The 71,085-nt window shown below is 44.2% G+C and overlaps 1 protein-coding gene across 1 annotated transcript; it reads left to right on the forward strand.

Annotated features, from left to right (window-relative positions):
* Positions 1–5,113: 5,113 nt before the first annotated feature.
* Positions 5,114–59,826, forward strand: LOC132836835 (cytoplasmic polyadenylation element-binding protein 2-like). The gene is made up of 9 exons (XM_060856357.1): positions 5,114–5,250; positions 5,542–6,494; positions 23,199–23,289; positions 27,151–27,318; positions 34,510–34,599; positions 39,934–40,052; positions 43,442–43,556; positions 47,419–47,600; positions 55,157–59,826. Exons 2-9 carry the CDS (start codon positions 5,763–5,765, stop codon positions 55,382–55,384), a joined length of 1,725 nt encoding a protein of 574 aa, XP_060712340.1. The 5' UTR covers positions 5,114–5,250; positions 5,542–5,762; the 3' UTR covers positions 55,385–59,826.
* The last annotated feature ends 11,259 nt before the right edge of the window (positions 59,827–71,085 follow it).

A 71,085-nucleotide genomic window follows, 5' to 3' on the forward strand; every position in this document is an offset into this window, starting at 1 on the left:
GGATTTTTTTTTTGCTATTTATCATAAACTATTAAAAGTCTGCCGACATTCGTCAACCATCTTCGCAGCTAAACTCCTGCCTCAATCTACTCCAGCCAGCCCTGCCCTCATTCTGCTCTGGGAATGACCCTTATTTAAGGTTAGCACTGTTGTGTCCAATCCTAATTCCTTCCTCCAGGCTATGGCCAGTCTTTTCTAGAAGATCTTCGGATCCAAGATCATCTCTTGCGATTGACCTTATTCCATTTCATACTCACAGAACTACCTCAGCACTGTTCATTTCTTGCCTCTTCTTTCAAAATGTTCCATACACTTAATTAGATTTACTAGCGTGTTGCTGGGTATAGAAGGTTTGAGTTAAAAAGAAAGACTGGATCAGCTGGGATTTGTCTCATTGGAGCATAAGGTTGAGAGATCACCTCATTGAAGTTTATAAAATCATAAGGAGTATAGATAGGATTAATGGTAGTTGTCTTTTCCCTGGGAGGGGGATTTCAAGACTCGGTGGGGCTCATTTTTAGGTGAAAGGAGAGAGATTTAAAAAGACATGAGAAGCAATATTTTTACACAGAGGGTGGTTCATGTGTGTAATGAACTTACTGAGAAAGTGATGGATATTGGTATAATTACAACATTTTAAAGATTATTGGATAATTACATGAATGAGATGGTTTGAAGGGATGTGGGCCAAGAGCAGGCAGGTGGGACTAGTTTAGTTTCAGATTATGTTTGGCATGGACTGGTTGGACCAAAGAGTCTGTTTCTGTGCTGCATGACTCTGACTCTGCGACTCCATGTTGACCTTGGAACCATGTCATCATCGTCCTATACGGTCATTTCATAATCCCATAAATTCATACCCAAGAGGGAACAGTATCTATCCCCCTAATTACACTGTCCCTCTATTATTTCCTTCCCCCCCCCCGCCCCCTGCTCAAATACCTCCCTGTATCATGATGCTCTGGTAAGTTTATCCATATTCCCTGTAGTCCTCTTGCTTGTTCACACAGCATGCAGGAAAATTATAACTGTTGTGGCACGGTCAGGGCAAGTCGCCTCAAATGATCCCTGGAGGCCCTATGCCAACCTCACCCGCAGTCACACCCTCCAGTCATTGATCAGACTCGAAATTTAATTTTGAATTACTAAGTCTGAACGGTGTGACTGGCTCCTGTTGCAAATGTTCCAGATAGCCTTCCTCCTCTCTAATATCGGTTGGTATGTCCAACTCACACTCTGGCTCCTCAACTTAGATTTGAAATTGCTCGAGCTGCAAATACTTCCTAAAGATGCATTCGCTTCATGTTCAGTAACACAACATCTGTACATATTAGCATTATCATATTTTTTTCAATTAATTATGCTATACTCCCTGTACTTTAGAGTTTATGATAACTACTTAAAAACTGTATCAACCTGACATTTGACAAGGCTTTCAAGAAAAAATGAGAGCTAGACACAAACTGAGTTACTTGATTTAAGGACAACAAATATTCACCATTCTGATTCATGAACTGTTCCTTTCCTGGCATGTATCCCATTATAGTTCATGCTTTCTCTCTGCTGCTGGTCTCAGTGCAGGTCAGCCTCTTAATCTGCTCCTTTTATACTGTAAACATTACTTCATGCAGCAAACATCACTGAGAGTCAAAGAGATATACAGCACAGAAACAGACCCTTCGGTCCAACTCGACCAGATATCCTAATCTCGTCCAATATTTGATCCCTCTAAACTCTTCCTCTTCATGTGCCCATCCATATACCTTTTAAATGTTGTAATTGTATCAAGCTCTACCACCTCCTCTGGCAGCTCATTCCATACACTTATAAAAATCACATATCAGTTTGCAGTACAACAGGTTTATTTGAAAGTACAAGCTTTTGGAGCACTGCTCCTTCAGCAGGTAGCTAATGAGGCAGGATCATAGGACATAGAATTTATCATTTAAAATCCAAGTGTCATTCAACTGATGTAATGCATTGAATAAATCTAGATTGCTGTTAAGTATTTAATCACTTAGAATGGGTTTGTAGGTTCCAAATGATTAATATGTAAGTCCCAGAATGTCTTTCAAGTCACATTCCTGAGACAACTTAAGGTTTTATCATTATTTAAAAAAGTGACATCTCAACTCAGACAATGTGTTAAAGGTGTGAGGTTAGAGTCTGTCTGTCTCTAACTTGAGTCAAACTGGTTCTATTTCCAAAGTAGTAATTTATAAAATGTCACATGGACTGACTGCAAACAGATCGTGTGCTTTTTGAACAAAATAGAATGTATCTGCAAATACAAATCTGCAAACACTAGCCTCAGCACAAAAATGTTTTCCCTGAGGTCTCTTTTAAATCTTTCCCATCTCACCTATACCCTCCAGTTTTGGACACCCTAGCCTGGGAAAAAAGACCTTGGCTATTCACCTTATCCATGTCCCTCATGATTTTATAAATCAATAGAAAGTCATCCCTTGGCCTCCAACGCTCCAGGGAACAGTACCCCAGCCTATTCAGGCTCTCTCTATACCTCAAACCCTCCAACCCCTGCAACATTTTACTAAATATTTTCTGAATCCTTTCAAGTTTCATAACATCCTTCTCATAGCAGGGTGACCAGAATTGAACGCAGTATTCCAAATGGAGTCTAACCAATGTCCTGTACAGTCGCAATATGACCCTCAAACTGCTACACTCAATGCTCTGACCAATAAAGTCAATGGGACTTTGTCAGAGTTAGCCGACAGAAACTTAGATGGCAACAAGGTTTTATGTGTACAATACAGCAGCACGGCCAGGAATACATTGGAATGACCAAGTCTTGGAGGAGCGAGGGCAAAGATGATGGTTTCAGCAGCTACAAAACAGTTAAGGCAGAGCCACAGATAGGGCTTTTGCAAAGATGGTCACAGCCAGACTTCTTGTTGACGTGGAAATAGCTTCCAAAACGCACTGATATGAATCTTTGGGGGATTGTAAGACATCTTGCCCTTGATAGCATAGTGTCAACATTTGTCATTGATGAAATAGTTGAATTTTGTCTTGCAATTTTTCTACAATATTTCACATTGATTACCAACCCTAGATATGCAGGGATATGTCTTTAAGAAGAGATACAGCTGATGGTAAGAAAAGGAACTAAGCAACTAGAAATGAGCAAGTGTCAGTCCCTTCAAGAGAGACATCCGATCAATGAACAATGGCCAATGTGGGATGAAAAAATTCCAAATATATTGCAAATATTGGCGGTCTCACTCTGTGCAGACTGTCTTTGCTGTCATTTTCAACTTTGTATTTCACATTGAACAGCAGGCACGAAACACAATGGTCCTTCAGAAGGCAGAGGTCCTTCAGAAGGCAGAATGCCAAATAAGGCGTGGGGCTGGAAATGATTACGTACACTAATTTCGGGAACTGCATGGTAACCCTGGTATTGGAGAGCTGGATTCTGGGAGCGGTAGTTTGCAAAATGCTTCTGTCACTTCCCTTATGTCAGCACACAAAACACTACAACTCCCAGAAGCTGTTGTAGGAGTGAGGAGTTCTCGTTCCAGAGAATCTGCAGGACAACCACTTCTCAAAATTCAGCAGCTCACCTTCATTTGTGGGTATTTTTTTGTAAAAATAATGTGACCAAGCGCGAAGGAAGAATTGGAGTTCATGGATAGTTTCAGAGGAGGAGGTGGAATAGTGGGAGGAGATCAAAATCGAGGCCAGGAGCATTACGATTCAACCATTATCTTGCACTGGTGCAGTAGAGGGACAATGTTTAAGTGTGACAGGAAACTGCTGGCACTGGTCAGTGCCCACTGCCACGCAAATTAATTGATGACAACTTGTTGGACCTTGGACAGCACGTCATCGACCTGCCTTAAGCACATTATCTCCCTGGCATCTTCTCCCCAACCCCAACAAGTAACCACTCCTTGAGTGAATGCCATTAAAAAAATTTATCGAGGAACTTGGGTTTCTTCCCTTCTCTGGTTTGCTTTCCTCCCCACCCCCCCCCCCACCCCCACAAACACACGCATTGTTTGCAACTCCATATCACACCTCGATTGTAATCTAACCACAACTGCCACCTGCAAACTACAAGTTTCCAAATTCATCCATCTCAAGAAAATAATGAGGGCCATGACAGCACTATTCCGCACATTTTCCTCCAAACCTGCATTGTACTCTGCTTGAGAATGTGCATGGGTGTTCGGGGGTGTGTGTGTGTGTGTGGTGAGGGTCCGTTTCACCAGCACCTTATGTTGCTATTTGTGTCAAAGAGCAAAACTGCAACTTTGTGCATTTTCCAGAGATGAATGCATGACTGCAACAAATGATAGTACGTAGCCTTGTGTCACACAGTGGGTCGGGGGGAACAAAAAAATACACAGATTATTCGTTTTTTTGCAAAAAGAAGATAAACTGCTCTGAGAATGCGGAACAGGGAGTGGTTAAGGTGAATGAATGACGCATTTGAGGGAGAAAGTTTTGCAAAGAGGCGAGGCAAGAGTGGGGGGCGGGTGGTGGAGAGAACAAAAACAACACATCGACTGAAGGTCACGTTGAAAGGGAATAAGCCAGAAAACACTTGAAATGCTCAGCCGGTCAGGCTGCACCGCAGAGGGTGGTGGGGGGCTGAGTATTTCCAGCATCCTCTGCTTACACTTGACGTGAGCAACACCGGCCAAAAAAAAAGTTGCACTTTTGCTGAGCAAATGGGAGCAACGCCAGCGAGTGGAGGAAGGCGGCGTCAAGCAGACGCGGCAGCATCGATGCGGTGGGCCGAATGGCCCTGCGCTGCACGCCAGGAAGACGAGATGTTTCAGATTCCACGCGTCCTTGCAATAAAAGACCTCCCCCGACACACAATAATGACAGCTAGCCAGCCCATGAGAGACGGTGGGATTTGGACAGGGGAACAAAACCACCCCCCAAAAATTAATCCGCATTTATGCTTCGTAAAACATTCGGTTCAAAGCACCAATCGGGAAAGCATTGAGGAAAGGAGGGGGTGAGGGGTGCAGGAGAAATTGCAATGAAATTATAAAGGGGAGGGAGAAAGGCTGGGCTGGGAGGTGGGGTCAGAAACAACACGGAATTGGATTTCTCTTATTGCCGCAAAGTGGAAACTGGGGCCAAAATTGCCCTGCGCAGGTCAGGTGCAGGACTGGAAAAACACACACACAGGGACAGAAAAAATCCAGATCAACCAGAATGCTTCAGAGTGTCAGAGCTTCAGTTCCGGAGTAAAGAGGCGATGAGCAGGTCATTAAACATCATCTTGTGATCTTGCTTATTCCATTTTGACGCGATCGATTGAGGATCTGAGGAGGAGGCAGTGGGTAGGGAGGAGGAGGGTGGGGGGCTAAAAAGCACACACGTAACACACACAAAAACAAAACTGGTGGTGATCGCCTTTCTGTCGCGGTGTGTCTGTGCTTTCGTTTTCGTTGCATTGGCTGGTGCGGACGCGTTCGATTTATTTATTTTATTTATTTCTCTATCTGTCTGTCATCCCTTTTCCACCCCCTTCTCTCTTTGCTGTGCATTTTCTAGTTGGGAGACTGGGGCGACTCAGCTGTTACAACATCGCCGCGCTGGGCAGGGCAAAGCTGAGATCGACGTCCCACGCCACGAACTGCACTGACTTTCTGCCAACTGTTATCTCCTCTGCAACCCCCTCCTGAAGCGAGAGAGAGAGAGACACAGAGAGGGGGGGTTGAGAGAAAGGCAAAAAAAAACCCTCCCCCCCCCCCCCCCCCTTTGCCAATCCAGACATGCTCCAGAATGACACTAAAAGGCAACCAGTTTGCTGCCCCTATCTGGAGCAAAACCTGGAGTCCTTGAAAAGTCCTGAGGTCAACAGCGGCGATGGGTCCACCTCCTCCTCCTCCTCCTCCCAGCTCGACTGCCCGCCTGCCCCGGCCAGCTTGGTTCTGCAAGAGCAAGGAGGCAGCACTTCGACACTTAACGCTCTGGGATGGTCCACTAGCCAGTCCGGTGAGGAAAGCCTTCTCCAGCAAGGAGTCCTGCCGACTGCCATGTTGCTACCCAAAATGGTGCACCTGGGGCCCCTCTTTGGAGGGACTTTCCCCTCGGTGCAGCAGATGGGGCTGGCGCAGCAGCACAGGAGATCGCCTCTAGGGCACCACCCTCACCAAGGCACCAACACCACCACCTCCGCCTCCCAAAGGAATAGCTACAGCCTGCAGCAGCAGCAGCAGACCTTCAGGGCTCTGAACTGGGGCAGCCATCAACAGCAGACCGGAGGAGGGAGTGGCGGCTGGGGCAGTGTCAGCAATAACTGCGGGAGGGGACTGAGAAGGTCAGCCGGAGTAATGGGCATCTCGAACTCCATTCCTTCCTGCTCCTCCAAGAGGTCCTATTCCAGTCACATGATGGTGCCTCCAAAACTGAACAGGGGCCGCCCGGCATTCGCTTCGAAACCGTGGATGGAAGAGAACCCGTTGAGGACAGATGGCAACAGCAACTGGCTGCCTCACCATCAGGTAAGCCATGATTTACAGTTTGTAAATTTAACAGTATGGTGCAAGTATCTGTGATTTGTTTTCAACATAACAAGAAAGAGGGGCAACAGGGGGTCATATGGTCCTTTGAACCTGTTCCTCCACCTGTCTCATTTGGATGACTGAAATATTTTCGTGTTCACATCCGTAACCTTATGGAATGTCGGGCTAGTTTTGCTTATCTTCTTTGGGAGGACAAAGCATCACCCTAGCAATAGTCCAGTGAGCTATGATTGATTTGGGGAGGTGATGGCACAGTGGTATGGATGGACTGTTAATCCACAGAGCCAGATCATGTTTGGGGAGCCCCGGTTTGAATCCCACCACAGCAGAGGGAGGATTCTGAATTTGAAGAAAGTAATCTGGATTTAAGAGTCTCGTGATGACCAGAGTCCATTGTCAATTGTCGGAAAAACCCATCTGGTTTACTAGTGTTCTTTTGGGAAGAAAACTGCCATCCACACTGACAGGCCTGACCAACAGGTGACTCGAGACCCACAGCCTTTTTGGCAATTAGGGATGGACAATAAACGTTGCTTAGCCAGTGGCACCCTCACACTCAGTGAATGAATAAAGAAAAAAAATTCTCTCCAAGGTCTGCACATCTTTACTTAAGGCCTCATGAGAAATGATCATCTCCAGTCACCTGAAGTAGATGAGTGAGTTAATGCAGTGCTTGGTGTGGGATGCGCAGATGTGGGGTTTCAACTTGATCTCTCGTGTGCAGCATAGCTGGGGCACAGAAAATAAGAGCAGGGGGTCACATGAGTTCCATGTTCAACATGAAAAGGCAACAACGTGACTGTCGCATGGACTGCAGTAAACATTCAACCAATCTTCCTTCAGTTATACACACACACATTTTGTTCTATTGCTTCTCCTGAATTTAATATGCTATTGCTTCACCACCTTCCATAATATCCTCCACCCATCCAATTCTGGGTTCTCTGGCCTCCCTGATTTTCATTAGTGGCGTGTTTCCATCATCCAAGGCCTTCATCTCTGGAAATACCTCTCTTATCTGCTCTCTCTTTATCTCTCTCTTTCTTCACCTTCACGACATTGCTTAAAATCCACCTCGTTGACCTAACTTTTAGTCCGATATCTCCATTTCTGACTCTGCCCTCACAATTCTATAACGTTGGGTTCCTGCAAAGACAGATCCGAATGTTTTCCTATTTGAAAACTGCCACATAGATGTACAGCATGGAAATGGACCCTTCGATCCAACTTGTCCATGCCGACCAGATATGCCAACCCAATCTAGTCCCACGTGCTAGCATGGTGGCTCAGTGGTCAGCACTGCTGCCTCACAGCGCCAGGAACCCGGATTCAGTTCCTGCCTCAGATAACTGTCTGTGTAGAGTTTGCACATTCTCCCTGTGTGGGTTTCTTCCGGGTGCTCCGATTTCCTCCCACAGTCCGAAGGTGTGTAAGTTAGGTGACTTGGCCATGCTAGATTGCCCATTGTGTTAGGTGCATTTGTCAGGGGTAAATGTAGAGGAATGGGTCGGTGTGGACTTGTTGGGCCGAAGCGCCTGTTTCCACATTGTAGGGAATGTAATCTAATCATATCCCTCCAAATCCTTCCTATTCACATACCCATCCAGATGCCTTTTAAATATTGCAACTGTACCAGTCTCCACCACTTCCTCTGGCAGCTCATTCCTACAAGTACCACTCTTTGTGTGAAAAAGTTGCCCCTTTGGTATCTTTTATATCGTTCCCCTCTCACCCTAAACCTATGATCTCCAGTTCTGAACTACCCGACCCCAGAGAAAACACTTTGTCTGTTTACCCTATCCATGGCCCCTCATGATTTTATAAACCTCCATAAGGTCACCCCTCAGCCTCCAATGCTCCAAGGAAAACAGCCCCAGCCCATTCAGCCTCTCCCTATAGCTCAAATCATCCAACCCTGGCAACATCTTATAATCTTTTCTGAACCCTTTCACGTTTCACAACATCCTTCACTATCCTATCTATCTGTGACTCTATTTTCAAGGAGCAATGAACCTGCACTCCAAGGTCCCTTTGTTGAGCAACACTCCCTAGGACCTGACCATTAAGTGTATAAGTCCTGTTAAGATTTGCTTTCCCAAAATGCATCACCTCGCATTTATCTAAATTAAACTCCATCTGCCACCACTCAGCCCATTGGCCCATCTGATCAAGACACCGTTGTAATCTGAGGTAAGCTTCTTCACTGTCCAAAATACCTCCAATTTGGTGTCATCTGCAAACTTACTAACTGTACCTCTAATGCTCACATCCAAATCATTTACATAAACGACGAAAAGTAGTGGACTCAGCACCGATCCTTGTGGCACTCCATTGGCCACAGGCCTCCAGTCTGAAAAACAACCCCCCACCATCACCCTCTGTCTTTTACCTTTTGAGCCAGTTCTGTATCCAAATGGCTAGTTCTCCATGAGATCTAACCTTGCTAACCAGACTCCCATGGGGAACTTTGTCGAACGCCTCACTGAAGTCCACACAGATCATGTCTACTGCTCTGCCCTCATCAATCCTCTTTGCTACTTCTTTAAAAAAATCAAATTTGTGAGACATCATTTCCCACGCACAAAACCATGTCGACTATCCCTTATCAGTCCTCATCTTTCCAAAAACATCCTGTCCCTCAGGATTGCCTCCAACAACTTGCCCACCACCAACATCAGGCTTACCTGTCCACAATTCCCTGGCTTGTCCTTAGCATATTTCTTAAATAGTGGCACCATGTTCGCCAATCTCCAGTCTTCTGACACCTCACCTGTGACTATTGATGATACAAATATCTCAGCGGGGGCCCAGCAATGATTTCCCTATCTTCCCACAGAGTTCGAGGGTACACCTGATCAGGTCCTGGGGATTTTGCTATTTGTATGCATTTCAAGACATTCAACACTTCCTCCTCTATAATATGGAAAACTTTCAAGATGGCACCATCTATTTCCCTACATTCTATATCTTCCATACGAATGCAGATTGTTGCTTTTATGGTTTCCAAAAATAAAACCCAAGGCCACATCAATCAACACAATTGACTAGGTGTTTACAATAGTCAGTAGCAGAGGGTAGCTATGTTTATCCTTCAGATTTAGCCCAATTTCTTTCCAAAACACATACCTGTATCATTTTTGTTCTGCAAGGCATGTAAGGCTTGACAAGTATCTTTGGGTGTCCTTCAGATTTGCATCTTTGCATTTTCCTGTCTGCAGGAGAGGGTTGCAGGATTTCATTTGGCATATTTCTGAATCCAGGGCATTGATTTATCTGGTGTTTTGAAGGCCTGAAGCCGTGACATTAAACTGCAGTGAGATATCAATCTGTCAAATTGAGGTGGCGGGAAACCAATCAAGGGTGACACAGTTTCTCGATTGTAGGTCACGCTCAACTTGTGGAAGAGTAGCCTGAATTAGCAAAAGAACTGGCACAACTGCAGTTCATTTGCAGAAGCAGTGGAGTTGTGGTCCTTTTTCAGTTCGAATGCCATTGATGATGTAATGAAATTGAGGATGTGGTGATTGATGATTAACAAAAGAGATTGTACCCCATCAAGATAGAACCCTTTCATTAAGAGGGAAAATAAGGCAGAAAGGAGGATAATGGCGAACACTCAACATTGCCAAATTTAAGTTAGGTAGCTGAGAAAAGCCTAAGTTCCTACAGTGATAAAACTGCTCATTGCACTTTACTTGAAAGTCCTTGCAAGTCTTTTGAAAAGGAGAGCTTCAATTGTAACTTGTGGATTTCGCGGGCAGCGTCATTTTCAGTTTGAATTTGAGTCTTGAAATAGGAATGCCTTTTTTCATCTCTGCATAGATGCTGCCTGACCTGTTGGGTATCTCCAATGTTTATTTTTAGTTTAGATTTCCAGCATCTGCTGGAAATAAAATAGTGACATTTTGGCAATGTGTTTCATAATGGGACAGGAGGTGTGTGACTCGTACCTGCCAGTGCTCCTAATTTGACTTGCAGCCTTTGTTATCTTTTCCTCCTATCTATTGTGTGATATATGGAGGCAGACAGCTAAACAGCCAGTGCATTGACCAAAGATCCCTCGCTTCATGCTAGATGGCAAATTTGCTGAGTGTTGGTTCAAGGCACTGAACCCAATTCTTGGCATGGTGGAGATCACTGGTTAAGAATTTTGAACAGGAGTCTTGTCATTCCCCACTCTGCCACTTGCTTCCAGTATGTGGACACTGAGATTGTTTGTCAACTGAACTTCAGTGACCACTCATCCTTTGTAAGAGGAGGCAAGACTGAACCTATGACCTACTGCACTGTACAATGCATTTGATGAAACAACTCCCACAGTTTGAAGGCAGATTTTTTTCATGTGTCTTGGAACAGAGTTTTCCAGACAGTGAGTTTACGTCAGTGATTCTCTGTGACGATGCCTTCAGCTTTAGAATTCCCTCTCTCAACCCTTTATCCTCCCTTTGTCTCTCCTTCTTTAAGACTTGCTTAACATTTACAAAGTTGGCCATGCTTTTGGTCAGCTGTCCTCGTATATCTCCTTAAGTGTGTTACTGTCAGATTCCGCTCCTTTGAAGCATCCAGAGATATTTTACTGTCTTAAATGAAGTACATAAATACAAGATGTTGTTGCTCTTTGAAGTCATTGTATTTTTTTTCATTACACATTATCTTGTGTGATGTGTGGGTTGCTAACTCTGGATTTCTGGTGACTCTGCACTTGGAGTGGGATGACTGATAATCGGGGTGGAAGGACCTTGTTTGAACCTGGTCCTTTTGGGAAAAAAAAGGTTGCATTTTAATTGCATTATTTTTCCCCTGACCTTTGAGTGTCCAGTACTGCCTTACAGCCAATTGAATATCTTGGTTTTGAGACCATCTTGTGTGAAGCGATGTGTTCTCAGCCAGTTTCCATGAACAGGACTGTAACCGTGACGGGATAGTCGGTTTCGAGAATGCAAATTGAGAGATAAATATTGAGGGCTTATCTGTGGAACAGGACGCAAGTTCTTTGGTGTTCACTTGAGAGGACAGACTGGCGCCTCGGATATTATCTGACCAGAAAGACAGCACCTAAGACACTAGTTGCATTGTGGCAGGGGGAGGAGAAATAACGAGTCCTGAACACACGGATTGCATTTGGGCAGTCTGTAACAAATGGCAGATTACATGAATAAAGTACAGCCCCCCCCCCCCCCCATTCCACGATTATGTTCATTGCACACCGTGTCCGTCTATGCTCTTATTGCCTTTGGAGCGCGGTGTACACGATAGGGGGTACTGTGCTTTATTTCCCCATCCAACTCCATGTTGATTCAATCCCTTTTTGCTCTTCCTATTCTCCCCCCGCTGCTTCAACTTTGATGGCTTGCATTGCTTGTAAATAGGAGAAGGTGAGGACTGCAGATGTTGGAGATCAGAGCTGAAAAATGTGTTGTTGGAAAAGCGCAGCAGGTCAGGCAGCAACCAAGGAGCAGGAAAATCGACGTTTCGGGTCTAAGCCCTTCAGGAATGAGGAAGATGTGCCAAGCAGGCTAAGATAAAAGGTAGGAAGGAGGGACTTGGGGGTGGGGCGTTGGGAATGTGATAGGTGGAAAGAGGTTAAGGTGAGGGTGATAGGCCGGGGTGGGGGCGGAGAGGTCGGGAAGATGATTGCAGGTCAAGAAGGCGGTGCTGAGTCCGAGGGTTGGGACTGAGATAAGGTGGGGGGAGGGGAAATGAGGAAACTGGAGAAATCTGCATTCATCCCTTGTGGTTGGAGGGTTCCTAGGCGGACATTGAGGCGCTCTTCCTCCAGCCGTCGTGTTGCTATGGTCTGGTGGTAGAGGAGTCCAAGGACCTGCATGTCCTTGGTGGAGTGGGAGGGGGAGTTGAAGTGTTCAACCACGGGGTGGTTGGGTTGATTGGTGCGGGTGTCCCAGAGGTGTTCTCTGAAACGTTCTGCAAGTAGGCGGCCTGTCTCCCCAATGTAGTGGAGGCCACATCGGGTGCAGCGGATGCAGTAAATGATGTGTGTGGAGGTGCAGGTGAATTTGTGACGGATATGGAAAGATCCCTTGGGGCCTTGGAGGGAAGTGAGGGGGGACGTGTGGGCGCAAGTTTTGCATTTCTTGCGGTTGCAGGGGAAGGTGCCGGGAGTAGAGGTTAGGTTAGTGGTCCTTGGCCTCCTCCACCGCCAGACCATGGTAACATGACGCTTGGAGGAAGAGCGCCTCATCTTCCGCCTAGGAACCCTCCAACCACAAGTGATGAATGCAGATTTCTCCAGCTTCCTCATTTCCCCTCCCCCCACCTTATCTCAGTCCCAACCCTCGGACTCAGCACCGCCTTCTTGACCTGCAATCTTCTTCCCGACTTCTCCGGCCGATCACCCTCACCTTAACCTCCTTCCACCTATCGCATTCCCAATGTCCCTCCCCCAAGTCCCTCCTCCCTATCTTTTATCTTAGCCCGCTTGGCACACCTTCCTCATTCCTGAAGAAGGGCTTATGCCCGAAACGTCGATTCTCCTGCTCCTTGGATGCTGGTTGACCTGCTGCGCTTTTCCAGCAACACATTTTTCAGCATTGCTTGTAAATATTCCATTAGCTACATTGCATAGCGATGGTTAATAGCTTTTAAAACAAAAATTGTCACAGTGATTTTAATGTGGTATGGTCATTCTGTTGTGCATAATGGCACTCGTGGGTTGCAAAAAAGAAACATAAAAGCAACTGCAGCCTCAGATATTTGTGGGAATAAATGCAGAGAGGTGCAGGAGGAACTTGGAAGTTTGCCTGTAAACCTGCCTTTCCAATGAACTTGGTGATTAAGGTGTTAAGGCCAACTGCACGGAAGCAGGAACATTTTCTTTCAGAAAAAATTAACATGAGGATTGCATATTTATTGGATGCAGTATCTTGCCAGAAATCTGAAGGTCAGAGAAAATTTTCTATTGCTCATGTACCAGCATCCAGGGAGTTGGGAAACACAGGTGCTCATTGATGTGTGTCTGAAGGTGAGGAAAGGACTGTTTTTCTGCAGTGAATCATGTGGCCCATAAAGCTCACATGTCGTGCTGCTTGTGACAGCCCAAGTAACTCTGGGTGGTCCAGAATGCACTATGTTGGATCCCTGGGCCAGCGAGTAGGTCAGCTCTGTTTCTGATCTCCGTCCTGTCACTGCTTTCAGAAGCACTGTTGAGGGCCACTTTGGGTTTGGCTGTGATGCATCTGCTGGATGAATAGCCAGTTGCTGATGATTATCTTTCAACTCAAGTGTCAGTTTGCACCATTGGGCTGCTGTGTAGATCTTAGATATTTTTGCTACCACCATTTGCTTCCAATTCCCCTTGTCCTCCGTCTTGCCAATTAGGTCTTATCCATGTGTTTAAATCCCTCTGTGGCTTCTATCCTGCCTATTTCTGTAACCTTGTTCACACTTTATAATGCTGAAAGAAATGAGCAGTCTACCATCTCTTGACCTTTGTGGGTTAGCTAATTGATCTGACCCATGGTTTGTATCTCTGCTTTCATCCACTTTTGATCCCCCAAGCTCTGGTGAACTCCCCCAAATCACTTCTGGCCCTACTCCCAAGCATCTCCTCCTCTTTTCCCTCCCCCGTCCTCCTCTTTTCCCCTCCCCGTCCTCCTCCTCTTCCCCCCTCCCCGTCCTCCTCTTCCTCCCCCCTCCCCGTCCTCCTCTTCCTCCCCCCTCCCCGTCCTCCTCTTCCTCCCCCTCCCCGTCCTCCTCTTTTTTCACCCCTCCTCCCTCCCCGTTCTTCCCCACTTCTCTCCCCTTCTTCTCTTCCTCTTCCCCCCCCCCCCCCCCCCCCCCCCCCCCCCCCCATCTCCAATCATGAAAATACTGTTTAAAACGTGCTCCTTATACAATCAAACATTTGGTCGTTTGTCAAAATATCTCATGTGGCTTGGTGTTAATTTTTGTTTCACGACACACCTCTCTGTGAAGTGTCATGGGATGTTTAAATTCCATGAGCGAGATAAATCAAAATTGTCATATCTTCTTTCTTTCTGCTGAAGTTCAATATCACTCAGAGCAGTTACCCACTGATGTGGCAACACATGATCATTCAGAAGTCATTCCCTCGACTGAGTCTGGGACACTGTGCCTAGGGTTTCTCACTTCCTAAATCCGAGAATGGACTGCAGACTAAATTGTCTCTCCTCAGAAGCAGATAACATAGTTATCTCACATGAAGCAATTGGAAATGCTTGCAAGTGAATTAATCAGTGTTTGACATCACAGCCAAGGTCATGCAGCCTAAATCTAGGCCTTCAAATGAATATTTGGTTGTGTTTGTAATAAAACTTAGAGCTTCCTGTGCTAAAACTGTTGAAAATGTCTGCATTATACAGAGCTGCCAACACTGGATAAATTCTTGGTTTGATATTTTCACTTGTCAGCAGCCCGCTCGAGACGTTGATTGGAGCCAAAAGCTTTTTTTTAAACAGCAAATGTGGCAGCCACATGAGATTTAAAAGGGAATTGCTGCTTATTTAGAATGGAAGAGTTAATCATTTGAAGGCAAGTTGTGTTTGAGAGTGTTTCATTGTCAGTTGGGAGATTTTGCCTGGTTGGGTTGGTGAAGTTGGGCGGGGGGGAGAATATAATAAACCGTGCCATGTTAACTTGCAGAAGGTGTTTGATCACATGTCCCACAGGAGTCCAGTTGGCAAAACTTGGGCAGACGGCAGGAGGGCAAATGCAACAGCATGGAAACAAAGTTGGCTGGCAGACAGGAAACTAAGTTGGAGCAAACAGGTATTGCTCAGAATGGTTTAAAGCAAGGAAGAGCCTGCATTCGCATGGCGTCTTTGACAACTTTGTGCTTTCAGAATGCTTTACATCCAATCGAGTGTTTTTTGAAGTGTACACTCACTGTTCACACACAGCAATTGGCCAAATAATCTGTTTTAGTGGTGATGATTGAGGGACAGGCATTGGTCACTGGCTGATGTGGAGGTATGGTGTTGGACCAGGGTGAACAAAGTCAAATTCACATGATACCAGCTCTTATTCCAACACATCATTGTGATTTCAGCTAAAGCTGTTGGATTATCACCTGGTGTTATATGACTTGTGACTTAAGTGACTGCATGAAGGATATACTGCCAGCACCCTTGTCTTTGTAACAGTTTCATGACTTTTTGTTTTTTATATATAGGTCCACCTGAGAGTCCAGATGGTTTTATATCTAAAGTAAAAGAAAGCGTATCCAGTTCTGCACTACAGTATTTGCCAAAACTTTGTGCTGGAATGGCTGGGTGTACATATCCATACAGTACAATTCATGAATTATTTGAATTCAGGCTATTTAATCAGGGGGATGCAGGGCCAAAGCAGACCTGTTGTCTTGTAATGCTGAGAGGATTATTAGTATAACAGTCAGATAGATGCCAATCCAGCTCCTTATTGAGAAATGCAGACAATTGATGCGTTGGTTGAAAAAAAAATCAAGTCAGAATATTTTCTCAGAATTTGGAATGAAAAGCATGCCAGAGACAGCTAAACAGACAATCGAGTTCTGCATGATTCGTGAGCATTTTATCGCCAATTGTTACAATCCGTGCATTGGAAATCAACCTAACCAAATTTACTGAATCACCCCCAAATGAAGACATTGGCAACAGGGTTCCACTGTTAATTCAAACAGAGTTCGAACCAACACTCAGATTTGTAGAACTAGCAGGTCAAGGACATTTCCAACAATAAGACAAATTTCACTTTAAATTCTCTTGTCCACAGAACAAAGCTGGGTCTTGTGCAACCACAAGCCCTCACAATGTCCCATGCACAAAAATGACATCATGTAACTGTACAGATCGACAGAGTGCTGCACTTTAATCAAGAGGATACATGAGTCTTAACTGACAATAGCTTTCACCATTTAAATTTCACTGGTACAATTACCATTAGCAAGGCACCCTTGTATATATCCTCTCTGACTTTGGTCATGATGCCGGAATAGGATTTGACCACTTAGAGTCACCGAGTCATTTTTCATGTAAATACACCCTTTAGTCCAACTAGTCCAAGTCAACCATGTTCCCAAACTAAACTAGTCGCACATGCCTGTGTTTCGCCCATATCATTCCAAATTGTTCCCACTTGTGTTTTGATCCAAATATTGTTGAAATGTTGTGACTGTTTCTGCATTCACCACTTCCTTTGGTAATTCATTTCCACACACCAATCACACTTTGTGCCCCTCATATCCTTTCTAAAACGTTTTTTCCTCTCCCCTTAAAGATATGCCCCCTGGTTTAGAACTCCCCCACCCGAGGGAAAAGACCCTTGCTATTCACCTTATCTCTGCCCCTCAGGATTTTATAAACCTCATTATGGTCACTCCTCAATCTCTTACACTCCAGTGAAAAACATCCCAGCCTTTACAGCCTGTGTTATAACTCAAACCCTTCATTCCTGGCTACATCTTGGTAAATCTATTCTGAACCCTCTCCAATTTAATAGTATCCTTCCTAAAGCGGGGCAATCAAAAGGGCAGAAAGTAGTCCAGAAGAGGCGTCATCCATGTCCTGTACAACCTCCGTATGATGTCTCAACTCGTGTACTCAAAGGTTTGAGCAATGAAGCCAAGCGAAAACACCCAGCTTTTTCGTGTCTTGAGTTTTTCTTGCGCAGTTTTGCAGCTTGGAAGAAATTTTCTGTGTTCCCTCTCCTGTTTCTGATTGGTTGCACTCGGCTTCTGTGTGCTGATGGCCTTAACTCGCCGGCTCCTCTGGTCACAGTTCTCCTTTGTGTCTGAAAGGCACATAGCCTTTTGCTTAATTTCCTTCCTGTCAGTACTGTGTGCAGGTCAAAGGCCACCGGGTCAAATGCACCCGTACATAATTTTATACGAAATTTGTAAGTATAAGTGAGCTCTTGTAAATTGTCCATTTATAAAACTTCTTTTGAAACATTAACATGGATGACAGATGTCGCATAAATAAATCACCAATTTTCCAAACAAACAAGTCAAACGTGGTGACACGGTTAAGTACTGTTGAAGTAAAGGCACGATTGCAATGTAGGAAATGCTACAATCCGTCTACACGTGGTAAGCTATCAAACAACAGTGTGATCATGACAACATCATTTGTTTTTTCTGTTGGATAAAGCGTGGAGATAACATGAGGAATTGGCTATTTAAATTGCTCTGATGCTTTGCTTTTCTCCATTCCTCAGTTGATGGAGAAAAGACCCATTTCATCCCTCATTTCATTACCTTGCAGAGAGCATTTAAGGAGCAGGAGAGTCAACGTTTTGAGCATAAGCTCTTGATCAGGACTGTGCTAAAGTTGTCCAGGATAAGTCATGGCGAAGAGTTTGGAATGATCGCTTCTGGGAGGTGCCTGCATTCAGGCCAAAGTCAGTGAGGCTGTCGACCATCAGTCCTTGGGTGTGTTACTGGGGATAGTGATCCGATACGAATAGAGACTTGAGGTATGGGAGACTTGAGGTTTTTTGTAATGACCACCAGGTTTTGGAAGCAGAGTTGGAATTCCCTGCAGTTGACGTGTGTAAAGTAAGAGTACACCCATTTTAAAGGCACGAATGAGAGGGTGACCAAACATTTGGCAGAGGTTTCATGGATGATACCATGCTATGACTATGCAATCAGAATGGTCTGATGGTCTTACTTCAAAGCATTGTGTTTTCCTTTCTTCAAACAGACCTTTACCTTTTCAAAAAGTACAGTTTTCTGACTTGGCCACTCCCTGTGACAAAGCACTGCATGTTCCAGTACATAACTGGGGGAAAAAAAAACAATCTGATTCCGTTTCATTGTTGAAACAAAGGATTGGTGCAGGAACCATGTGTAGAACTGCCTCCCCCCTCTGCTCTATGAGAGGGCCAAATGCATTTTCCTGATGGCTGTTAGCTTCCTCCCACTGAACAAAGCTACACATGCTTGTTGGTATTTCTGTGTTGGCTGTCACCAAAGGGACAGTCAAGAGTGGCATATTGGGTTGTTCCAGGAGTGTGTGTCCTCTGTTTAGCAGCGGTGGTTAGGCAGCAATGTAATGGATTCTGGATCAGTGGTACTGGAAGAGCACAGCAGTTCAGGCAGCATCCAAAGTGCAGCGAAATCGACATTTCGGGCAAAAGCCCTTCATCAGGAATAAAGGCAGTGAGCCTGAAGCGTGGAGAGATAAGCTGGAGGAAGGTGGGGGTGGGGAGAAAGTAGCACAGAGTACAATGGGTGAGTGGGGGAGAGGATGAAGGTGATAGGTCAGGGAGGAGAGGGTGGAGTGGATAGGTGGAAAAGGAGCAAGTTCAGACAAACATGGGGACAAGGCTGAGCTGGAAGTTTGAAACTCGGGTGAGGTGGGGGAAGGGGAAGTGAGGAAACTGTTGGAATGGAATCAGGAAGCAGTGGCTCAGTGGTATTATCATTGGACTGTTAATGCAAACACCCAGATAATGTTATGGGGACCCAGGTTCGAATCCTCAACAGGATCCGTAGCAACCTAACAAAGGAGCAGCACTCTGAAAGCTAGTGTTTCCAAATCAACCTGTTGGACTATAACCACCCCAGTCCAACACCGGCTCCAACACATCATGACAACAATACATAACACAGGAATAACTCCAGTCTCATAATGCTGGCATTGTCTATTGCTGACTCAACTAGAGCTGTAAATGTACTCACTCAGAAATACTATTTCTGCAGTTCAGTGTCACCACGAGTCAAGCACACCATTTGGCTAAAACCTCGGCTTTTTCAGAAGATTTCCTGGAAGCACTGCTCCATTGCACAACTTTGTTCAAGCCTGAGACCATATGATGGGAGAGTTTGGTCTGATGCTTTGGTAACAAGGCCGACATTTCCGGCCCATAGTTTTTCCAAACCACTGTGAGAAGTTTGTTATGTGAGGAGTCATCGGGAGAAAGAAGTACCAATTCCATGATTAGGGTTCGCGAGTCCTGTCCTATTCGCATGTCCCTCAAAGATAGGAGGAGACTGTCCAGACCCTTCAACCTGCTTGGCTTTTCAATAAGAATATGCCTAGGGAGTGACATTGCCCCACATCCTGTCCAATCTTCGTGTAATAAAATCTAAGAGTTTAGGAGTTGAAACTTAAAAATTGATAGGGCATCAACTGCCATTTGTAAATGAAAGTTCCAGGCTTCCACCAATTACCATTTTGTAATTTCATGATTGTAATTTAATTATTATACAATTCTCTTTTGTACGGGAAATAGTGCCTCTGCATGATATCTGCCATTTTACAACTTGAAAATCCTTATCAAATAGCTACTTAAACATTTAATTGCAGACAATTGTTTCTATCCCAAGCCACGTCTTGTTGGTGGCCCAAAAATCCAAGTAGAGATGTCATTAGATGCTCCTGTCGCCCACAATTTCGCTCACCCGGTCCATGCAAAGGGATAGGTTGTGAGGGAACAATCAAGCAAACTTGTGTTAATGCAGCACCTTTTTTTAAAACTGCAAGCACCATTGTCATGTAGAAAGTGCGTGAGCCAGTTTGCACACAGCATCTGTCAAAATACTTCGAGTTAAATGACCAGGTAATCCAACTGTATTTTATCTCCTGTTGGCAGGAATGTATGTAGACCAAGGTATGACCTTGCTTTGCTTAGTGTCCTGAGACCTTTGTCAAACACACTGGAGAGATCAGAGTGTTTCTGGTTAACATCTTATTTGAAGAATGCACTTCCAACAGTACACCTCTCCCTCAGTATTGCGCCAGTGTTTAGTCTGGATTCTTTGCCCAAGTCTCAGGAATGGAACTTAAACTCATGTCTGCCTGAATTCAGTGAGAGTCATTGCAATGGAGCTAGCTCTCTGTAGAGCAATTTGACTCATTCCTATTTAGTTCCTCAACCTCTGTAGTTCTAAAAGTTTCTTTCCCTCAGGTGCTCATCAAGTTTGTATCTTCCAGACAGAGATTTTGTTGAACCTTTGGCTCAGAGACAGAAAATGCTAATGCCTGAAAGCAGCCCGACATTGACTTCTTGACATTAAACAGAGAGACTAGAATAAGAGACAGTTTTAAAATTAGAGGCTTCTTACTTGGGATGACAGTGAGAGAAAAAAAATGTTCTCTTTGTGGTTTGTTTGTGTGTGGTGTTGCCTTCCTTGGAAAGCAGTGGAGGCTGGTTCCTCTGAAGTAACATTAGTTTTTTGATAAGCAAGTGAGTCACGAGTTATCGGGAAAGGGGTATGTGGCATGCTTATGAAATGGAGTTGAGACCATGAGCAAATCTGTCATTATGTTGCTGAATGGCCTCCTCCTGCTCTTCATGCAGGAGGCTGGAAGAACACAGGCAGCATCAGGAAGTGGAGAAGCTAATGTGGAGAAGTGTAACCCGTCTTCAGGACAGTCCTGACGAAGGGTTATACATGAAACTTTGACTTCACCACCTGATGCTGCCTGGCTTGCTGTGTTCTTCCAGCCTCCTGCTTCTCTCCTTAGATTCCAGCTCCTGCATTTGTCTCTACTCCTGTTCTTTGTCAGTTGAAAGTTCCAAAATACACTGAAGGATATGGGATAGTGCAGGAAAATAGCATGGAAGCAGATTATTACACATGATTTCATGGAATGGTGGAGCAAGCTCAAGGGGCTAAATGGCCTACTTCTCCAATTTTAAATCAGCATATTTCCTTTGAAATAATGAATTTTCTCCAATTCCACCATTCCTCGAGGTAGAGAGTTGCTCTACACAAAGTAAATTTTTCTGCCTGTCCGAGCTGCACCTCTTGCCAAAACCTTGAACCAGATCTCCTGGCCCACAGAGACATTACTACTGTACCAGAAGGGCCGTATTGCCTTTAGATCATTAGCTACTTGGAAGAGCAATATTGTAAATGCAGTTGAATCAGGATTTCATTATGAGGGCGGACACCTCATCCCATGAATGTGTTGCCTTCACTGATAGACATGTCGGCCTGCCCTTGTCTTGCAGAACTCTGGAAGTAAAATACGTTTGCTTTCTATACGAAGCATTTTCAACCAAACGACTTCAGTATAACTTATCCAGCAAACTCATGGAATTGGTCGAGTTGGACCACACAAGTTTAATCTCAAATCAGTGTGCAATGAGGTGATTCACATGGAGTTTCCAGCTGTCTGTTGGGAATTGACCTTGAGGGGTCATAAGAGGCGGAAATTAGGGTTCTAGTTTCTGATCAGTGCCCTGTGGATACTCATGTCCTGTCAACCACTGCCTCCCTGAGAGAAAAGTTTTTAATAGCTTGCAACACCTCCCCCTCCCCCACCCCATTGCAAAAACAATCAGTTGATACTATATGTGTTCTTGCGACGAATGTGTGAGGTACCAGGTCATGCTAGGTGCCTGTGTAACCAGACTAGAGGGATAGGATTACAGTGCAGAACAAGGTCACTTGGCCTAACTCTCTTGAATTTCGCTCAACTCAATCTTGGGCCCTCACCCCAAAGCCATGATATCCATGCCCCCTCTGCGCCTAACCAATTTTGTTAGCTGAAATCGAATATATTGACTGTACTCTCCAGCACTGTCAAGGTAAAGAAGGTGAATAAACTAGCATACACCTTCAGAAAGAAAGGGGAGGAAGCTGCTGAACAGGCTGTGTGACTGGCCTTGCTGATGGGAGCTGGCTGGTGTTTAGTTTCTTCCTCCTCCTGCTCTGTAACCTCTTCTTCAACTCTGCCAGGTTCTGTTATTCACCAGTGACTCAGCCACTTTATTCAGTATCACAAGCCTCCTGTGTGCTTTTCACAAAGTGCTGGGTTGCACTTGCTTTCATCGATCTCATTCATTCGACAAATCACATCATTTGAGGCCAGAAAGGAAAGTGGAGGAGGAGGAAAGTAAAATGATAGAATGGATCCAGCAGAAAACATGATCATTTGGTTCATTGTCTCTTTGCTAGTTTTCTCAACAACAGCTCATAGCCCCCATCCTCTAGCTTTCCCCTGTGGGCTTGTGATTCTTTTTTACCCCTTCAGGTAAAGATCCTGTGTGTTTTATTTTGCAATTCGCATCCAAACCATACGAGCAATGCAGTCCAGGTACTAGCTACTGGCTACATTTAAAAATGATGTCTGTCATGTTGTCATTGCTTTCATTTTTGTCAGTCACAAGTCTCTGGCTCCACGCCCTGAAGCCGACGGGAACAGCTCGTCTTTAATTGTTTTATCCAAACCCTTCATTATTTGAAACACCGATCAACTGGAGAGTGGACTGATCAGATGGCTTTCTGATGAGATAAGGGAATGATGTGTAGTGTCAAGGTGAAAGTTGATGTATAGAATGTTTCCACTTGGAGACAAAGCAAGAATTAAGGGCAGAAAGTGAAGGACAAGCACTGAGTAATCCAGAATGGCATATGGGATAAACGTTTCACCCTTGGACTCGATTATGTTCTTGTGAGGAGAAAAGCTGCATTAAGGGGTATGGACCCATCCTCCAGGCTCCCACAAGGATTGGTCTCCATCCAGATACGTGCAGAGCTTCTGGTACCCATGGGCCCTGACCCCAAAAGTCCACAATGACCAGGGAGGAGAGGAAATAACTAAGTAACAGATAGTTCCCACGGAAAACATTTTGCTATACGCACTTGTTTTAAGGAATGTGCTATCTGTAACAACTAAATGAGTGATTGTAACTTCTTTGCATCCTCTGTGCTGTTCCCGTCTCCTTCCTCGGTTTAATAGTTTCTTTTCTGAAAATATTTTTCCTTTGCAGGAATGGACGCACCCATACGACACGTTCAACATGCACTCACTGGAGAACTCCCTGATTGACATCTTACAGAACGAGCAGGAACCTCTCAAGGGTGAGTCCCATGGCTATTTTGGCTTGTCTATTCCCCCATTAAATAGTTGGGCCAATCCTTCCTTCATGTGGTCATCTCCGTGTGGTCTTCTGGGTCTGCTGAACCGATGTGCATTCGCGCAAGTTATTTTCCTGCTCCTCGCATGCTGCCTGACCCGCTGTGCTTTTCCGGCGCCACTCTAATCTTGACTCTGATCTCCAGCATCTGCAGTCCTCACTTTGGCCTAGTCTCACTGTAAGGAGATGAGTGCCACGTGCAGGATGGATGAAGGAAGAGTGGTGCAGGCATACAAAGAAATACTTGCATTTGCATCTTGCCTTTCACATCCTCGCAACGTTTCCCAAAAGATTTATGGCTCTTCAAGTGATCATGGCAACAAAGTGTGCCCAGCAAGATCCCTGTATCAGCCAATAAACTGGTCGTGATTATGTCCTTTGTTCAGCAGTGTTGAACTTGGTCTTGTGAAATGGGGCAGATCATGGTAGAGCAAAGCAGTGCGCACTAACAATCCAGAATACGTATCAGCAGTTCATGCATCTGCCTGTAAGCTTACAATCGAGCTACAACTGTGAAGAAGGTGGCAGGTTTTCAACGCCAAGGTCAACGATTTTTAACTGGAGTTTACAGAATAGCTTGCCCAATCAGACAACAGTCCCAAAGGAATTTATGGGCCAGGTCTTGGAGAAAATATGGATCAGTGATCAAATCATTACATTTCCGATGGTATTTGTGACATGCAGTTGCTTTGAACCAAAGATTTAAAAGGAATCTTCGGGACAGCTCTTTTCATGCAAAGGGTGGTGCACGTGTGGAATGAGCTGCCAGAGGAAGTGGTGGAGCTGGGACAATGACAATATTTAAAAGGCATCTGGATGGGAACATGAATAGGAAGGGTTCAGAGGGATATGGGCCAAGTGCTGGCAAATGGGACTAGATTAATTTAGAATATCTGGTCAGCATGGACAAGTTGGACAAAAAGGGTCTGTTTCCATGCTGTACATTGCTATGACCTGACTTATCTTTCAATAGTATCCATAGGAGCCTAGACGAAAGTGAGGAGGCAGATGCAGATGCAGTTGTGTGTGGTGCTGGAAAAACACAGCAGTTCAGGCAGCATCTGAGGAGCAGGAAAATCGACATTTCAGGCATTAGCCCTTGATCATCAATTTTCCTGCTCCTCGGATGTTACCTGACCTGCTGTGCTTTTCTAGCACCACACTCTCAACTCCATAGGAACCTGTACATCGACCTGAGGTGAGGTCCTTTGTTTAAAGTCTCAGGCCAAAAGTGAGTGCAGTACTCCTGATTGCTACAGTGGAGTGCCAATCTCCCTTTCTTACATTGAAGTTTCTGGAGAGAGATTTGAACCCACAGCCTTTGTAACTTGAGAGGGTAGGGTGGTACCCCTCAGCCTCAGCTGAAATGAGTTCAAATGCAAGTCGAGTGTTAAGATAGCCTGATAGGAATTTGCAACGACAGGAGAGTCTAAAATCCAAGTCGGCCATCTGGTTACTTCGGAATTTTCTGGGAATATAGATTCAGGGTTGGTTTGATTTGATCGGGTCAGGAGCTGTTACTGACCGGTTCATCAAATGGCACTTCTTTTGTGATGCAAAGTCTGTTTGTTTGGAATTGGTGAACTGCAGAAACATCAGCTGGCCACTGACCGATCTGTGGGAAACCTGATGTCTCCTGATTGCTGCTGTGCTCTGTCAGACAGCGTTATTAGACAGTTTACAAGGTGGACGGAGAGGCTGCTGTGCTGCCTGTTTCTCCACATTTAAAGGCTGTGCCCTGGTCTGAGGAGGGGAGAGGTTGCCCACTCTGTGGAGGACTTTGTCTGGAGAGCAGCAGAGAAGCTGTGGCCCACTTAGTTAACAAGTCGGACAGGAGGCCACTAGGCAGTGTTCCAAGTTCCTGATGGCTGTTCTCAACCTGCCACAGACAGCTGTCTGACAGCACACCGCACACAAACAAGGAAGAGATCAATCATTTGCTTCCGTCTACAGGTTAGGTGTAACTTTTGTTTCAGAATCCGCATCTGTTTCATCACTCGATCACCAAATTGAACACCAAGAACGGTCTGACCCCAATTCCTAATGATGTAAATCTTGGCTGAAATCACCATTTTATATTTGGGGCAGCCTGGTCCTGTCGACGTCTCCATGAATGAGTGCACCTTCCCCTTTTTTCCTTACTTCTGCAGTATTTCCTCTTTTAAGCAATAATACCAAGAGGTGGCCATTTGATCCTTTAAGTCTCTTACACCACTGAGTAAGATCATGGCTCATTTTTCTACTTTCATGACACTTTTATGTGCCATATGTGTTGATATCCAGAATCTATCTGGCTTTAATTCACTTCTGCAGCTCTTCGGGGTAGAGTTCCGTTGATTTATGACCCTCCGACTGTAGAAATGTCCCTTCCTTTCAACCCTGGATGGCTGACTCCGTCTCCTCAGACGGTGACCTCTGGCTCTCAAACCTCTAGCCAGTGTAATGACGTTCCAAGTAGTTATATGGTTTTGTAACATTATAAACTTGCCACATTTCCTTTGAATGCTGCCAACTGGTTGGTCAACCTGAACGTCTGCTTTACAAGGAACACTTTTCTTGCCAATTCCCTCATCTCTTTGAGGTGGCACTTGGCTCTGCCAAAATCATGAAGTGGCCTGGCAAATCGGTGTTGTCGGATCAATTGTGGCCGTAGTAACTGCACATTGAGAGGCAAGAGTCCATCCAGCCTCCTGAATCTTTTTTTTTCAACAAACACTGCTCAATTTAGACTGGCACCTCAGCTTCTTCTGGAGTCCAGAAGATTAGTCTTGCTTCCAGGTGTACATTTCCGTTGTCTCCCAAGAGTTCCAATGGAACCTGATTGCACTGTACCATCCTGGTGTCGGTTTTGATTTGTGAAAGATCATGTCCTGATTTTCCCCTCTGCTTCTAATCTGGGACCTCTGGAATTTGCAAAAAATAGAAGGCATGAACAGGTCATTGAACCTGTGAAGTCATAGGCTGCCACATGTCGAGAAGTTTATCACCCCCTGCCTCGAATCTCATCGATGACTAAGTTTCCACAACTCTCCACAGTGAAGAATTCCTAATACTCATGAAATCCTGCTCATATTACTACTAAATACCCTCTTTATTTTGAGACCACGTCCAGTGGCTTTTAGACACTGACCATTGACCAATCACTTTGAAAGGAAACAGTTTCTGCTTGCCGAGTCTGGATAAAAACCCCTTGTTTTCCTTCCCTCTATTCGGTTTCCACCCGCCCCCCCCCCCCCCCCCCCCCCCCCCCGCCTTTAAGCTGCTGGACAGAAAATGATCACTTTTTACTTCTCCCAAATTCTCGGGAAAGGTGGCCGAAAGCACAATTGAAGATATCAGTTTTAAGGAGCAGTCTGAAAGCTGCAGACACAGGGCAATGAAACACAACAGTTTAGGGAGGGAATTTCAGAGCTTAAGGACCCAGCAGATCGAGACATTTCTGCTAGTGGTGGAAGGAATGCACGAAAAGCCAGAATGAATGGAGCACAGATTTTAGAAATTCTAAGGAGTTCAGAGCTAGGAGGAGCTAGACAAAAGGCAAGTTAGGCATCGGGCAAATCAGTCATGATGTGATAGAATGGCAAAGCAGACCCGAGGGGCTGAATGGTCTACACCTACGTTTGTTTCTTATCTCAGTATTGTGGACTTGAGATTACAGAGGCAGGGAGAAACCAGGTCAGAGAGGGATTTAAAAATGGCTAAATATTTTTAAGTAAGTTGAGGCATTATATCACTGGGAGCCAAGGATTTAATGCTGAATAATCTGTGCGAAGTTCAATAGCTGCCTGTTTCTCTCATGGTGCAGGTCGATCGGCTTTGTTCCCTGTTGAAGATGGATTCCTTGACAACAGCCAGGGTGATCAATCTTTATCTTCAGGCTTGAACTCCCCGGCTCTCAGCCAGAATGGGAAATCAGGAGAGCGATATTCCCGAAAGGTTTTTGTTGGCGGTTTGCCACCTGATATTGATGAAGGTGAGTTAAGATTCTTGTGCATGGGGGAACCTATTGTGATTGGACCTCCTTAGTATGCCCTGAAGAATAGCAAATTAAGTGTAAATATTTCTCTGGCTGAAACTGCTTACTGTTGATCTGTTGAATATCAGTTTTGTGCTCTCCTTGTTTACTCTTCTCTGCCACCAGTTGAAGAGATGAGCGTCACCCATTTGAAAATGTATATAATGTCACTGTATTGATCACTACTAGATTTGAAAGAATAGCTCACAAACCACTGTCTCCAGAAGTTGACTGTTCTATCATACAGATACTGGGAATGTGTTGGAATGTGTAGGGTAGGATGTCTGACCTCTGACATCGTAAATGACGGTGTTAAGGGAGCACCATGATTCCTGACTGGACCACTAATCCAGCAGCCTGAACAAATAACACACTGTCATAAATACAAAGCCTTCTCGAGCCGTTTATGAATTCAAGTACAGCTGATAAAATAGATCTGCAATAAAATGTAACCTGGAGCTCAGATGATTTTTTACAACTCCCAATCCCAGTGGTTCCTTCGGCAGAGGAATCCTGCCATCCTTAGCTGGACAGGCCCACACCTGTCTCTGGACTTGGGGAAACCAAACTGTATTTGGCATAGCCTCCAAATGACTGTGCATTCACTGCCCCTTGGTGACAATCCTGGACTTTGTCCTGAACAGCACAGTGGATGTACCTACACCACATGGACTGCAATGGAGCAGCTCCAGAAGATGATCCACCAATACCTTTTCAAGGGTAGTCAGTGAAATGACTGCTTCAGTAATTAAGAGGCATGTTACGTCCTTCAAAAAGCAGAATGCCTCCTGCCATGAGCACAATGCCCAGTGTCGGATGAACAACTTGACGAGAGTGAATCAGCCCCCTGCTGAAGCAGTCTAAAAGTACTATATTGTCTTTGTCCAATCCCCTATCCTTTTCTTCTTCAACTCATTATAAAATTCACTAGGAAACATCAAAATAGTTTCTGCTTGTGTCAACAAATTTCATAAGAAACACTCCTATTGTAAGTGAAATACTCTTCTCAAAATTCAACATTATTTCAAAAACAAAATTTCCTCTTACCCACAGTTTTTGTTCTCGTGATTGGTTTCCCCACCACAGACACCGACCCACTAAATGTATACTTTCTAGCTTTGTAAAATGGCACAGCTTGAATTGGTGGTGAACATTTGTTGTTAATTATTAAGACATTCTTTTCTCTGCTCTACAAAACCTAATATGTCATGGAGTTCTTTTCAATGGCCACGTTGTTCCAATGCTCCTTCAGTTTTCTGACCAGCCACATCTCTCCATTGAGTGTCGACTCCCATTACATGTTTCTTTTCTCAAAATATATTACCACACGCTTGCCAAATTGGATTGCATCTATATCTTATTTGTGCAGTGCTCCCGAAAGGAATTTACTCACCGTTGGCGATATCTGATCAGTTGAAGAGACTTTGTTCAGCAAGCAGTTCAATACTACAAGCAACTGTAAAAGAGAGAGTCAATTTTTACGTCACAATTGTGCGGAAAAAACATGGTTGTTCCTAGCCTGTAATCAAAACCAGTGCATTTAGCTGCTTTTAAAACTGATTGACAGCGTGATCCTGGACTTGTCAGCGATGGCGTCCTTGCTGTCCACTGACAATATGAAGGTTCTTAAATTTGAATAACCCCATATGTAAAATATTTAACATATATTCATCCCACTTGCAGCTGTGTTTCCATCATGGCAGAGCTTCCCAGCAGTGGCAAAGCTGCTCTTTCAGTACAGGGCTTTGCTGAACCAACACTTAATGGGCTTTATTTTTAATCAAATCATGTGCTCTGCCTTGGGCAGCTCATGGGATGATGGAGCATGCAAGGTTACACTTGAATGTGTATAACTAGTTGCCATGTTGGAGCTGGAGAGGGACAGCTTGACCATGAATCCAAAGTTGAGAAATTCCTGGTTCTCGAGTGGATGTGTGCAGTGGTGCACCTGACTGATTGGGAAAGAGAAAAGAGCATTTGTCCTTTCTCCTCTTGCCTGTTATTTATTATGGACCAGGTCAGACCCCCTCAAAACATTTCAAGAAGGTAGCCCAGACCCTATAACTTCTCTAGTTGTTTTCAGCAGGTGTAGAGTGGATATTTGAGGAGTGATGCAGCTGGTCAAAACCCCTCTGTTTTAAACAAAACAGAATTTATTTACAGAGTACCGAATGAAACACAAACTAAAGAGAACGGGACACATGTTTGGATCATTGGAATCTCTTCTGGAGTGGGAGTGACCTGCATAAGAAGGACCGATTGCATCTGAATTTGAAGGGGACTTATGTACTGGCAGGGAGATTTGCTAGAGCTGCTCAGGAGGGTTTAAACTTGTAAGTTTTGGGTGGGACCAGAGACATAGTGAGGAAAGAGATTAATCTGGGACTGGTACAGTTGGGAAAGCGAGTGAGTCAAACAATCAAGGCAGGCAGGAAGAAAGCAGAGAACAAGGTAGGACTGGTAAATGAAATTAAACTGCCTTTATTTCAATGCGAGGCCTAACAGGGAAGGCAGATGAACTCCTGGCATGGTTAGGAACACCGGACTGGGATATCACAGCAATTACAGAGACGTGGCTCAGGGATGGACAGAACTGGCAGCTTAATGTCCAAAATATAAATGCTATAGGAAGGATATAAGGTGAGGAGGGGGAGTGGTATTTTTGATCAGGGATAGCATTTCTGCTGTACTCAGGGAAGATATTCCTGGGAATACATCCAGGGAAGTTATTTGGATGGAACTGATAAAGAAGAAAGGGATGATCACCTTATTGGGATTGTATTATCGACCCCCTAAGAGTCGGAGAGAAATTGAGAACCAATTTTGTAAGGAGATCTCAGTTATCTGTAAGAATAAAGGGTGGTTATGGTTGGAGTTTTACAAACATAGACTGGGACTGTCAGTGTTAAGGGTTTAGACGGAGAGGAATTTGTTGTGTCCATTTGTTGTGTTCCTGTTTCATTGTGTGGATATACATACTAGAGAAGGTGCAAAACCCAACCTACTCCTGGGAAATAAGGCAGAGCAAATGACCAAGGTGTCAGTGGGGGAGTACGTTGGGGCCAGCGACCATAATTCTATTAGTTGTAAAATAATGATGGAAAAGAATAGACCAGATCTAAAAGTTGAAGTTCTAAATTGGGGGAAGGCCAATTTTGACAGTGTTTGCAAGAACTTTCAAAAGCTAATTCGGGGCAGATGTTTGCAGGTAAAGGGGTGGCTAGAAAATCGGAAGCCTTCAGAAATGAAATAACGAGAGTGCAGAGAAAATATATGCCTGATAGGGTGAAAGGGAAGGCTGGTAGGTTTAGGAAATGCTGGATGAGTAGAGAAATTGAGGTTTTAAGGAAAAGAAGGAAGCATATATCAAGTATTGACAGCAGAGAGCAAGTGAATCCTTAGCAGAGCAAAAAGACAGTAGGAGTGTACTGAAGAGGGAAATCAGGAGGGCAGAAAGGGGACATGAGTTAGCTTTGGTAAATAGAATTAAGAAGAATCCAAAGGGTTTTTACGAATACATTAAGGACAAAAGGGTAACTAGGGAGAGAATAGGGCCCCTCAAAGATCAGCAAGGTGGCCTTTGTGTGGAGCTACAGGAGATGGGGGAGATTCTGAATGTGTATTTTGCATCAGTGTTTACTGTGGAGAAGGATATGGAAGATACAGAATGTGGAGAAATAGATGGTGACATCCTGAAAAATATCTGTATTATAAAGGAGATGATGCTGGATGTCTTAAAATGCATAAAAGTGGATAAATCCCCAGGGTCTGATCAGATGGACCCTTTGAACTCTGTGGGAAGCTAGGGAGGTGATTGTTGAGATATTTGTACCATCTAGAGTCCTGGGTGAGGTGGTGGAAGACTACAGGTTGGCTAATGTGTTGCCATTATTTAAGGAAGGTGGTAAAGAAAAGCCAGGGAACTAAAGACTGGTGAGCCTGACATGGTTGGTGGAAGGTTTGTTGCAGGCAATCCTGAGGGACAGGAGTTACATGTATTTGGAAAGGCAAGGACTGATTAGGGGTAATCAGCATGGCCTTGTATTTGGGAAATCAAGTCTTATGAACTTGATTGAGTTTGTTGAAGAAGTAACAAAGAGGATTGCTGAGTGCAGAACAGTGGACATAATCTATATGGACTTGAGTAAGGCGTTTGACACGTTTCTTCACAGTAGGCTGGTTAGCAAGGTTAGGTCTCCTGGAATATAGGGAGAACTTGCCAGTTGGATACACAACTGGCTTGAAGGTCGAAGACAGATGGTGGTGGAGGGTTGCTTTTCAGACTGGAGGCCTATGACCAGTGGTGTGCTCCGAGGATGGGTGCTGGGTCCACTACTTTTCATCATTTGTATAAATGACTTGCATGTGAACATGGGAGGTCTGGCTAGTAAGTTTGCAGATGACTCCAAAATTGGAGGTGTATTGGATAGTGAAGAAGGTTACCTCAGGTTACAACAGGATCTTGACCAGATGGGCCAATGGCCTGAGGAGTTTACTTAGGTAAATGTGAGTGCTGCATTTTGGAAAGGCAAATCAGAGCAAGACTTGATGGTAAGGTCCTGGCGAGTATTGCTGAACAAGGAGACCTTGGTTCATAGCTCCTTGGAAGTGAAGTAGCAGGTAAATAGGATAGTGAAGAAGACGTTTAGTGTACTTTCTTTTATTGGCCAGAGCATTGAGTCTAAGAGTTGGGAGGTCATGTTGCAGCTGTACAGGACTTTGGTTAGGCCACTCTTGGAATATTGCGTGCAGTTCTGGTCTCCTCCTTATTGGAAGGATGTTGTGAAACTTGAAAGGGTTGGAGGATGTTGCCAGGGTTGGAGACTTTGAGATACAGGAAGAGGCTGAATAGGTTGCGGGTGTTTTCCGTGGAGCATCAGAGGCTGTGCGGTGACCTTGTAGAGGTTTATAAAATCACGAGGGGCATGGATAGGATAAATAAACAAAGTATTTTCCCTGGGTGGGGGAGTCCAGAACTAGAGGTTTGAGGGTGAGTGGGTAAGGTTTAAAAGGCATCTCAGGGGCAAATTTTTCATGCAGAGGGTGGATGTTTGGAATGATAATCCAGAGGAAGTGGCTGGGGCTGGTACAAAGACAACGTTGAAAAGGTATCTGGATGGGTATATGAATAGGAAGGGTTTAGAGGGATATGGGTCAGATGCTGGAAAAATGGGACTCGATTGGGTTAGGATAGCTGGTCAGCGTGGACGAGTTGAATTGTTTCCATACTGTACATCTCCATGTCTCTAATAAACCCAGATATTTCAGAATCTATGCATTTACAACCACTCTGGGGGGGGGGGGGAGAAAAACACAAGGGCAAGCTAAATGTCTTAAAGGAGCAGCATCATCACATGTTCCACAGATGGCCCACTCTCTGTGAACCGAAGTGCTCAGTACATTTTAGTAAAGCTACTCTTATGTCAACACGCTTTGTAGTAGTCCATGTTGGTCACAACGACATGAAAGCTAGACAGTATTACAGTGCCTTCTCCATCACCCACCATGTAAGGGGAAGTAAATACACACCAAGTTCTCGAACTGAAGCTTGAACAAGCCATAGGATATGGGGAATGTGGTATTTCAGCATTCATACATAACTTTGTCTCATGTGTGTACAAGTAAGATACTGCTGGTGCTAGAAGATGTAATGAAAACAGCAGTTCTGGAACTCGGCAGGTCTAGCAGCATGTGTGGAGGGACAATCACTGTTAATACTTTGACTGCAGAATCACTTGCTCTGCTCTGCAGTTCCAAAGAGCTGTGATTCTGCACTCGAAGTAAATTCTGTTTCTCTCTCCACAGATGCTGCTGGTCCTGCTGAGTTCCTGCAGCAGTGTGTGATTTCCATTTCTTGCCTCATCCTCAGTTGTAATCCAATGCTTTATTTTCAAATGTTTTAGCAGCATTATCCCAACATGGGTCCCTGTGCGACTCCGCCAGTCATCAGAACCTCATGCAGAATCACAACCATTAAAAAGATCTTCTGGCCTGTTGGACTGCTGAAAGATATTTTTTCACGTTCCTGCTCAGAAACCCCACAGGACTTCAACTTAGCTTGCAATGCCTGACAGCACCAGGACAAAATTGCATCTTGAAAACAAAGAGATAGAATACTCAGGATAATGTCATCCACCGTCCTCATGATGCCCTCAACAACAGTCCACCCCACTGGTGACATTAAGACCTTGCTTTCCCACTACTGTTCCCAACTGATGGCCACACTTGTGAGGCATTTGGGAGCTCCCCTGCCCCCCACCCCCCCACCCTCCAACATTTTCTTTTGAGTCACTGATAGTTTCAGAACTGAAAATGTGTTGCTGGAAAAGTGCAGCAGGTCAGGCAGCATCCAAGGAACAGGAAATTCGACGTTTCGGGCATAAGCCCTTCATCATGATTCCTGATGAAGGGCTTATGCCCGAAACGTCGAATTTCCTGTTCCTTGGTTGCAGCCTGACCTGCTGCGCTTTTCCAGCAACACATTTTCAGCTCTGATACTCCAGCATCTGCAGACCTCACTTTCTACTCACTGATAGTTTTAGTTAACCTGAAGAGCGAATTGAAAATTGTCCTGAGTTGACGTCATGCTCCTTTTTCACATGACTGTTTCCAAGTGTGATACTCGTGATGCGTCACAAGCTGTTGAAAACCTGAGCAAGTGGCTTTCTGAGTGGAGGTGCCATTTCAGAGGGTACCTTTGGCTGAATGCTGTCCACTACAGCAGACCATAATATGCATGATTAAAATTAAACTTGTATGCCCTTAAACTTTATTACCAGGCAGCCCACACAGGATGCATATTGATGTCTGGTGATTCCTTTGTGATATAATAGTGGCAGAGGTGTAGGGGAGGCATTCAGCCCTTCAGTCTCTTTGACAATTCACTAAAATCATGGCTGATCTGCAACTGAACTCCAAATATTTGCTGTTGTCCCACATCCTCTTCATAACCCTTGCTGAACTGACTTAGGTCAATTTGAGATTTGAACATTAATACTGTCTTGGCATCAAGTGCTATATGGTGAAGTGTTTCAAATTTCATCAGCTGTTAGGTGTCTCAGTCAGAACCCTGTGTGTTCATTTGAGTAATGGAAATTAGAGTTAAATATGTTTGATTTTCTGATTGTCTCCATATTTATTTTTGTTTAGATGAGATAATTGCTACTTTCTGCTGTTTTGGACAGCTCATGGTAGACTGGCCTCACAAGTCTGGAAGTAAATCCTATTTTCCACCCAAAGGTGAGCAGTTCTATTTCATGAAATTGGTGTTAGCGTGATTGGTAAAGTGTCCTTTTTAAAGAATTTGAGTGTACCACACTGCTAACTTGGTGAACATGGAGAACTGAGACCTGAAGACTAGAGAACGCATTGATGGGATCCTTTTCTCGCCACTGCTGAATCGGTTGGTCATAGATATGGTGAATAGCAAAGGTCTTTTCCCTAGAGTTTCCCTAGTTCAAAACGTGGGGGCATACTTTTTAAGTTGAGAGGAGAAAGATATAAAAGGGACCAGAGGGGCAAATGTTTCCCACACAGGGTGGTTTGTATGAACTGCCAGAGGAAGATGCAGATACAGTATTTAAAAGACAAATGGACAGCTACACGAATAGGAAAGGTTTGGAGGGATATGGGAATGCAGACAAATTGGACAAGTTGAGTTTGGGAAGCTTGGTTGGCATGGACGAGTTGGACTGATGGCTCTGTTTCCATGCTGTGTGACTCTATAATATACCTGTGTGTTGGAAAGTCGCACTGGCCTGAGCACCTTGGACAGGATTGCACACAAGTTAGCTCTGGTTCACTCTTGCTCATATGTGTCTTCATAGCAGCCACTGTGGGTCTGCGATCTGCCATGCAATTGAGTTCGACCATGGTTGATGGGCATCTCAACATTGTTTGCTCGGCTGAGTTCAACTCCCTTGATCCCCCTCATCGAACAAATGGCTGACCTATGTTGGTCTTGAAAATTTCAGTTGGTCTTCAACTCGTCACAGCTTGCAAGACCTTTTTTGTAAAGAGGAAATTGCTTCACAGTTTGACTGTTGAAGGGTCAGGCTATTGTTGAAAGGTCATGTCTTCGATTCTGAGTTCCCCACAAAAGGTAGCAATTTCTCTCTGGACTGCTGAATACCTGGCATCTCCAAACATCTTTATTTCTCCTTTCTGACCCGTCTAATTTTAGATAGACTGTCAGTTGCAATGGCTTCCCTTCTGACTTGTATTTCTGATGTTTCCCAAGGATCTATCTTTGTCTCCTGTCTGTTAATCTACATGTTGCTCTGTCATGAAATCACATGCCAGATCCCGAATGTATTTTACCTGCCACTTGTCCTGACTTCTCCTTAGTCTTAGATTTGTCATGCTGCTTGTCAGTCATCTTGCCCTGAATAAGTGGAAATTTACTCCAACTCAGTATTACGAAAATGAAAGGCACTTCTCTTTGTAACAGTCATGAACCCTGTCCACTGTTCTACCAGACTCCTCACAACCCACTGAATTCATTGAATGGGACGGTACTGAGGAGGCCCTTCAGCCCATCCAGTCTACAAATCTATCACCAAATCTACATTAAGTCTACAAGGTCCCACTTTCCAGTGGTAGGTCCATAGCTTTGAATGTTACGACATTTGATGTTCTCGTCCAAGTGCTTTTTAAAGGTTGCGAGATAACTCCCCCTCAACTTATCCACGCAGGCAGTGCATTCCAGACTCCCATCCAGCTCTGGGTGAAAGATCTTATCCTCAGATCTTGCCTTTGACCTTAAAATTATGGCCTCTTGGTTTTGACGCTTTGACTAAGGGGAACAGCAGGTTTCTATCTATCCTATCCATAGAGTCACAGAGTCCTTATAGCATAGAGGTAGGCCCTTTGGCCCAAACTGGTTGAGGCCAACCAAAACATCTGTCCACACAGTTGACCCATATCCTTCTAATCCTTTCCTATCCATGTATGTGTCCAAATGCCTTTTAAATGTTGTTAATGTACTCACCTCAACCAATTCCACCAGCATATGCATACCACTCTCCATGTAAAAAAAAAAGTTGCCCCGCAGGTTCCCTTTTGTTCTTTCCCCGCTAACCTTTAACTGATGCCCTCAAGTCCTCGATTCCCTAACCCTGGAAAAAATACTGAGTGCATTCACCCTATCCATGCCTCTCATGGTCTTATACACCTCGGTAAGGGCCCCCTTCAGTTTTCTGTGCTCTAAAGCAAGAAGTCCTAGCTTGTCCAACCTCTCCTGAAAACTCAGACCATTGAGTCCAGGCAACATCCTTGTAAATTTTTCCAGTTTATTAACACCCTTCCTATAGCAAGGTGACCAAAACTGCACACAATACTCTCAAGTACGATCTCACCAACGTCCTGTACAAAAGCAACATAACTTCCCAACTTGTATACTCAGTGCCCTGACTGATGTAGGCCAGTGTGCCAAAAGCCGCCTTCACTGCACTGTCTACCTGTGACTCCACTTTCAGAGAACTGTGAGCCTGAACTCCAAGATCCCTCTGTTCCACTACACTCCTTAAGGCCCTACTATTCACCATGAAAGTTGACCTTGGTTTGACTTTCCAAAATGCAAGACCTCACACTTATTACTCTTCATTTGTCATTTCTCAGCCCACTTCCCCAGCTGATCAAGGTCCTGCTGCAATTTCTGCTAACCCTCCTCACTGTCCAAAATACTGCCTATTTTAGTATCATCAACAAACTTAGTAATCCAGTCTTGTACATTCTCAACCAAGTTATTGATATTGATAACAAACAGCAATGTGCCCAGCACCAACCCTGAGGTACTCCTCTAGTCACAGGCTTCCAGTCTAACAAGCATCGTTCCACTATTACCCTCTGCTTTCTACCATCAAGCCAATTGTGTATCTAATTTGCCAGCTCGCACTGGATTCCACGCATCCATTTCCTCCTCAACTTTCTACACCTCTCTCAGGTCCTTGCTCAATCTTCTCTGCTGAAAAGAACCCTGTTTTCCCTGGAGCAACAAAGCCTGTGGGGTGACCTTACAGAGGTTTATAAAATCATGAGGGGCAAAGATAGGGTAAATAGACAAAACCTTTTCCCTGAAATGGGAAGAGTCCAGAACTAGAGGGTATAGATTTCAGGTGAAAGGGGAAAAATTTAAAAGGGACAGAAGGGGCAACATTTTCATGAAGAGGGTGGTGCGTGTATGGAATGAGCTGACAGAGGAAGTGTTGGAGGCTGGTATAGTTAAGACATTTAAAAGGAATCTGGATGGGTCCATGAGTAGGAAAGGTTTAGAGGGATATGGGCTAAATGCTGGCAAATGGGACTAGATTTAATTTAGGATATCTGGTTGGCATGGACGAGTTGGACCGAAGGGTCTGTTTCTGTGCTGTATATCTTCTGAGCTTATCTAGTCTCTCTTGATAGCCAAAATGCTGCAAGCCAAGCAACATGCTGGGGTAACTCCTCTGCACCCCCTCCACATGACATCTGTCAGACAGTGCGGTGACCACAGTACTCCAGCAGTGGTCATATGAAATTTCGGTCCAACTCCAACATAAGCTCCCAGCTATTGTAATCTGTGCCACAACAGATAAATGCAATTGGATTTCATACCTGCCTTATTAATTTATTAATCGCCTTTCAGGATTTGTGGATAAATACCGCAAGCTCCATCTGTTCCTCTGAGCTTCTTAGTGTCCTGCCATTCATGGGGTACTCCTGTTTTACCCTGAGCCAAGTTTACAACCATACATTAGCACTCTTACTGAATCACCATATTCTAGTTGGTAACATCACCTGACCTTTCCTCCTCTTAACTCCTGCTGTAACTCTCATCAATGCAATTGTGACCTCCTGACTTTCTATTCCAGTGAATATCCTGTCTGCACTCCAACACTACATTAGGTACAAAACTCTGCATAAGGTGAGGCTTATTCCAAAATACTGCCCGTTTCCAAACTTTGAATAAGTCTCCTTCCCCTATCGTACCTGTGCTGGCTGACAGCATTTCCTCCTGTTGAAGTAATTCCTTGCTCTATTTTAAAAGTAAGCGTCTTTATTTTCAAATCTCCCCATGGGTTCACTCCTTCACATCTCAGTTAACTTCTCCAGCACTAGAACTTCCCAGAGATCTCTGTGCTCCCAATTCCTGCGTCTTCAGCATTTGAAATTTGATCGCTGCTCAGTTGGTGGTCATGCCTTCAGCTAAAAACATTCTGAGCTCTCAGGTTTCCGTGCAAAACCTCTCCGTGTCTCTTCTGTGCTTTTTAAGAGTCTTCTAAAAAGTCTATTTCTTCAAGCAAGGTTTTGGTCATCTGGCTAAATATCTCCGATGACTCAGGATAAGATTTTGTTATAAATAACTCCAATGACATGTCCCTCCATGTTGTTTGAATTTAAAAAGCTCTGTATAAATAGAACTTGTTCAGACTCAAACCCTCATCTTTGATCTTTTTTTGTTACAAAGGGAGGTGGTGGCTCAGTGGAACTGTCACTGGGCTAGTAATCAGAACTCCAGGATAATGTTTGGGGATGTGGGTTTGAATTTTTGTCTCTGTGCTACAGGAAGGATGTTGTGAAACTTGCAAGGATTCAAAAAAGATTTATAAAGTTAGTTGCCTGCATTGGAGGATTTGAACTGCAGGGACAGGCTGAATATTCTGGGGCTATTTTCCCTGGAGTGTTGGAGGCTGAGGCGTAACATTATAGATGCTTATGAAATCATGAGGGGCGTGGATGGGTTGAAGAGTCAAGGTCTTTCCCCCAGGATGGAGTCGTCCAAAACTAGAGGGCATCAGCTGAAGTTGAGAGGTGAAAGATTTAAAAGGAACCTAAGAGGCAATTCTTTCACACAGAGGGTTGTGTATTAATGGAACGAGCTGCCAGAGGGAGTGATGGAGGCTGGTACAATTCCAACATTTAAAAGGCATCAACATAGGTACCTGAATAGGAAAGGTTTAGAGGGATATGGGCCAAATGCTGGCAATTGGGACTTAGATTAATTGAGGATATCTGGGTGGCCTGGATGAGTTGGACCGAAGGGTTTGTTTCAATGCATATATCTCTATGACTGTGACACAATCAAATTTGAATTTGCCTAATATCGGGAGTAAAGAGTGAGCCCAATGGCCACCATAAATACTGTTGATTGTTGCAAAATCCAATCTGGTTAACTCATGCCCTTTTGGGAAGAAAATCTGCTGTCTTTACCTGGTCTGCCGTCTCGTCTGTCTAGATCCATAGCAGTGTGGTTCACTCTTATTTGCCCCCTGTGCAATTAATGCCTGAATCCCATTTCTAAATTTTTGAAAAACTTTATTGGCTTGAAGATTCCAGTGCTTTGCTGGCCAAGGTTCCTACAGCCTGCCCTCTGTCAATGTGAGGTCATCCAAAACTTGACTGCCTTATGCTGCAACTCTCACGGGAATCCAAGCATTATATTTCTGCCAATGTCTTTTTTTTGTACATTGTAGAAAGAGAAGACTGCAGGGGTTTGGGTTATCGGTCTGTCTTCGTAATATTTAAAGAGTTGACGTGTTTGAGTGAGTTCGGTGAGAGTTTTATTTGCCGTTGACTGGGTCTCTTGTTTTGCAGGTTACGCCTTCCTGTTGTTTCAGGAGGAGTGTTCGGTTCAGGTTCTGATTGATGCCTGCTTTCAGGATGATGGTAAACTCTATTTGTGCGTCTCTAGCCGCACAGTCAAGGACAAGCCGGTGAGCATGAGAGTTGCTAATTCTTCGTCATGTGCTCCGTGCCTGTGGAGTACTGAGCTGTGCAAGCTGTTCCAATTATAACACCTTTATAGAAACGAATTTCACCCTCCACAAACTGAGATGTTACTGCTGGGGATTAGGATAGATTCCATTTCAGATACTCTATACCAACTTCCAGTTCCATTAGGGCACAGGTTCAGTGTATTTTGAAGGCCCTTCTCCAATGCCCCATCCTGGTAGAGATTTATGGTGTTTTTATTAGAGACAGATGTTCCCTAATAACCACATCTGTCATCATGTAAGATTGTCGAATGAAATGCATCTTGCTGTTTTGGGCTCCAGTCCACTCAGTGCCTGGTTGATAATGTGACAAATGGTTGTGGGAATTGTAAAGATACTGATGTCTTCATTAGTTTGCATTGGATTCTTCAGACTCTGATCAGTTTTTTAACCTGATTTTAAGCAGACGCAATATGGAAATAAGGAGTGTCCTATTTGAGACGAAGGTGAGGAGGACTTTCCTTTCCTGGGGGTGGTTAGTCATTGGAATTCCGTTCCCTACAAAGCACTGGAGGCTGTGTCATTGACTATGATCAAGACGGACAGATATTTGGTTGATGCGGGAGTTGAGGCGTTATGGGGCACTGACAGCAAAGTGAAGTCAAGGCCACAATCAGATCAGTTACGATCTTCAATGCCAAAACAGCATTGAGGAGCCAAACAGCCTCCTCCTGCTCCAGTTTCACATGATAATCTTCTGGAGGGGGAGTTGTTTTTGTGCAATATTTGACATTGCACTTATTCCAATTCCTTAGGCTGTCTAGGTGCGTGAGCTTGGGCTAAGTGACTTGGAAGCCTCCTCCTCTCCTTAGGGTAGCCTCTATGTTTTCATTTGTACTTTGAATGAGTAATCTTTCTTTGAGGAATACCCATTGCTACTTTGTTTGACCTGTTACTATTTGGTAATTTTCTGTGTGGCAGGGCTCCTGAGTCCTCAGTCATGTGCAATCTTGTCAGGGGTTGGTTGTGTTCATGAGCTGAGGGGAAGGAATTGGTTATAGTCTGACACAGAAGTTGCTTATCAACGTGAAAATGGACTGGTATTTGAGTGGGTTCGGAGGTTAGAACGTGCTTAGCGCTTGAGATGAGAGTTGAGTTTGTTTCATCCTTCGGATAGGGAGCAGGGAATGAGCTGTGGTCCCAAGTTGGAGAACTGAGGTTGTGGCTGAACCTAGAATTGGTGTTGGATCAGTTTCTCCTAACTTGCAACACTGATTGAGATGAAGAAATTAAGGGCAATTTCACTGATTTTTCTTGTTCTCCCCCCCTTTAAACAAGTAAACCTTGCAAGTGTAGACCTTTTTAGGTCCACAGGCTGGTTTATTTCATGGCCGATGAAGTACTTTCAAAAGTGCTGTTTTTGTTGCCAAGCTCGAAATGCATCTGCCACCTTTGGCAAAGTCAGCTCCCACAGAGAGCGAAGAAATACTACCTAGCTCCCTGCTATTCACCAAAATGTTCACTTCTGAAAGTGCAGCAATCTCTCAGTACTGAAAAGCAGTTTCAGCATAGACTTCTGTGCTGAGGCCATGAATTGGTCTTGAAATAGTGTTCCCCACCAAAAGACAGCTGGTGTCCAAATGAGGATATCAGCATTTGTGATGTTGACCAGAAACTTTTCCTAACTAAATGCTGTGTAGTCTGAAAGCACAGGCTTAGGTTCCCATTAAAAAGTGAAACTATTCCCCAGCCAGGCACTCCATTCTTGTCCCTGATTACTGACTGTGATTGAACCAGATTGCTCAGGATGTGATGTCCTTTTTGACTCTGGTTTTTGACACCTGAAACCATGCTGACATCCACCTCAAACATAGTCTCTGCCCTTGACCTGGCTCATTTGCTGTTGAAAAGCCCTCATCCATGACTTTGTTTCTTCCACTGTTGACTGTTCTAAAGCTTAACTGGCCCACTTGGCACTTTGCACACTTCACATTTGTCAATAATTTCAAGAACCTTAACTTGTGCCAAGTTAGTTACACTTGGTGCTGATACTAGTTCTGCGTGAGTTTTAGATTAGACTTAGTGTGGAAACAGGCCCTTCGGCCCAACAAGTCCACACCGACCCGCCGAAGCGCAACCCACCCATACCCCTAACCTAACACTACGGGCAATTTAGCATGGCCAATTCACCTGACCCGCACATCTTTGGACTGTGGGAGGAAACCGGAGCACCCGGAGGAAACCCACGCAGACACGGGGAGAACGTGCAAACTCCACACAGTCAGTGTGTTCTCTTTCTTGTTCTCAAACTTGTCTGTGATCGCCCCCTGTCATCTTCTCCAAACCTCCCCGAGATTGCAGGACTACTCCGAATTTTGTCTTTTTCTTCTACCTTTTGGTTTTCATTGCTTGACCATGGGTGGACCCCAAATTCAGAAATACTTTCACCAAGCAGCTGACCTCTCTGTGTCTGTCTGAACGTTTTAACTGTGCATTTGAAGGTTAGTTCCGAACTAGTTTTCGGTCACCTGTCTTCTGCATATGGCAGTGTGTCAAGTTCATTTTTGGCAGCTGTTCCTTTTGAAAAACACCCTGGGACATTCTACTCTCTTCAAAGTGTTGTGTAAACACAAGTTGTTGAGAAAAATAGATTGGAGGACGAGCTGGATGTGGCATTGGAAAATGCATTTGCGATCAGGCGGCTGACCCTTAACAGATAAGTAGTCTTTTGTCTTGAGATTGGGGGTAACAGTGTTCATAATGTGGGCACTCTAGCAGCAGAATATAGATTGGGATGTTATGCAACGTGAAACTCTGAATGCTCACAGGCTTGTTTCGAAGCAAAATGTGTTCACCGTGTGTTGTCAGGAACCTGCAGTGTTCAGCTATTTTTCACTGCCTTTTTATAGTGTATACTGGGAATAGCCACACCTTCGAAGAGCTTCACTAAGCACTGCTTGTCCTCACCCTACACAATGATCATTGAAAGTGCCTGAAAAGAAGCCAGACCCAAGAGAGGGCATTTAAAATAGCCATGTGCTGATTTGATTTATAGACGTCCTTCCCACGCCACTGCCTCCACTTTGTACCTTACCTTCGTTCCCCATTCCCCTTCTTCAGCCTCTCACTCGCTTCACTCCCGCCCTTGTGCACTGGGATCATTTGTAGCATTCCCTGCCTCCACTGGACCAGTAAATAGATTTTAATTGCTCCAGTGAAAGGGGCAAGTTCGTCAACAGTTGGCTGAGCAGTATCTGCTTGTACTCTGGACCTGTCGTAGTTAATGGGGAACAGATCACTCTGGGCTCAAGCCCTGAATCTGCATCATCTGCAAATCTAATCTGCATCTTACTGGTGGTTTATCAGATTTGCTTTCCTTCTGGATTCAGGTACAGATCAGACCCTGGAGTCTGAGTGATAGTGACTTTGTGCTGGATGGCTCGCAGCCTCTAGATCCCAGGAAAACTGTCTTTGTGGGAGGTGTACCAAGACCCCTAAAGGCTGGTAAGTAACTGGACACTGTTGAGCTCAGGTGTGTGTGTGTGTGTGTATGTATGAGAGAGAGACAAGTTGCTGTTAGCTCAGAGGGAGGATACAAGAAGTCCTTTGGGCTTTTGCTGAGGAACTGGTCAGATGCAGTGAGAGGTTTCAAGTCTTGCTGCTCGGGTAAGAAGTGGAAAAGATGGGAATGTGGGACATAATTTGCTAACAGGGTTTGGTTAACACAGTGAATTTGAATCTTTCACCAAATCTGGTCTTGCTATTTAACTGCATCTGATCACACTTTTGACTTGCCCAGTGCCTCAAAGCAGTGTTGCGGAGCAGTAAATGCAGTCGTGTTTTTTTTTTAAATTTCCCTTTCTGGACAATTCTACATCAGTATTCATGTCTTGTCTCTTTAAGCAGTTGGTGAGGAGAGGCTGCACACCTTTCTCGGTCCCTAGTTACACGCACTCCCAGATCATTCATTATGTCTGATTAGTACGTTGTGGTCCTCCCTCAACAGAGAGCCGATGGCCAAGTGGTATTGTTGCCAGACTGTTAATCCAGAGACCCAGGTAAAATTCTGGGGACCAGTGTTTGAATTCTGCCATGGCATAGAGCGAATTTGAATTCACCAAAAATCTGGGATTAAGAATCTAATGATGACCATTATTGATTGTTGGAAAAAAACCCAACTGGTTTGCTGATGTCTTGCAGGGAAGGAAACTGCTTTCTTTACCTGGTCTGGCATACGTGTGACTCAGCCCTACAGTCATGTGGATGACTCTGAATTGCCCTCCTTTGGGCAATTAGAAACAGGCAATAAACGCTGGCCGAGCCCGTGACACCCTCGTCCCATAAATGAATTTTTAAAATTTGGTAAAGTGCACTGATTCTTGAGTGCTTTTAGGATCTCCACAAAAGTTCATGATGTAATCAGAGCACACAAAGTTTATCTGTTTGTTGGAATTAATTTAACACAAAAGACTGATCAGGTTCCTGCATTAAACAAGAACAAGTGTTGATCACAAATCAGTAACAGGCAATAATAAGGCAATCACTGTGAACTACTCAGGCATGGCTCACTAAGTTAAGACTGTAGCTTTCGTTTTACAATTCCAAGTACACGTGGACACAGACAAATGAAAGAAAGCAATGATTTCATGAGTGGAGAGTCTATCGAGGTGTTTGTTTTGCTTGTGAGGACGTTTTGTTCTTAAGTCGTCTTTGTCCGAGTTTGTTCACTTTGCAGGAGGTACAACATGAGTACACGAGAGAGTGAGAGTGAGAGTTAGAAAACCTGTTCTTCCAACAGTGTGAAGCCTTCTCAATAATTCTTTTTATAGAATTATTCATACCCACAGCTTTGCAAGAATCAATCTGAGTTGTTGCCGGGCTAATGACTTGTGGTCTCTGTGAGTCGTCCCAAACCAGTACACTACTTGTTGCTGTCCAGATTTAACTCTGTGTACACGTCAGCCGTGCACTGTGTCATCTACAGTTGTCTCTCCTGCAATGTCCTGAACAAAACAACAGCGTAAACGTCACACTGAGTTTTGAAAAGTGCAGCATTCCCCAAAACTTTCATTTCTTTGTGGGGTCCTCAGTCTAAAATACAGGAAACGAAATCATGGGGTCTTTGCAAGTGTTGTTGTCAATGAGAACATTCTGCACATCAACCATAAATGATGTAGTTCTGTCAACTTTTTAACTGCCAAGTCTTTAACTAAATTATCTTGAACCCAATTCTGTTTCCTACTTCAAGACCAACTGCTATTACTTCTCATAATGCATTGACACAGTCAAAAAGAATAAATTAGCGTATCCTGCAACTCTAATAAGAGACCATGTGTGCCATCAGCAAAATTGCACTCTGATTTGTTGGGGGTTTGTTTTACGAGTTACAGGATGGATAAGCAGCAAAGGTGCATTGAAGTTGTGCTGAATCTTTGCTGAAAAACACCTGGAGTACCATGCACAGCATCTCCATATTCCGAGAAGGTGTAAGACAGGTTTCCAAAAAAGTGACAGTCATTAAGTTAGAACTGCCAAGTTATTTATATCAGGAAAGACTGAACAAATGCCTTTCACCAGAAAGGAGAAGCCTGAGAGGTGACCTGGTAAAGGTCTTGAAGATTTTAAAAGTTTGTTCCCTTAGTCATACCAAAGGCACTTCCACTTGTAAAAGAGAGCAAAATCAGGAGCTATGAATATGGTAGTTAGCAATAAATCCAATCAGGGAATTCAGGCGAAATGTCTTCATCCAGAGTTTGGTGTTATAGGAGGGACATTATGAATTATATTACTAAGCTGGGGAGGGCTCAGAAGAGAGTTAGCAGAATGTTGCCAAGAATGGAGGCTTTGAGTTACAAGCGGAGGATGAATAGGTTGGGATTTTTTTGACTCTAGGGTGAGAGGCGACCTTACAGAAGTTAGTGTAATCGTGAGGGGTACCGATATCTTTTCCTTAGAGTGGGGGTTTCAAGGCGAGAGGGCATATTTCTATGGTGAGAGGAAAAAGATTTAAAAAAGACATAAGGTGGCAATTTTTTCCACGGGGTGGCTTGTGTGTGGAATGAACTGTCAGAGAAAGTGATGGATGCAGATACAGTTAGAATGTTTAAAAGACATTTGAATGAGTATATGAATAGGAAGGATTTGAAGGGAGAAGGGCCAAGCGCAGGCAGTTGGGACTAGTTTAGTTTGATATTATGATTGGTGAGGACTGGTTGGACCAAAGAGTCTGTTTCCATGCTATATGACTCAGAACATGAAACTCCATGCTTCATGGAATATGGCTGAATGAACATTAAAGCTTCATCTAAGGGAAAGCCATATAAGGCATGATAGAGAAAGGAATCAAAGGATGTCTTCATTAGTTTTATATTCCATGATGGGAGGAGGCTTGTGTGGACCATAAGCAATATCAATTGGACCCAGTAGCATATATCTGCGATGTATGTACTAACTAACCACTGAAACTTGAAATCCCTGGAAAATGAATAGCTTGAATCACTTAACAATTTCTCAGCAGTATATAAATCGAGCAATCAAAATTAAGTGGAAACCTGGAATATGTCATGAAATCAAATCCTCAGGCAATGTGTTTAGTCTCTAAGTAGTGTCTTCCAAAAGCTTTCATAATTAGAGCTTGGAAAAGCCTTTTCAGAAACTCTAAAGCATCCCTGCCTTGACCTTTTAACTGGAAGCTCAGTCACTGGACAAGACCATCCCATCCCAACCACTGCTTCAGGACTAACTCCTGCAAACAGTTTAGGAAAGATGCTGTTGTAGTCAAGACGAAGGAGAGACAAAGCGTGGTTAACTATTGATGTTGTGCAAACTATGGTGTTAGAATCTTGCTGTTGGTCCTTGTGAGGGGAGAGCTCACCAAAGTAGTGGGGGTGGTCAGTGAAACAGCAAGCTTGTTGAGTTTTTGCCATCCCAGATATTTTATGTCAATAATCCCTCCCCCTCCCAATTAGAGAAGCAAGTCAATAATTGGACTGTCTGAACCTTCCTTTGCACCCAGTTTTGGAGCAGGAGGTCTTGCCTCTGAACGAGGAGCTTATGTGTTCAAGACCCACTGCAGGATTTGTTGGCACTGGCAGGAATGGTCTTGACATGGCTCAAACACAAGGATAACTGGTTTGCTAATCCCTTATCCATAAATGGGGAAGTATTGTGTCTTGACAATAGGTAATAATGTTGATGTGCACACTGTGAAATCTTTTTCCACATTGTCTGCAACACAAATTTAACTTGTGCACTATATTTTTCATCTGGGCCAAGGGACATGGTTTGAGGGTGTTGGTTGGGAGGTCGGGAGATGCTCAGCAGACTTTGCAACTAGCCATGTAATGCTGAGAGTTTGTTGTTGCAGTGGAGCTGGCCATGATAATGGACCAACTGTACGGAGGAGTTTGCTATGCTGGCATTGACACCGATCCTGAGCTGAAATACCCGAAAGGAGCAGGCAGGGTGGCATTTGCCAATCAACAGAGCTACATTGCGGCAATCAGTGCTCGCTTCATCCAGCTACAGCATCGGGACATCGACAAACGGGTAAGTCCTATTTGTAAACCAGTCTTGGCATGGTTAGAACAGAGAGAGCAAATGGACAATTTAAGATGTAGGCGTTCGAAAGCATGAAGGAAGATTGCCTTGACATTGCACCTTTTCAGAATGTCTTAACAAGGTTCTGATGGAGTTTGTGCCATGTCATAATGTAGGAATGGCAGCAGCCAATCTGTGCACAGCAAGATCCCACAAATAGCCATGTTATTATGACCAGTTGTCCATTTTTCCTTTTGTTTTGTTTGTTGAGTAAATCTTGACCCAGGACACCATAGAATCAAATAATTTTACAGTGCAGAAGGAGGCCATTCAACTCCTTACGTTTGTGCCAGATCTTGAAAGAGTTATCCAGCTTTGTTGTGTTGTTCAGCCATATCTCCATAGCCCCCTCAATTCATCACTTTCAGAGATATATCCAGCTCTCATCACAAACCTCTGATATAATCCAACTCCACCACACTCACAGGCAGTCTGTTCCAAATCCTAACACCTCTGAGTAAAGATGTTTCTCCTCATCTTGTTCCAAGCTTCAGTCTTCAGATTGTAAAGTGTACTTAATGACTCGTGGAAACTAAATATCCTTGTTTCCCCTGTTAATAATTTTGAACATCTCATTAAGGTCACCTCTTAATCTTCTCTGCTCCAAGAAGAATAAGCCCAATTTCTCTAATCTTTTTATTTAAGATCCTTCGTTCCTTGTATCATTCTAGTAAATTTCATTTGCAGTCTCTTCAGGGCTTTGAAACCCTTCCTTCAGTGAAGTGCCCAGAACTGAACACAATCCTGCAAATGTGATCTCCCCAATAATTTGCAAAAGTGTAGCATTGCTTCCTTGTTATACTTTATTCCTCAAATTTATAAATCCAAGGATTGTGTAAGCCTTCGTAACAACTGTTTCAACTTGCCTGGCCACCTTCCAAGAATTATGGACTTGAATCCTGAGGTCACTCTGATTTATTCTAAGTTGCATCATTGAGACTGTATCATCTCTCCATGTTCCTTCTATCAAACTGCATAACTTCACATTTTTTCTATATGGAAATTAATCTGTCAGATGTCCATCCATTTGGTCAACCTGTCGATGTCCCTCTGAAATTGCTATCATTCTCATAATTGACTGCTCTCCCGAGGTTAGTATCACCTGCAAATGTAAGACATGAGATTTTGCTTGCAAGACCCAGCTCCAAATTTTCTCCAGAGCAGAAAAAGTCAGGGTCCCAAAACCAATCTCTGGTGAACACAACTTTGAACCCGTCCCCAGTCTGAGAAATGCCCATCTCTGCCAACCCTCTGTTTCTTACAGTCGAGTCAACTGTGAATCCATGCTGTCAAAGACCCAGCAATCCCAGACATGTCTAATTTTCCAACCATCCTGCCTTGGAGCATTGTATCAAACGCTTTCTGGAAGTCCAAATGTACATCCACAGCAGTACCCTCAAACCTACTGCCTGCGTCACCTCTTCAAAGAACTCAATTACATTTTTAAGACAAGACCTGCCCTTGGCAAAGCCATGTTAACTATCTAGTCTTAACTAATTTTGCTGTCATTCTATATCCTGTGTTATGGCCTCCATCCATTTGCCTGCTGTTGGTGTCAAGCTAATAGGCCTGCATTTATCCTTAGTCCCTTTTTTAAACAACTGCATCACATTTGTAATCCTCCAGTCTTTGGGACTAATCCTGTGTTCAGGGAGGCCTGGAAAATTTCTGCCAACAGCTCCTTCATTTGCTACCTTACCCTCTTGGCGATTTAGAATGCATCCTATTTGAGCCCAGTGACTTCTCCACTCGGAGTGCTGCCAGCCATTTGAGCACTTGGCCTTTATCTGTCACTACATTTCTCAGTTGTTCACCTCTCTCATTTTCAACTGTGCCAGTGTCTCTGATGGCTTTTGTCTTGACCAAATTAGAATTGTACAAACTAAGTACCTCTGCCACAGCCTTTGCTTCAGTGAGCAGCTCACCTTGCTTGTTCCTTTTGGACCCCACTCTTTCCTTCATTAATCTTATGCTATCAGTATGTTTGAAGAACATTTCACAATCTGTTTTAGAGTAGCCTACTATCCTTTGCTCATGGAGTCATAGAGCATGAGAACAGACCAACCAGTCCATGCCGACAGTAATGCTTAATTAGTCCCACCTGCCTGCTCTTGGCCCATATTGCTCCAAATGTTTCCTATTCATGTACTTATCCAAATGTCTTTTAAATGTTGTAACTGTACCCTTATGCAACACTTCCTCTGGAAATTCATTGCACACGCGAACCACTTTTTTTTAGCAAAAAAAGTGCCCATGTCTTTTTTAAAATCTCTCTCCTCTCACCTTAAAAATATACACCTCGTCTTGAAATTCCTAATCCTAGTAAATTGACACCTACCATTATAACCCTGACCATAACCCTCATGATTTCATAAACCTCTTACATAGGGTCACCTCTCAACCTCCTCAGCTCCCAGTGAAAAAAGTTCCCTCCTTTCCAGCCATTCCATACCCAACAAAATCCTGATAAATCTCTTCTGAACTCTATCCAGCTTCATGATATCCTTACTATAATTTGGTAACCAGAATTGGACACAGTATTCCAGAAGAGGCCTCACCAATGGTCCTGTACAACATCAACATAACTTCCCAAATCCTGTACTCCAATTAGCTTCCTTACTTTAACCTGAGCTTCTAGCCAGGATTTGAGATACACTTCTTGACTTCTTTTGGTGTTATTTTTCCAGTATTCTGACCTCTTCTTTTCTTCCGTTGCCAACTATGGATATCCTGTATTTATTTCTCATGGGCATGTACCAAGCTTACATCCAGTTTATCTCTCTTTTGGAAATCTCCCATTTTCCATCCACTGTATTATCTTCCAAAATGCATTTACAATCAACCTGCTACTGTTCAACGTTCAGACCCCCTAAAATTTGCCCTTTTCCAATTTGTGTCTGAATCTTGACTGATTTTTATCCTTTATCAACTTAATATTGAATTTTATGGAATGGAATCCCTCTGTTACAGTTTTGAATACTGGATCAATTATGCCCACCTGAGGATAGGTGGGAACCCAAATGAATGGCGTAGAGTCTGAGAGAGAAAATAATGGGGAAAGGGGGCTAGGGGAACAGTTTCCACCCAAGTGATGAGTCACTGACCACAGAATGCACGTTTAATGCAATGGACATGAAGTCCAGATGGGGCAAAGAGGATTTTTCTGTTCAAGTAGAATCATAAATTAATTGAATCCCTGCAGTGTGGAAGCAGGCCATTTGGCCCAACAAATCCATAGTAACCCTCCAAAGACCATCCCATCCAGACACCACCACCCCCCCACCCAGGTCCCTAAAACCCAGCATTTCCAATGGACAAACTACCTAGCCTGCACAACCCTGGACATCATGGGGAAATTTAGCGTGGCCACTCCACCTAACCTGCGCATCTTTTGACTGCGGGAGGAAACTGGAGCACCCAGAGGAAACCCACGCAGACATGGGAAGCATTTGCAAATACCACACAGACAGTCGCCAGAGGGTGGAATTGAAGGTGGGTCCCTGAGGCAGCAGAGCTAACTACTGAGCTACTGTGTTGCAAAGGCTATGGCCGAGGTACTAAATTAGTACATTTTAAATCAGTCAAGGCAGAAACCAACAGTGACATAAGCCCCATTGAAAGTATAGGTGGTGAGCAACTGAGAATATTGTAACAGATAAAGAAGTGTGAAAGTAGTAAGGTAAGATCCACATATAGCTGGGAGAACAGTAGCAGGCTTTATTGAACTTAACTGTATACAGAGGGATGGTAAGACTGGATATCCTATCTGCAGCCTGACAAATCCAGACTCTGCACGTGATCTGAGCCAATTATGACTTAGCTTCTTGCATGCAGGCTCAGTAGCTTGACTGCGTTTCTTTTAAAATCCTTTGCTGAACAACGATCTGGAAGGCACTGGCTGAGTGCATGGCATAAGCAAGTGGAAATTACTTGGTTCAAAAGTGGACAGGATTTAAACTTGAAGAAGTTAGAAAGGGCAGGATTATGCACGAAGACAGTGTGACTGAGATTAACTGGATGTCTCTTCCAAAGAGCTGGCACGGATGTGATGTGTTGATTGACTTCAAGTCCTGCGAGATTCTAGGATCATTTGCAAATCGGTCAATTTGCCAAACAAATGATTTTTTTGGGGGGGCGGATGAGGTAGGAAATGTCGGTCAAGTTGAAGCTGTTATTAAACTTATAAATTACATCGCAGCTTAAAAACTGAACCATATGGAGTCCTGAATCCTCTCTCTCTCATTTTGCCCTTGCCCTCCGCTCGCCATCAGCCTGGTTCTGTGACCAACTCCTTGAGTCCTCAGAGCTAAAAGGGTTGAGATTCTCTGGCCAGGTCCAGAGTCTGAACAGCCACTGCAGGCTGCCATGAGAGGGCAGTAGAGAGCGCAGGCTCTGCTATGGTGACTTGCACTTTTGTCAAGATGCTGATCCACAGGTTACAGTGTTTGGTAAAGACAGTGTGTGTGTGAATTTGGAAAATGGGAGATGTAAATCCCTCAGGCCTCATTTTTAAAAAAGAGTGTTAATCAAAATTAGGGAATTTTTTGCTTAATGGTGGGCTGTGACTGTGATCATATGGCTGCTCTTTGCTTACAATTCACTGAAACTCAATATTGAAGCACCCTGAAATTTTGAGGCTCTAGATATGGTGCTGTAAGGAATTAGATATGCGAAAGAATTGTCAGTTAAAATGAGCGCAAACATTTGGGAGTTTTTTACTGGTACAGGCTGCCCTCTGGTGGGTACTTGCAGTAAAGCCTCTGTTTATGTTCCTGTAATAGAGTTCTGGTGATATACAGCACAGAGACAGACCCTTTGATCCACATCCTAACCTAATCTCGTTCCATTTGTCTGCATTTGGCCTGTATCCCTCTAAACCCTTTCTTATCATATACCCATCCAGATGCCTTTAAAATGTTGTAATTGTACCAGTCTCCATGACGTCCTCTCGCAGCTCATTCCGTACACTGACCACCCTCTTGTGTGAAAAAGTTGTCCCTTAAGTTCCTTGCAAATCTCTCCTCTTGCACCCTATGCCTAGGTCCTCTAGTTTTGGGCTCCCCCCAACACAGGATAGTCTTCTCTGCACTGGGGAGACTGGACATCTCCTAGCAGAGCACTTTAGGGAACATCTCCGGGACACCTGCACCAATCAACTCCACCACCCTGTGGCCCAACATTTCAACTCCCCTTCCCACTCTGCCAAGGACATGCTCCCTCACCATCCAACGCCTGGAGGAAGAACGCCTCATCTTCCGCCTCGGAACACTTCAACCCTATGGCATCAATGTAGATTTCACCAGTTTCCTCATTTCCCCTTCCCTCACCTCACCCCAGCTCTAACCTTCCAGCTCAGCACCGCTCTCATGACCTGTCCTACCTGCCTTTCTTCCTTTCCATCTATCCACTCCACCCTATCACCTCCATCCCCACCCCCATTCACCCATTGTACTCTATGCTACTTTCTCCCCACACTTCTCTCATCTATCTCTCCACTCTGCAGGCTCCCTGCCTCCTTTCCTGATGAAGGGCTTTTGCCCGAAACGTCGATTTTCCTGCTTCTCCTGACCTGCTGTGCTTTTCCAGCACCACTCTAATCTAGACCTTGTCTATTTATCCTATCCATGAATTTATAAATCTCTGTAAGGTCACCCCTCAGCCTCTGACGCTCCAGAGTTAACAGACAGTCTATTAAGCCTCTCCCTATAGTTTAACCTGTCCAGCCTTGGCAACATCCTTGTAAATCTTTCCTGAACCCTTCCAAGTTTCACAACATCCTCCTGATAAGAGGGAGACCAGAACTGCAAATTCTTGTATCTTGAGGAATTAATCTTTGACTGGCCAAAGGAACCGGTGCACTCCTCGTTTGTGTTGGAGTACAGTCATGTGCTCAAATCAGAAGGAAAACAATGGAAAGGAAACTGATTTGTGGGGGAAGTATTTTCTCATTAAAAACCAAGCTATTTGTGCACAGCAACACATACTGACCATGTTCAGTTCCATCTGATTCAGTAATTTATGTGGCAAAATCTTCACACTCTGATGATTGCTGGCTGTACTATTGCTCATTTTGTGGAGAGTCTGGCGTACACAGTAACGTCACCTCTTCACTGGTTCAAGGAGAGCAGTCACGCAAATTATCCATGCACAGAAAATTCACGGATTGCTGTTGGAACAGCCCTGTGCTATCTGGGGTTCAAAGACCAGATCACATCACAGGGTCAGATATGCGTGGGCCTTGTGTAGTGATTGGAACCAAGGCCAGATGGATCTCATTGACTGAGTTCACTCATTGGGATTATTAACCCCGGTCCTATTAGGGAACCCTGGCTGATAGCTATAAACAGGGTTTCAAAGAGTCTCCTGATTCTAGGGACTGGCTCTGTGCTGGCTAACCACACATAAAGAAAAGGGTGGCTTCGTGACACGAAACCTGACCCCATAGAGTTATTTCACCTTGGTCGTGTCAGATCAAAGGCTGGTGACATTCAGACATAACATAAACAATGACAAGATAATGTATTTTTGGAATGTTGATTAAGGGATAGATATCGGGAATAACTCGACTGCCTTTCTACAAAATGGTACTGTACCAAGTTTAACGTTCACCTGATGAGGACAACAGGACCTCAGTTTAATGTCTCCACTGAAAGGCAGCATCTCTGACAGTGCAGTTCTCTTTCAGTCCTGTCCACTCGTAAGTTGATCAGCCTTGATCTTAGACACTCAAACTTCAGAATGAGACTGAACCTGGAAACTTAATCCAGAGGCCTGGATTGAGGGTGATGAGTCAAAACTTTAAGTCTCACCACACCAGCTGCGAATTAAAATCAAATACATTTGGAATTGAAAGTTAAAACGCCATCTCGTGACCATTTTAGGACAATCTGATTCATTTAATGGTCCACATTACCGATATTCTTTTTCACCAAGGCTGCTCAAACAGCATCTTCCAAACCCGCAATCATTTCCATCTAGAAGGACAGGGCAGAAAATACATGATAACACCCTCACCCGCGACTCCCCCTCCATGCTAACTTGGAAGTATATTAGCCATCAGCACTGTGGGTGTGAATTCACCACCATCTTCTCCAGGGCTAGCCAGCGATATTCACATCCCACAAGTGAAAGCAAGAACCAAAGCATTGTAATGGTGACCAAATAAACTAGGTTATCAGGAAACAAAACAACCCCATCTCATTCAACATTGCCCAGAAAGAGACGGGGGGAGGGGTGTCCCATCCTTAACCTGTCTGACCCACATTTACAAGGTTGACCCCCTCCATTGCCCTCTGAGGTGGCTTCTATTGCATTCCAGAAGGTGACTCAGCACGACCTTCCAGAGTGCAATTGGAGACATCACGTCCTGTCGCCGTTCTTTTTGTTTTCCCCTCTCAAAACAATAATGACCAGAGGCGGTGTCTTTGGATCGAAGGGGCAGTCAGGTTGGGGGAGTGGGCAAGGAGAGATGTTACTGACTGTCTCTGCTTTCTGTCACTGGCCAGGTGGAGGTGAAGCCCTACGTCTTGGTGGACCAGCTGTGCGATGAGTGCCAGGGCGCCCACTGCAACGGCAAGTTTGCCCCTTTCTTCTGCGCCAACATCACATGCCTGCAGTACTACTGTGACTACTGCTGGACGAGCATCCATTCCCAGGCTGGTCGTGAATACCACAAGCCACTGGTGAAGGAGGGCGGGGAGAGGCTGCGACAGCTCCCGTTCCACTGGAGCTGAACGTGGCCCGTCTCCTGTCTCCCACTCCCCCACAACCTCCTCACCCACACCCCACCCACCCCTTTTTGGGAAAGGAGGGCACCAATTTGTGGGACCCGCCAATCAATATTTAGTGGCTACTTGTTAACCTGCCGTTCCTTTATCTAGAAGTGTTTGAGCACAGAATTTCCAACCCAGTATATATTTGTTTTTTTTCAAACAAAAGAAACAAATCTGGCTTTGCCTGTTCACTCATTTTGTTAGTGCAGATGTATAAAAATGAAGGTGTAATAGTGTTTTTTTTTGCAGTCCTCCACCTATCAAATTGTTTTCATCTTTTTATTTTGGGGCGAGTGGGGGTGGGGAGGGCTTTAATTGAATGCCCCAAGCAGTGTGATTCTGGGTACAGGGATTGATGGTGTGAGCAACAGTGTGAGGTATTGAGTGCGCTGGGGTAGTGGGCTGGGGGAGAATGTGGTGGGAATGAATTGTGCTGTTGAGTGAAGGGGCAGCAATGGCATAGTGCATGCATTGTGGAAATACATCAGTGGAGTCTGCCGGGATGCTGCAGTGCTCGGGTATTGTTGACAGCCAGGATGGCTGAGCTGGGCAAAGACGGAGACCCCCTTTCCTCCTGTGTGACAGATCTGACAGCCCATGGCTGTACAAGCACAACCTGTGTGTCGCTGATCCTCTCTCACACACTTAGTCTTCCGCTGGTTTCTGCTGAGTGAGCGACTCTCATTTTGATGGCTCTGTCGCAGGAATTCGGAAGCAGCTTGAGGTCACGACTTGAGGTTTCTGGTTGTTGCTGGAGACAAGTGCCGTATAGGGTCTGGGTTCCAGATGGGAATAGGACTGTGAGCAACATCGTTTCCAGATGCAGGCATGACAAATGTCTGCTTTGGTGGGGCTGTCAAAACATGTTCAAGACTCAGGATATGGAGCGTGATGGGGAGTCTCTGCGTCTTGTGTTTGTAACTTCTGGTTTAATGATTGAAACTTATGTACCTCTGGTTGTCGTACGAGGGCCAGTTGCCTGATTTTTTTAAAAAATCCAGAATTTTGAATGTATTCAGCATTGATGGAGATATTGACGATACTTGAGCAGTTTGTCCCGTGAGCTAGTGTTGTCTGTTGACCATCTCGAGTCCTCTTCCCAAAGGCACTGGTGTCCAGGATAGGCAGTAGCATTTGTAAGAAAAGTAAATCAAATCTGAATTTGAAGGGAACTGGATGTCCGATTGTATTATGTTCATATGTGCAATGTGTCTTGACAGTTTTATTTGGTAATGAGGCTCCTGCACAGACTGAGTTGGAGGACAATCTCCGTTCAAATCCAAGTAGACTTGAGCCCAGACCACATCTCTGCAATTGTGGCACTCAGTTGAAATGGGTTTGGAGCCTGAAACACACTACTGGGGCATAAGAGGGGGCATTTCATTCCAGGGATTTGCCTTCTGGTTGCTGCTGATGCTCAGCATCTGAAATGGGCATTGTTTGTCCCTCATCAGTTAGCATCTTTCCCTTTGCTGAGGTATTCTTGGATGGTCAGTGTGAATAAAGCTCCTCTGGGAACACACACAAATGCAAGACTCTGTGACAATCACAGATTAGTTCTTTGGAGAGTACACAGCTTTACCCATCTTTAGGGTCCCTTGTTCTGGGAGATTTGGCGCCTTCATGCAATCACTCAGCTGGTCTTTGCCTGTAATGTCATCCTGGGACAAGCGTTGACCTCTTGCTTGGGCTGGCAATTGGAGCAATATCTATCTGCATTTAAAAACTGTGCAACAGAAGTTTTACCAGAATAGTCTCCACTTACTTGGTGAGTGCTTAGTCCCTGTACATTCTGTCACAACTCCTATTCCAACCAAGTAATTGTCATAGCATGATTGTCCCAGAGGATAGGGAAACGATACCAAAAGACATACAAGATCTGGGTCACATGTTTAAGTGTGAAACTAGGACACTGGTGCAGGATGGGAGGAGATTGCCTGCCAGCTGGTGCATGACATCCAGGAGAATCATTTTTGTGCAATTGCCCATTTTTAGTCCAATTGGGGCAATTTTGTTTTCTTAGCTTACTCTCAATTTAGCAGTGAGAACGGGTGTCTGCTACCCAGTCCATCACCTCTTCATTGTGCACAGTTTGAGTTTCCCGGCTGGATTTTTAATGCTTTCTCCACATCTTGGGGACAAGAGTTCTCAGCCTTCAGGCACAATTCCTGCGACAGTATTGAATGTTACTTGAAGAATTCCTTACAAATCTCTGGGCTGGTCTTCAGCAGCTCAGACAAACCTTTCTCCCATCTCTCCCGTTCACCAGATGGTGGTACTACTTGTGCCTTTCACTGGGTTATTGGTCAATCCCATCTCGGACACTGCACTTTGCCGCCTCAACATGGGGTGAGCCGTAGCCTGTACTTGTACTGAAGCTTCACTTTGTACTTCATGTGGAGTGTGGATATAGATGGGTATTCCCTCAACCACATCCTCTGGTTGGTGGTGTGTCCAATGCATTGTGTCTATGGGGAGATAGTGCAGCACATGTTAGCACCTGCTGAATCACACCTCCCAGCCCTCGGTATCTGTAAGAATTGTGCTATTCCTTATTTTGGTTTTGACCCAAATGAGTGCACCCTGTCTCTCACACAGCCCCACATGCATTGCTCATTCTCAATGTCCGGTGTGCATCCTGCAGCCAGGAGAACTGAACCTTCCTGGGCTTGGATTTATTTGAGAAGTGCTGGTCATGTTTCCCAGTGCATAACCATTGATGAGTCGATCATCGAAAACCTGACTTAAGTCTGTCGATCTGAGATTGCATTCAGTGTGCACCTTGCATATCGGAAGGTGAGAGACAAGTCAAGGGTATTCCTTCTGTTCACGGGCCCTTTGTGTCTAGGTTGAAGGAAGGGTGGCCACAGTACAGCTGTGTGGTTGAGTAGCATGTTGTAGATTGTTTATTCATTGGATTATAAATGTCACGTTGATTTCACTTCGCACAGACAACATTTTACCACCTCCTCCCATCACCACACCGCACCTCAACACTAAATAGTAACACAATGAAAACCACCTTACTCTTTGTCTGAGTGCAAAGACGTGCATGCTGTTTGTTAACTTATTCCTTGGTTCATTTGGTTTTTGTTCTTCACTAATCCATGTTATGTCCCTTAGGCTATCTGACCACTGCCAATGTAGAGAGAGTGATGGGAGCAGTTACTTGATTATGTCTCCATTCTATTGTTTAACTTTTCCTGTTGTACAAGCCCTTGACAAGCCACTACCAATGCCCCTGTTCAACAGTCGGCCTCTGCTCAATGCAGCACACTAACCTCTGCACTGTGGCAACTGTGAGTGCACTTTCTCTGTCTCTCCCCTCCCCTCTCTCAGACACGCACGCGCACACACACTCTCACTCTCTCTCTCTGCTCCTCTCTTTAACCCTCAACCACCCCAAAAAAAACATACCATGGTAACTGTACAGTTTTGTTCCTTGGACATTCACAGACACCAAAGTTTCTTGTTGGAAGTTTCTGATCGAACCCCTGGCAGAGAGAGAGAAACAGGGATGCCAGGCAGTGGCCACTGAGGCCAAGAGTTAATTCGTTTATTGATTTTCCTTTTTATTTTCATCTGATTAGAAAAGGTGTTTTCTTATTTAGAAAAGAGATTTGAGAGACACCTTCAGAAAAGGTGGTTCAAAACGCTCTGCAGTATGTATCCATCTGAGATAAATGATAGCCCCGAATGACATTCAGTTTGAGAGATTTTTCGAGGTGGGCAGTGAGAGATTCCTCACCTCCTGATTTTCTTTCTCCCCCCGCCACCTTGCTCTGTTGAGATGGAGGAACTTCATCAGGAAGCAACAGATTAGACTAAGCAGTGGAAACACTGAGACTTGGTACATTTGTTGAGCATTTCTGGTCTCAGACGAGGCAGCTGCAGATCACGGAGGAGGTGGTGGTGAGTCAGCCAGGGCTTCCCTGTCCTGAGTGCCGGTGTGGCCGAACATGTGGCAGAGAGGATGAGCAGAAAACGAGGCTGAACGAGGTGCAGTCTCAACCAACGTATCGAAGGCATGCGAAAAATTGTCACAGAAGACAGTTGCCAAGGGTGGGTCATCATGTTGAGTCTGCAGAGGGCTGGTGGACACATTTGTGGCAATGTGTTGAATGGCTACTGTGAGGCATGTTCTGTGATCTCGCGGTTGTGGAGAATCTGGTTGAAGGAGCAGGTAAGTGATGGTGGTTCTGAGGTGATGAGGCAGAAGTATCATAAATTGTGGTGGGGGCTGGAGGGGAAGGATTGAAAAGCCATTGGGAGACTTGGGGGAGGAGACTTAGAAGGGAACAGGGAAAGTGTAATTTTCTTTTTGTACAACAACCGGTGTATCTGCTCTTGCATTAATGTAATAATTCAAACCCTCCTCTCCCCACCCCGCCCCTTAACTGAACTACCAGTGTTTGGTATAATTGACACTTGAACTAGATTTTAGCAGTTTTGTAAAGAAAATATATAAATCAAAAAAATGAGATGCTGCTTTTTCTACTAAAGAGTCACATGATTTTTGTATTTTTGTATCGCAACTTTAATGTCCAGTGATGTTTTCTATTACTAATGCTTGTATGTAATGTTAAACATGGACATGTGACTCTGTAGATATCTAGTAGATACCTCAGTTTTTTTTTCAATTTTAAAATCTTATTTTTTTTCTCTAAAGTAAGTATATTTCGGTTCTGCAAAGACTGACAGATAATTTATCTTTTAGTTTAGTTGGGAGATAACCTATATAAATATATATAAATATATATATATATAAAACAGTATGCACACTGTAAAATTAAAAATGTATGAGGTCTGAGGTATATTGTTTGACAATGAGAATTTGCCAAATAAACGCTTGATTTCTGTGAGAAATGTCCTTCAGTACACTTTCTTCCTGCTGTGTGTACATTTGTGCTTTCACTTGAAGACTTTAGGAAGATACAAAGCAAGGTAAGTCTGGGCAAGTTGTAGACATTATATGCCGTTGTGTTGATTGAGTTTTATTGGCATTATTTATCTTGGATACGTATTTGGACCTGTCTATTTCTGCAAAGACCTGTCAGAAATGGCCGTGCTGCTCATGTTTTGGTTGGGTTGAGCAGTGGGTAACAGAACGTTCAGAGTTAACAAGATGCCTTTCTTTCAGTCCATTATTCTGATAAGCTACTGGTCTGCCTCTGACACTCTGAGTGTCATGAATTCCAGCCCCTCAAAAACACACTCTGCGTTACGAAGCCCACCACATCCCATTTGCCCATCAGGCCTGTGATCACTGGCCTGCATTGGGTCCCAGGCAGGCAGTCACTCAAATTTCAAATTATTGTCATCATTCTCACATCCCTTCATGCCCCTTGCAGACTCTAACTTCCTCCAACTCTCTGGAGATGTGTCCCTCCTCTTGTGTGTCCCTCATATTTATCACCACAGCATCAATGATGACCAAGCCTTCAGCAACCTCCGCTCTGAGCTTTGAAACTCCCTCCCTCATCACCTCCACCTCTCCGCTTCCGAGGATGCTCCTGAATACCTGCCTCTTTGATCACTCATCTGATCATGGCTCCTGACATCTCTGGCTTTCAAATGCTAAGATTGTGGCCCAAAGTTCTCAATTCGTGTTCCCGTGACGTTGCACTGGTATTTTGAACTGTATAAATGCAAATTACCATTGTTCTTCAGGAAGTTGAACAAGTGTAAGATCTTAGAGGTGAGACAAATGCACTGGAAAAACAGTGGCTCTGGTTTGGATTTGCTTTCTGGGGGAGGGGAAGAAGTCAAGTTGCATCCTTAGTTATGAATGAATACATCAGAAATTACTTGGTTCATTTTTCTGCATTGATCCATACCCTGCAGGTCCAAAGGTCTACCTTCTCCACACAGTGCTTGTCAAAAGTGACACGTTTGCAATCAATGAAGAGGCACCCAGTACAAAATAATTACAAAGTGACACCAGCTTACTGTAGCAACAGAATGTCTTGTGTGACTTGGTCATTTAGGAAAACATTAACATCACAACAATGACCTGCCGCAGAAGCGGATCGAAGCAGTTGACCATTTTTTCTAAATAAATACACCTCGTTGCTCGACAGATATGTGACTCGAGGCCAACATTGGACAGAGTTCGCAAGATGCAATGAACCATTAGATCACTTAATTGGATTGCAAACATTAACATGAATGCTGTGTGCAAATAACATTGATTGAATCTCTGATATGTGCAACATACAAACAATTGTAGGCATTTGTTTTTTGTTTCTCTCCAACTGATCAGAGATGAGCTGAAGCTGGACAGTTCATCCCTTGATTATGTTCTGCCAGTTCACTGAACATGTTTAATGATTCCAAATAAACCTGTTGGACTATAACCTGGTGTTATGATTTTAAAATTTGTCCACCCCAGTCCAACACTGGTACCTCCACATCATATTTTTAATGAGGTGTAGCTCAGAGATATTGACTCGTTAGACTGGCATTTAAATCAACACTATAACTTGGGAACCATGCAAAACTTGACTGCTTTAGCTCCAGGCTTTCGTTTCACCCCCTCGAATCAAAGCACAGCTCAACAAAGTCACTTGCTTGCAGCCCCATTGTCGAGGGTTTAATGTCTCTGCTGACAAATGAAGACAATAACAGAAATCGCTGGAAAATCTCAGCAGGTCTGGTGGCATCTGTTCCTCAGTTCTGAGGAAGGGTCACTGGACCGACTTCACCAATGCTGCCAGACCACTGAGATTTTCCAGCCATTTCTGCTTTTGTTTTTGATGCACAGCGTCTGCAGTTCTTGCAGTTTTTAAATTAAGACAACAACCAGTAAGTCACCAAGCTTATCCCAAACTGTTTTCATGTGAACAAACAACAGGTGGTTTAACGTAGCAAGTGATCCGTTCTGAGTAATGGAGAGACAGCAGATGGACACCTTTTGTAACAGACCGTGCCAAGCAGTACTGCAACTTGGAGGTATCTGATCTAAGTCCTGAAGTAGGGTTGAAGCCCCCATCCTCCTCATAATTCACCAGCAAAAGTTCACCTACTGAGTCAAGCAATTTTGAATCCCAACCTGCTCAGAGGTCCATCCTTGCTTGAACTTGCAAGGTTGGTATAACAACTGATTTGTCAAATACCACTGCGGCAGTGACCCCAATTAAATTGCATTACAGATAACAGGGCAACAGGAGCACCAAGTCAGCTCTGGCACGGTCTACCTTAACTTCACAACCACCATGTTTGCGTGGAGAAAGGTGGTGAACAGGAAGGGGAGCAAAGATAGTCTTCCCTCACGTTTGCGTGCAATCTCCCCTGAATGCACCGAGTGTTGGATCTCCAAAATTTGTCAGGGCAATTCTTTCCACGTTGCTTAAAATGTCATTGCATCAGATGTTGACTGGCAGTTAATTTCCTGGCTTCGAAATTTTTTTCAAGCTGTTAAGTTGACATGAATCAGCCAAGGCATTGACTGGACAAGTATCCCAGGATATGACTGTCATCTGCTTTGCTGAGTTGAAACAGGTAAGAGGTGCATTCATTTAAAAAAAACAAAAATCTGAAACAAAAACTGCTGGAGAAACTCAGTAGGTCTGGCATCTTCTGTCGAGGGAAAGAAGAAGTAACATTTTGAGTCCAGTGACCCTTCTTCCGAATAGTCACTGGACTGGAACGGTGAACTCTTTTTTTTTCTCCACAGATGCTGCCAGGACTGTTGAGGCTGTCTTTGCTCCCCTTCCTATTCACTAACTTACTCCAGTCAAACAGGGTGGTTGTGAAGATCAAGTAGATTGTGGCCACAATCTACTTGTGTCTGTTCTTGTGTCGGCCACTATCTGTTGTGCAATGTAATTGAGGTTACTGCCTTCATGATATTTGACTGAGTGTCGTCAGCAGTTTCTGTTTTTGCGACAAGGTGTGCACGTTACTAAATGTATTCTGCTTGTTAAACCTCTCCTCATTGGAGCCCATTGACAAACAAAGTCAGAAGTCCTGCACCAACCTGACAAAGGAACAGCGGTCCAAAGGTTTGTGAGTTCAACCTGTTGAACTATAATCTGGTCATACCGTCATAGAATCTTAGAGATGTACAGGACTGAAACAGATCCTTTGGTCTAACTCGTCCAAGCTGACCAGATATCCTAAAGAAATCTATTCCCATTTACAAGCATTTCTTCCGTGTCCCTCCAGAGCTTCCAATTCATATACCCATTCAGATGCCTTTTAAATGGTGCAATTGTACCAGCCTCCACCACTTCCTCTGGCAGTTCATTCTAAACACGCACCACTGTCTGTGTGGAAAAAGTTACCCCTTAGGCCTCTTTTGAACCTTTTCCCCCCTCAACTTAAATGTTTGTCCTCTAGTTGTGGACTTCCCCACTCCAGGCAAAAGACCTTGCCTCTTCACCGTTTCCATGCTCTCATTATTTTATAAGCTGCTATAAGGTTGCCCCTCAGTCTCTGAGGGAAAACAGCCCCAGCCTATTCAGCCCCTCTGTATAGGTCAAACCCTCCAACCCTGGCAAACATCCTTGTCAATATTTTCTGAACACTACCTAGTTTCACAACATACTTTCTATGGGAGAAAGACTACAGTTGCTTGCGGTATCCCAGTAGTGGCCTAACCAATGTCCTGTACAGCCGCAACATGACTTCTCAACTCCTGTACTCAATGCACTGATCAATAAAGCCAAGCGTACCAAATGCTTTCTTCATTATCCAATCCACCTGCAACTCCACTTTCAAGGAACTATGAACCTGAACTCTAAGGTCCCTTGGTTCACAAACACTCCCCAGGACCTCACCATTACGTACACAAGTCCTGCCCTGATTTGCCTTTCCGAAATACAGCATTTCGCATTTATCTAAATTAAACTCCATCTGCCACTTCGCAGCCCATCTGATGAAGGTCCCATTGTATTCTGAGGTAAACTTCTTCACTGTCCACTACACTTCCAATTTTGGTGTCATCTGCAAACTTACGAATCGTACCTCCTATGTTCACGTCCAAATCATTTATATAAATGACGAAAAGCAGTGGACCCAGCAACTGATCCTTGTGACACAGTGCTGGTGACAGGCCGTCTGAGTCACAGGCATGAGTCTGAGAAGCCAACCTCCGTTACCACTCTCTGTTTTCTAACTTTGAGCCAGTTCTGTATCCAAATGACTGGTTTTCCCTATATTCTGTGTGATCTAACCTTGCTAAACAGTCTCCTGTACTGTGACTTCTGACTTTGTTCACCCCAGTCCAACACTGGCACCCCCACAGCATGGCTATCATTGCCAAACAACCGGGACTCTCGTAAGTGTCAATGCTATTTTCCCATTACATTTGTATTTTTTACAAAATAAGCACAAGACCCAGAAGCTTTGACCAGATGTCTTTTTATAGCAATACTCCAGTTATGTAGAACCAAGCAAATACAGTAGCTCATTCTTCACCCTGGGCAGAGTTAGGCAAAAATTTCTGTTGAGAATGTTACTCAGTGAAGCCCCTTCCACCACCAGCAGCCAAGACTAAATCTCAACAGGCTAGCAGTTTTTAAAAACTAAGCAACCATTTGGACATTGTCCAATCAATGCACAACTGCTTTGGGAAAACTTGCCAGAGATCACAGATAAAGGAACGCTATTATAAGAACAGACGCTGCAAGTTCTGTTTGTTTATCAGTAAAACAGAACTACTGTGCTGGGAGATCAGAAAAGTGATCACCATTTTTTAATAACAAAATGACAATGATGCATAAGGAAGCCATTTGAACCATTATGCAGTTTAACAGTAGAAAGTGAAGACTGCAGATGCTGGAGATCTGCATTTTAACAATGTCAATGTTTTGTTTTTTCCTTGAATCCTACAGATTATTAGTGTTGAAATAATCATTCAATGCCCTCTTGAATACCTCAGCTGAGCCTGTGTTCACGACACATGCAGGTACTGCATTCCAGAATGTAGTTACGAATTGTAATAAAAAGATTTTTCTCTGGTCACATTTCCTTCTTTTGCAAAACACTTTAAAACTGTCCCCTCTGCTTCTTGATCCAGGTAGAAGGGAGAGCAGCATGGATGCTCAGTAGTTAGCGCTGCAGCATCAGCGTGCCAGGGGACCAGGGTTAATTCTACTCTGGGGCGACAGTCTGGGTGGAGTTTGCACATTCTCCCTGTGTCTGTGTGAGTTTCCTTCAGGTGCTCCGGTTTCCTCCCACAATCCAAACAGGTTAGACGGATTGGCCATGCTAAATTGTCCGTGTGTCGGGGTATGTGCAGGATATATGGATTTGGCACAGTAAGTGCAGGGTTACAAGGATAGGGTGGGTCTGGGTGGGCTGCTCTTCGGAGAGTCAGTGTGTGCTCGATGGGCCGAATCATTCCCCACTGTTGGAATTCTGTGGTTCTGATTCGCCCTGGTTTACAATCTGCAAACTTCTACCAAACCTCCACTTGGCCTTCTCCTCTCCAAGATCTTGCCAACTCGGTCCCATTACTGAAGACTCTCATCACTGGAACCATTCTTGCAAAGACCGAGAGAACTGCGGATGCCCCATAAGCCAGATACAAAAACAGAAATTGCCGGAAAAGCTCGGCAGGCCTGATTTGTGAGGATGGTCACCTGACCTGAAACATTAACTCTAACTCTCCTCCTCATCTGCACTCTCTCCATTGCATTCATGTCCTTTGTAAAACATGGCACCCGCAACTACTCATTTCAGGTGAGGTCAAATGTCTCATATGGAAAGCACCATAACCTCCTCGCTGTCCTATTCTCTGCCTATATTTTATGAAGCTGAGGATACTGTGTGCATAATTAACAGCTCTCTTTGTCTGTCCTGCCATCTTTTATGATTTATGTACAAACACCCTCAAGTTCTCTGCTGCTTTAGAAAAACATCCCTTATTTTGTACTGTCTCTCCACGTTTTTTGTATCAAAGTACATCACCTCACAGTTCCCTGTCACGAACTTCATCTACCCACCTACACTCCACCAATATGTCATTGTCCTTTAAAGTTCTAGACCGTCCATCTTGCAGATTACAGTTGTCCCAAGTTTTGGGTCACCTGCAGATGATGAAATTGTCCCCTGCACACCAAGACAGATCATTTAATCATACATCAGGACATAATTACTTTCTCCCTTACTCCAACTCCACCTTCTGGAGTAGAGTGGTGCTGGAAAAGCACAGCAGTTCAGACAGCATCCGAGGAGCAGTAAAATCGACGTTGCGGGCAAAAGCTCTTCAGCAGATAGACAGGAAGCCCTGCATTCCTGATGAAGGGCTTTTGCCTGAAAAGTCGATTTTACTGTTCCTCGGATGCTGCCTGAACTGCTGTGCTTTTCCAGCACCACTCTACTCCAGAATCTGGTTTCAAGCATCTGCAGTCATTGTTTTTACCTATCCAACTCCACCTGTTAACTCATTCTATTTTATTGTGGTGTTGTCTGCCTCCCCCAGCATTTTGTGTGCCCTGATATTACTTTCTGACACCCTCTCGTGGTTCACTCTCCTCTGCTGAGTTAGTTGAAACTCTCCCCAACAACACTTTACAAATTGCCTGACAAGGAACTGAGTCCTGGCTCCGTTCAGATGCAACCCATCCAGGCTGTGTACGTCCCATGTATCCGAGAACCAGCCACAGTGCCCCAGGAATCTAAAACCCTCCCTTATGCACCGTCTTTCCAGCCATGCATTCATCTATCTTCATTTCCTGTCTCTGTACTCACTTCCACAAAGCAGTGGGGGTAACCTGGCAATTAGTACCTTTGGAGGTCCTGCTTGTTCAATCATGATTGTCATGGTTGGTTTTGCTCAACCACTTTAAGAAAGTGCCTGTGTAGTCTGGGACTTGGGTATACCTGACACTAACTTTTCTATAGAGTCATACAACATGGCAACAGACCCTTTGGTCAAACTCATCCAAGTTTCCCAAACTAAACTAGTCCTACTAGCCTGTGTTTGGCCCATATTCCTCTCAACCTTCCCCATTCATATACCTATTTAAATGTCTCTTCAATTTTATAACTGTACCTGAACCTCCTTGGCAAGTTCATTTCATAAATGAATCAAGGAGACAAGTTGCCCCTGTTAAATCTTTTTCCTCTCACCTTAAAAAAAGGCCTCTAGTTCTGAACTCACTCACCCTCGTGAGAAGATCTTTTGTTTTTCACCTTATTAATGCCCAACCACTTCAACGATGCCCAGAAAAGCACCCGAAAAGGAAGCCTTTTCCAGCCTTCAGGTCTCAGTTCTGCATGAGGCACTGTTTACAACCTTAGCAGTGTGGTACACCAAAGTTCTTTGAAAGGACAGTTCACCGATCATGTTAACACCAATTCCATTAAATAGTTGGCTGCTCATAGGATTACATAGCACAGGAGACAGACATTCTCTCCATTGTGCCCTATTCTCCAACATAGCAGTATCATCATCTTATTTCGCCTCCCCTTCTTTTAAAAAGCTCTGCAAATGTTATTTTCTAAAGCAATCCCTACCATTTAAAGCAGGCATGATTAACACGATTTGCCTGCTTCAGGAATTTAATAGAAATGGGTTTATACGGTCTTCTCCGAAACAGTTACTTTTTGTGATAGATCTTTTATTTACAGACTATTGACAAACAGAACACTTATTTCTTCATAATGCACACAGTTTGCACATCAGTTACTGATGCTGGGATAAAGAGCATTTTACCTCTTGCAAAATTAACTTTCTTTGATGTGCTTGGAATGTCAAACAGAAATTTGGAACAAAAAGCTTCAGTCTAGATTCAGAAGACGGAGGAGAGGAAATGAGACTGGAGTGTTTCAACTCCTTTTGGCATGTTGTGAGTTAAGGTAGCACCATTCAGGCCTCAAAGTTACCTGTGAAATTGGTCTTTCAGCTAGTAGTTGAGCTAAAAGCTGATTTCTGCTGAGAATTTGCTGGCCCAACAGAATGTTTGAGTTCAACACTGGGTGTTTGCCAGAGTGGGAAGGGGACAGAACACCCAATAATCATGACTGTCTGAGAGAGGCAGGGTGATTTTACCATCAGTCTGGCCAGGAATACAACTTCAGACCCAGAGGACCCAGCGTTTCAGCCTGCTCCTTATTACAGGAGCATGTGGCAAAACAAGACTGAGCAGCACAATGAAGTGTGACACTTGGCAGAAGGAAGGCTTCATGCAGCAGGCCAAAAGTGCGACACTGGATGGTTGGCGTTGTGAATCCGGGATATCTTCTGAAACAGCAGTTGGCGTGTTACCAAACTGAAAAGATGAATTAGAAGATGTTGTTAGATTGTAGGTCTGTTGTAGCCCTCAAATATCACTTCTGCAGTGGGATTTCTTTTTTTTTTGTGTCTTGATTGTCTTTTCTCCACAGGATTTTACTTGCGCCCCCGCTGAAGTGCCATCCTTTCATCAACCTTGGGTGTCACACTCAGTCCTCGTTTGAGGCAGGGTGACAATATCACAAACGACGGTCCCGTTACGAATGAATCTGGACGTGCTCTAGAGTCAATAGAGGGCCCCTGATACTCAATGCTTAAGGGTTGGTGTTGCCCTCTCCCTGTCTCTCTACCTCTTCCTCACTTTTGGTTGTCTACATTGCACTTCATGCATTTTGCATGATATTTAATCATTCTAATCAAAACACAGTAGTTGTTAACAGTCGCAAAAATATCACGTGATTTAATGCTGGGGAAAACAGAAGTTCAGTTGTGTGTAAGAGGACTTCTGGATAAAAAGGGAAAAAGAAGAAATGAAGTGAGCCTCAATTATTGCGCCAAGACAATATCATTGACTATCACAAAAATCAGCCTGGTGCAATGATGCCTTTGAGGGAAGAAACTGTGTCAACTTCTCACAGTCTGGCCCACACGCGACTTCAGAGCAACACCATGGTTAACTCTTAGTTATCCTCTGAAATGGCTTTGCAAGTCACTCAAGTTCAAGAGCAATTAGGACCATACATGCTGGCCATGCCACTGACACTCACATCCCATGAAAGAATAAAGAAGAAAAACATGGAGTCGAGATACAGAGTGGTCATGCTTTGACTGAACAGAAGACCTGACCCAAGGGTCCTCTTTCTTACCTTACAATCAATGAAAGGAGCTCTCTCCACCTCATCTGCTTTGAGTTACTCTTCATCTGCAGACAAAGGGAAATATTCCTTGACGCACTTCAGCTTATGAACACTCATGAAGCTAACTGGGATGCTTTACATGTATCGAGGCAAAAACTTCCTAATGTATGCTGTTTGACATGACCAGCCAAGGATCTTGGATTGGATTGCCATTATCAGAGTCAGCCATGAACAAACTGCATTAATTACTTCACAGCATTGTCAGCAAATATACTTTCACTCCTTCCAGTCAGACTGTTGGCAATATCAGGAGACAAGCTTCTCCTGTGAGTTCATCTAATTGTCCTTTCCAAAACAGAAGAATAATCCAAGCATCACAAGGATCAGTGCCCAGAGACAAAGCTGCAAATATCCAATGCATTTTGCTATTTCATTTTATATGCTCCAAGCCCACTGGATTCAACATTGTCCGTGCTTAGACCAGACTGACTGAGATCACCACTTTTCACACACCTGCAACATCTGGGGTTGCACAACAGTTGTGAAAAGGCTTAGTCCTGTGTTATGAATGAGGGTGACAGAAGCCTTGGACAGCAAGGTCTTTTGAGGGCACAAGACCAGAGAAGAGGCAGGTGTGACCTCCTCCCTCATTTGGTGACTCCCCTCCCTTCACAGATACTGCATGTTCCTTTATCTTGCTTTGCTCTAGTCACTGGGTCAATTATTCCTCTTTCTCTCCAACTTCTTCATCCTCCTATAGGTGTGAGGATGCACAAGTTATCTGAGAACATCTTGGTCTATCATCCCTCACAAACATGTGCTCAGGTATGGGGAAGAGACCAACACTTTTGACAGTCTAACTCTGAACAGCTGCAAACCAAGTATTTTCCTTTTGTGTGTCCTCCTCTCCTATTCCTCCTAACAATCTTGGTTATTTCCTGGGTGGCTCAGTGGTTAGCACTGCTGCCTCACAGCACCGGGGACCCGGGTTCAATTCCACCTCTTGCAACTGTCTGTATGGAGTTTGCACATTCTCCCCTGTCTGTGTGGGTTTTCTCCAGGTGCTCCGGTTTTCTCCCACAGTACAAAGATGTGGAGCTTAGGTAGATTGGCCATGCTAAACTGCCCAAGTGTCCAAGGATGTGCAGGCAAGGTGAATAAGCTATAGGAAATGCAGGGCTGCAGGGATGGGATTGGCTTGAATGGGACACTCTTCAGAAGTTCATTGTGGACTTGACGGGCTGAATGGCCCGCTTCCACTCTGTAGATATTCTACAATTTCATTCTAAAGACCGGTGCAAAGCATGAACATGAAAAAGATGTGGTGCAGGTAAAGGATCACCTATCTGGATACAAACTGGATCACCTCAACAAAATATTTCCTTTCATATTAATTTGCAGCGATTCTTACAGCCACTGATCAGTTTTCTGAGGAGAAATGGGGAGTGAAATTGAGCTAGAGGGATAAAGAACACTTCCAACCACATTTTAATATAGCCAAACAGGCTTGTGGAAATATTGAAAACAGTGATTTTTGGCAATGAGAATTCGAGACACTTCTTTTTCTGATGGATTTAAAAGTTTTGACTGAATGAAAGCACATTTCTTTCTATTTATACAAC

Source organism: Hemiscyllium ocellatum, chromosome 48, assembly GCF_020745735.1.
Source record: "Hemiscyllium ocellatum isolate sHemOce1 chromosome 48, sHemOce1.pat.X.cur, whole genome shotgun sequence".
NCBI lineage: Eukaryota > Metazoa > Chordata > Chondrichthyes > Orectolobiformes > Hemiscylliidae > Hemiscyllium > Hemiscyllium ocellatum.

What these genes read in the sequence shown, in the direction of transcription:
- LOC132836835 (XM_060856357.1), top strand. Translation starts at nt 5,763, where the DNA reads ATGCTCCAGAATGACACTAAAAGGCAACCAGTTTGCTGCCCCTATCTG. An exon ending in ACCAAGACCCCTAAAGGCTG is followed by an intron (nt 43,557 to 47,418) that starts GTAAGTAACTGG and finishes TTGTTGTTGCAG; the next exon opens with TGGAGCTGGCCATGATAATG. An exon ending in ATCGGGACATCGACAAACGG is followed by an intron (nt 47,601 to 55,156) that starts GTAAGTCCTATT and finishes GTCACTGGCCAG; the next exon opens with GTGGAGGTGAAGCCCTACGT.